The sequence below is a fragment of the Thamnophis elegans genome, chromosome Z (assembly GCF_009769535.1).
Source record: "Thamnophis elegans isolate rThaEle1 chromosome Z, rThaEle1.pri, whole genome shotgun sequence".
NCBI lineage: Eukaryota > Metazoa > Chordata > Lepidosauria > Squamata > Colubridae > Thamnophis > Thamnophis elegans.
In genome coordinates, this window is record NC_045558.1 from 21222866 (window position 1) to 21283142 (window position 60277).

The 60277-nt window shown below is 39.1% G+C and overlaps 1 protein-coding gene across 1 annotated transcript; it reads right to left on the reverse strand.

Annotated features, from left to right (window-relative positions):
- Positions 1-11671: 11671 nt before the first annotated feature.
- On the reverse strand, positions 11672-31036 carry MTPAP (mitochondrial poly(A) polymerase). The gene is made up of 9 exons (XM_032237160.1): positions 30852-31036; positions 26348-26520; positions 25778-26011; positions 23785-24009; positions 18524-18735; positions 15482-15708; positions 14323-14415; positions 14152-14225; positions 11672-12384 (listed from the first exon to the last, which is right to left on the reverse strand). The coding sequence occupies exons 1-9, from the start codon at positions 31021-31023 to the stop codon at positions 12085-12087; spliced, it is 1710 nt and encodes a 569-aa protein (XP_032093051.1). The 5' UTR covers positions 31024-31036; the 3' UTR covers positions 11672-12084.
- Positions 31037-60277: the final 29241 nt, after the last annotated feature.

Genomic DNA, 60277 nt, shown 5'->3' on the forward strand with positions numbered 1-60277 from the left:
TTAGTATTTTCACATGGCAGGGTGAGTTCTTTCTGTTTGGTGGCTATCAGTTTTAAGGATACAGAACTGCTTATCTATTCTCTTTCATCTTCCTACTGGGAATTCAAAGAAACAACTCATCATTTCCTGCAAGTTCTTCCCTCCAGGGTGTCATCCTTATGAGGAAACCCTGATTTGGGGCTACCATGCCAGGAGGCAATACATATCCTAAAATAGCAGCCTCCGCCGGCAACAAAAATTAAAATGCAGTTTACTGCAGTGCACTTAAATTATTTTGCTTTAGACTGCTGAGTCAAGCAAGTATAATTCTAAATATGCTGGAAGTGGGTTTTTCTCCAGAGGGAGGATAAGAGGAAATTTTAAGTATTTCCTGCATGAGTTCACAATATCAGCCTAGTTATCCCCTATTAATGTTAAGAGGCCTATTTCACATTTAAGGAAAGGTCTAATTATTATCTGCACAAGATTCGGCCGTACTTTGAGATCCTGATGAATTCAATCTTAAGACATGCTTATGTCTTTCACTGCAGAAAATATGAACGCAACTATATAGCCATGCCGCTATAATCACTAGCAGCACAAGGCCCTTTCTATGTTTACACTCTTGACATAGTTTTCTCTACTGTATTAATTTATTACTCAATTAATTAGACCTTGGTACTCTTTAAGTCTCATGACTCTAAGCAGCTTTCGCTGCTCAGCTGTTGTTTCTCCCAATCTCATGACTTTAAAAGCCCTGTTTTGAGCTGGAAACTAAAAGTATGCAACACAGCCCTGACCAAAATGGAAAGGTATGTATGTATGTATGTATGGATGTATGTATGTATGTATGTATGTATGTATGTATGTATGTATGTTTGTTTTTTTATATTTCTAAATTGCCCATCTTCCAAAAGTAGGAATTCTATGCTAACACTAAACTAATCCCAGGGCCATTAGTTTAATCACGGGAGAATAGGGGGAATTCATGCAAATCAGAGGTGGTATTCAGTGGGTTCTGGCCAGTTGTGGAGAACCGGTAGCGGAAATTTTAAGGAGTTTGAAAAACCAGTAAATACCAACTCTGACTGGCCTCACCCCCATCTATTCTCTGCCTCCTGAGTCCCAGCTGATTGGGAGGGAATGGGGATTTTGCAGTATCCTTCCCCTGCCATGCCTACCAAGCAGTGATGAAATTCAATTTTTTTACTGGTTCTGTGGGCGTGGCTTGGTGGGCATGGTATGGCTTGGTGGGCGTGGCAGGGGAAGAATACTGCAAAATCTCTATTCCCATCCCATTCCAGGGGAAGGATACTGCAAAATCTCCATTCTCACCCCACTCTGGGGCCAGCCAATGGTGGCATTTGCTGGTTCTCCGAACTACTCAAAATTTCCACTACAATTTCTCCAGAACCTGTCAGAAGCTGCTGGATTTCACCCCTGCCACCAAGTCACACCCACAGAACTGGTAGTAAAAAATTTTTTTGAATACTACCACTGATACAAATGTATTTAAACTTTTTAGGGCATCATTAATTTTAGTTTGAGAATCCCTGAACTAAGCCATAAACTATGTTTTACAATCTAGAAAGGCTTTTCCCACTCATTGTCCTAAGCTGAAATCAAATAATTATGTCAAAGCAATAGCAATAGCAATAGCAGTAGACTTATATACCGCTTCATAGGGCTTTCAGCCCTCTCTAAGCGGTTTACAGAGAGTCAGCATATTGCCCCCAACAATCTGGGTCCTCATTTTACCCACCTCGGAAGGATGGAAGGCTGAGTCAACCCTGAGCCGGTGAGATTTGAACCGCTGAACTGCTGAGCTAGCAGTAGCCTGCAGTGCTGCATTTAACCACTGCGCCACCTTGGCTCTTAGGAAGGAACTGAAACCCATGTTAAAACTCTAGCTACCAATCCTTGATCTGACAGAAAAATGGGCAGGCATACAATTGGTTATCCCAAACCAGTGGTGGGTTTCAAAAATTTTTAGAACCTCTTCTGTAGGTGTAGCCTGCTTTGTGGGAATGGCTTGCTGGCCATGTGACTGGGTGGAAGTGGTTTGCCAGCCATGTGACCATGTGGGAGTGGCTTGGCAGTCATGTGACTGGGTGACCATGGCCAACTTGTAAAATGTGGTGAAACTCATTTAACAACGCTCTTACTTAGCAACCAAAATGTTGGCTCAGTTACTCCGGCATTGAAGCATGCAAGTCTTAAAGCTGTCAAGTTACAAGAGCCTTGCACCCCTAACCCTTTAGAAAAAAAAACCCAGGGATGTTCAAACTTGACAGTTTTAAGACTTTAAGGTTTAGATAGGACTCTTAGAGACGGAAGGGGTTTTTGGTGAGCCAGCCAATCAGTGAGCAGTGGGCGGGGCAAGCATGGTGCGGACGGGCGGGGGGAGGGAGCTGGAACTGGTTCTAAACGGTATGATAGATTTGTGGAACCTCTTCTATAGAAGAGGTTAGAACTAGCAGGAACCCACCCCTGTCCCAATCTTACTATGCCAGAGGAACGAGGTCAAGTTGATGGTCCTGACTATTTTAATATGGGAAAAGTTAGGTAAAGTGATTGTCCTAAGCCTGTCTTGGCTTCCCTCCCACCATGTGTTGCCTGCTAAGGAGGCATTATCCACCAATCCCTCTAAGGTAGGTTGAGACAGGGCAACTTAGCTAAGTTCTTGGAATTATATTTTTATATCCAAGTCATAAAAAACAAGGGATGGGGTGGCTCAGTGGGTAAGACACTGAGCTTGCCGATCAGAAAGGTTGACAGTTTGGTGGTTCGAATCCCTAGTGCCGCATAACGGAGTGAACTCTCGTTACTTGTCCCAGTTGCTGCCAACCTAGCAATTTGAAAACATGTAAAAATGTAAGTAGAAAAATAGGAACCACCTTTGGTTGGAAGGTAACAGTGTTCCATGCACCTTCGGTGTTTAGTCATGCCGGCCACATGACCACGGAGACGTCTTCGGACAATACTGGCTCTTCGGATTTGAAACAGAGATGAGCACTGCCCTCGAGAACGACTAGCACATATGTGCGAGGGGAACCATTACCTTTAATAGAAAACAAAGAATTTGAAGTGCTAATTCTTAAACTATGCCAAATGGTGGCTAGTTTGGACAAACTCCAAACAAGCCAAGGTAATCTGAAAACAAATAAACATTGCATAGATAGTTTGAGATTTCCTAGCCAATTTTTGTGTCCCTGATCCTCCTTTTTTTCTTAGCTGATTCACATTTTATAAAACTTCAGTGGGGCATAAAAACAAACTGGAAATGAATTAGGAAATCATAAACAAACAATTTTGCTGAGTTGACTAGAAGCCGAAATCATAGATAATTTCAGTAGAATTTTATTGAAAGTAACTTCATTGATGTTGTTGACTATTGCTTTTTTCTAGCCCATACTGTTGGTGTCGCCATCCAATTAGTAACCAACCATCCTTAGTTTTTCAAAATCAGCTAACATCAGTCACTTACTATTTCTAGCTCGGCCAATTAGTAGTTTAAGGTCTCACTATTAAATATAATAAGTATATCTTATCTCTTTAACCGCAACTGCACTGTTACAGTTAAACAATAAATGATATACACAATAGATGGTTAAAAAAAAAAGCCGGACAACAAAATAAAATCAGCCGTGATAAACCTATGCAAGCATCTATAAAGCATGAAAGGTTTCCTAAAATGCCTTAGAGCAGGGGTGTCAAACTGGTGGCCCGCAGGCCGGATATGTCATGTGCAGGCCACACCTACTCCAGCTCTGTGAAGGGAAAAAAGTCACGAAATCATGTGACCACAACATGATGCAGCTAATTTGCCACCCATGCCTTAGAGAATTTAAGTCTCTAATTGATTCTGAAAAACGCTAGGCTCTTAAAAAATCCAGAGGATGGGGACAATTTCCAGGCTCTTGAGGTTTTTACCCATAGCAAAAAGAAATAGCAAAGTCAAAAAAACAATTTGTGATGCCTCCGTTGGAGCCTGACTCTGCGGGGGAAGATGAGGCATAGCTGTGGCTGACGGAGACTGAGGGGGCGGCTTCGTTGGAACAGGGGAAAGGGGTAAGGTCGAGGACAAGGTAGCCCCAGGCCCCTTGGGATTGGGACAGCTTGCCAGCAGGGAGGAATGGGGGCAGGATGACTAAGAGACGGCAGGCAGTGGAGATAAAGAGCAACGGAGCTCAGGCAAGGACCAAGGGCCGCTCCCTCCTGATCTCTGAGTGCCTTGCCTTGTTCCTTTGCTCTGCTGGACTTCTTGCGTTGCAGCTGTTGTGCTAACAACATTTTGCTAGACTGCTTGAAGCCAGAGGCTGCTGGAAGAGTGTGTGTGTGTGTGTGTGTGTGTGTGTGTGTGAGAGAGAGAGAGAGAGAGAGAGAGGGAGGGAGGGAGGGAGGGAGGGAGAGAGAGAACACTTTAGGTTGGGACTTGCCATAAACGTGGAGCATTTGGTGGAAAGTTGGAGCAATAAAGAGGTGGTTTGAATTATTAGATGTTTGTGTTTCCTCCATGCCTTTCCCCGGGTCATCACACAATTTTAAATCTGTGTGCATATACATAAATCCAATTAAGGCAATCTGAACTTTTAAAAAGAAAGTAAATGTCTTCTCTTTTCAATTGATGGTCCAGTCAAATGACTTTCCTTCCCTTTGTCTTTTTTTTTTTTTTTGCCAGCCTCAAAGGAAATTTCAACATTGGGGCCACCACTGAAAAGGCCCTTGCACAAGAAGCATCCTTGTCCACAAAGCTTCAACACCGAAGAAGAGCACATTAGAAAAAAGTGAGTCTTGTTTGTCTGTTTTAATTTTTCATCACCAGACACGTTAATTGACACAGAGTGCATTATCTATCAGATTATCACACAAACCCAACCTATTCTCAGACATCCTATATTTTTCTCATGGTGATGTCGTTGGATAAGAGGAAAATTCCCTTCTAAGAAGTGGGTAAATTAAGATCTGTTCATTATTATCCCATAATTCTTACTGTCTTTCTTAAAACACATTTTGCAATATGATTGTGCCTCAGAGCACAGACTCGCTCATAATGTTTAATTAAAGGTGCCAAGAAATCAGGCTGATTATACAACCGCAAGTCTCAGCTTTGGAAGCTTTTTTATTTATTTTGCCAATACTGTAGAAAAAAACAGGCTGGCTACTAACTCAATCCAGGGAAAACTGCCTATATTTTTTTGTTTGTTTGTTTCAAAGATCTGAGATAAAAGTCCACTTTGATCTGTGTTTTGAAGCTGTATGTTTCCATGTTGACTATTCTGGAAAAGCAGTAGACAATTATAATAGGGGAGTAGACAAAATTTGCAGACATATTTTTCCCTTGGGAGGAATAAAGAGTCACTGAATATGAAGTAGAAAGGCAAAAAAAAAAAAAGACTTTGGACTAAAGTAGTTCCAAGCTGTTAGTGAGATAGAGCTTGTGTGTGTGTGTGTGTGTGTGTGTGTGTGTGTGTGTGTGTGTGTGTGTGAGAGAGAGAGAGAGAGAGAGAGAGAGAGAGAGAGAGAGAGAGAGAGAGAGAGAGAGAGATGTACCTTCACAACGTGATAATTCCTTTTTTTAAAAAAAAAGGGTTGTTTTTTTTTAAATGAAAATGTCAAATCAATGCATGAATATTGTGGCACCTGGGCACCATACATTCCAATCCAAATGAAACTAATCAGATTAAACATAAATATTACATTCAATCAACTTATAGATTTCTAATATTTATATTAGGTTGCAATCTATCATTATTAAATTATTCTACATTTTCTCATTATTACCTTCATTTTATAAGATAAAAATGTATACATTAATATTCTCCTTATTTCTATCGCTTATTCTAGCTTTTAATCGTATCACCTTTTATTGAGAAACTTTTCCTTTCTTTCCTGTCTAACTTCTAATCATGTCACCTGCCTTAAAAAAAAGAGGAAAAAAAAGAACAGAGAGATGGGAAAAACAACTCAAAATAGCAACAGAAAAGTAGAAAACAATAGAAAACAATAAACAGAAAGTCTGGTTTCTCTTCAGATCGTACAAATTGTTAAGTTCGGTGGTAACAGATGAGGCGTGAGGCGGCTGAGGTAAATGTACAACGATTCCACACCTCGCCCTGCTTGACAGCTATTTATATGAGGGTGACCAATAGGAATGCTTCGGGCAGCCCGTGCTCAGCCAGCTGCACCTTAGCCAATCAGGTGCGGCTGAGCTATTGCCAGCTGTCAATCATAAGTCGAGGACTTGCAACCGGTAGTAAGTCGAGGACTTTAGGACCAGTCACAAGTCAAGGACTTAGCACAAATCTTTCATCTTTTACATTACATTATCATTACTTTTACATCTATTATCTTTCCCCAGATAATATAACATCTATTCTGAGATGTAAGCAAGATCCAATCTGTCAGGCCCAAGATTTCTTGAGATGTCAATTATCAGATTACAACCTGATAATTACTAATGGCTTCAGTTAGTCTATAATGTAACTTTTAAACATCCATGGCATGACTAAAAGATAATATCCTAAATCTCGGGAAGTAAAAGCAATAGCAACAAAAGTAGAAGGCAGAATAGTTGGTGTTTTTCTTTAGGAGAATGTTCCCAAGTAAAACGTCCATACATCATTAAGTTTAAGAAACACTGATTTAGGGAGTACATCTTTTTAGGCCCACATTCCCAAGTGATGAAGGCTCATTTTCAAGGCCCACAAAGGGAACGGTCTGACCTCCATCAGGAAGCTAGTCAAAACATTGGCAACACCACAGAAATGCAAGCTGTTGTGGGCTTTTCTTTTCTTTTTTCCAGTTTCCTAGTTTTAATGGTCAGCTCTATGCAAAGCGTATTGAAGTAATCCATGAGGACTGAGGTACTATAGCAAGACCTTCCAGCACCAGTTAAGATCATAATTGGCTCTCCAACTGAAACTGGGCTTATGTAGAAATAGCTTAGAGTTCAATTTATTGTATTCCATTCATATGTACTAACTCAATATACCATATCACCCAGACACATTCTTGGGTTTTGTTGGTTTTAATTCTTGGGGGCACTTCATATTCTTAACAGCTTCAATAAACTGAGGCACAAACCAAAATCAAATCCCAGAAAGAATTCCCACTTGAGAAACATCCAATTCAGGTGATGGTTTACATCCTATCGCTAATTGTTCACCACAAAAATTCTGGGCTGATTGCTGGAAATTGTCCAAGCACACTTTGGAAACCAGTGCTTCATCAGCTGTGTGAGGGAGACAATCTGAATAGATGTCTGGTTCCCAGGAGGCAATAGGTGGATAACAAACACAACTGGATCAGGGCAACACAACTACCAATAGGTGATGAAAATTATATTATCTTTCCCCAGACAATATAACATTCATTCTGAGATATAAGCAAGATCCAATCTGTCAGGCCCAAGATTTCTTGAGATGCCAATGGTTGTCATGGGGATATCTATGTTACCAAATGCACCATTTTGCTTGTTGAATAAACCAAAAATGATTGAATCCATACAGCATATTAACCCATAACCATCTGCATAATGGCTTTAGTGTATGAACTCTGTATATCATATGCATCTTACATATTTATAGTCTAAAATGCTTTACCGACTACACAGCAATTCGCTGTATTCCTGATGCTAAACCATAAACCAAGCTTTATGCACAGCAATGGTGCATTTGCACAGTACATACAGCTGCATCTAAAGAGCAATGGTGGCATGGTGGTTAGAACGCAGTATTGCAGGCTGATTCTGTTCACTGCCAGAAGTTCAATCCCAGCTCAAGGTTGACTTGGATTTTCACCCGAAATTGGTAAAATGAAGAGCCAGATAGTTGGAGGCAATATTCTGACTCTGTAACCCACTTAGAGAGGGCTGCAAAGCAGTATGAAGTGGTATATAAGTCCAAGTGCTATTGCTATCTAATTAAGCCATAAAATAGCTTAGGTTGAAGTATGAATTCAGCTGGGATATGGGATCCTAAACATCCAGAAGCATTTGAGATGGTTGACTTAATTGATAAATATCATTAGGTCTGCTTAAAATAGTGAGCAACCTTAAATCCTGTTTCTTAGCTCCGCTGGGATGTGAGGATTTGTATTGAGGTTGTACACTGTTTGGTGCTCTTGACCCCACTTGAAAAGTGGAAAAACATTCATTGCCATTTCCAATGTTGCTCCAAGGAGAAAAAGAGCACTCAAAGAAGTCATTTCTCTGTGAAAAAAATCTTGGGTTCCATCAGTGCTATCTGATGGAACTTTTCCTGCCCTTATTGGTCAAGAAGAAAGCAAATATGCCCAAAGCTACAGATAAATAGGGCCTCACTTAGTGAATATAATACAAGTTGGCAAAACGTTTCACACTTCAATTAGGCAAATTCAGGATGAGCATTTTCAGAAACTTTCAACATTTGAAACCTGCGCCAATGCTACAAAACTCGGTGTCAGGCCTGCAGCCATCTTTTCTTTTGGATCTTTGGCCTGCCACACTTTCTATTATTCTACTATGCACTTTCTATTGTGGGAAAATGGGAGGGGGGGTTGTAAGGAGTGAGATGCGATGTAGCCATAACAAAATTCTTTCTAGAAAGCCAATGCCATCCTTTGTCTATGCACCTCTGCACCTGACCGGAACTGGATGGGTGGAACTGCCATTATGGTAGTGGGATAGTGGCCCATGTGGGTGTGGGGGAAAGATCTTTAGCTTTCAGCTAGGAAAAACCAGGAAGCTTTCAGATTCGGGTTTTCTCAGATGTGCCAACATGGCTCTGTTAATAAATTGGAACTTTGAGCAATACTTTGGACTCTGATTTACTTTTGGATGCTATTTGGAATGCTGACACTTGGTCTATGCCATGTACATACAAAGAAAAAAGCATATTTATCTTCTTGGGAATTAGCAGTCTAGCATAAACCCATCCCATTTTCTAATCAATTTAAAGAAAGCCTTCCAAATGCTTATTATAAGCTTATACTGGTAACAAGCAAGAAACACTAGCAGACTAAACAGTTGACAGTTAACATGTATGGTTTTTGGGTGGAACAAGTGGAAAAGTTTGAAGCCATCCAGGAGATTCAGAAGTATTTAGGTGCCTCTGAACCAAGTCAACTTTGGCCAATGAGACTGGATGAAACTCTGACTGTTATTTGGAGCATAAAATTGTATCACCTCTGCTTAAATCTAGCATCAAAAATCACAGATATAGACAATAGAAATTTAAGTCATACGGAAAAAGGAGTCAATTTCCTCTCTTGCAAGGCAGGATAGGGAGAAGTGATTTGAACACAGATTATTTCCTGCCTGTTCGCAGTTTTGCTAATAGAATGAAAAGTTCTTAACCAGGGCCAGACTGGAATTGAAATATAATGCAGTGTTCACGATGCCTTTTCCCCAAACTCCAAATTCTCCAAAATTCCAAAAGAAGCACAAATTAACTCTTTATGGTCGAGGAAACAAAGTCTGCTCTGCTCATTGCAGATTCCTTTCCGGTTGACACACCGAGTTTATGCAAAGCATTGAACAGTAGGAAAGCTGTTTTAGAAAAGCATAATATAAAAAACAGCTTCCCCCTGCCAGCTGCCTATTCAATGCTGAACATTTTACTACAGCAGCAGAGTTAAAATACTTCTTCTCAGGAAAATAGATCACTTGAGTAAAGCAGGATTTGACTCTGTATCTGCAGGGGATCATCTGTTGAGGCGATGGGAGCTAAGCCACAGAGAGATTCAGTTGAAGCTACACATGGCAAAACTATGTGTAAGGGGCAGCGGGTGGGGAATGGGGAGGAGGATTTCAGCCAATGTTTTCTGCTTTGGTAACCTCCTGATTCCACTGGGATTGCCGCTCCTAGTCTTTTTCTAGCTAGGAATTTTAGGAGCAACAATCCTCCTAACACAGATGCAGGGAGGAGGGCTGGTTTAAAGGCTTGGAGTCTTGTGCTCAGATTTAATGTGGAGTACTGTGAAACGCAAATGATGATTCATGTACCTGAAGGCAAGAGTGTATGGTGGCACTGTGTTTTATTTTCTGCTGCCCCATTAACTTAAAAGCAGTGTTTTTCAAATTTGGGCACTTTTAAGATGGGTGGACTTCAACTCCCAGAATTCTCCAGCCAGCAAATGAACTGTGGCTGAGAATTGAAGTCCATACAGAGCCCAAGTTTGAAAAACACTGATTTAAAACTTGTAAGAGCCTATACTCCCAACCTTACACTTGACTTATGAGAATGGCTTACCCAAGTAGGAAGCAGATTCATCAGATTTTTTACCCTTCAGAACTATAATAAAAATTACCCATGAAATTGTTCAGGAGAAACCAAAAACAACAAAACAAAACAAAAATCAATGAAAGACATTAATTCTCTATTGTGAGATATGACGAGGATAGCCACAGACTAAAAATAGGAATAAATGTAAGAATAGACAAGTATTAGCTAAAGTTCAGAGGCATTCTTTTGTTGAAGATCAAATTTTAATTTGGGGAAAGGAAACTGTTTTACATTTATGTGCTGTTTTTGTATTGTTTTAAAATGTTTACAGTTTACAAATCTTAAAAACATTTAAAACAATGCAAAAACATATTGACGCAAATTATTTCATACAGGATTTTCCATAATGTATTGAACAACAGCTGATCGAAATTTGGAAGGCCAACTCCTATCTCTTTATTTCAGGTAAGCAAAAATATTTACTTGCTTACCCCTTTACACTTCTATGCCAAGATGCTGGCAAACCTACTGATCATCAGAGGGAAGGGAAGAAGGGAATGGTAAGTGGTAAGGGAAGGCAAGACAAGGGACAGGGAAAAGGAAGGGGTGAGGGAAGGAAAGGGAAGAGGCAAAGCAAGGGAAGGGAAGAGGGAAAAGAATGGAAGGGGCGAGGCAAGGGAAGAGGCAAGGGAAGGGGCAAGGAAAGGGGCAAGGCAAGATGAGGTGAGCCAAGGAGAGCGAAGAGAAGGGGTAAGGCAAGGCAAGGCTAGAGGGAAGGGAAGGCAGCAACGGGCAGGGGCATTCAGAAATCCAATGGCAACAATTGCTTTCTGTTAAATGCAACAACTGCAAACCAAAAGATGAAACCCAAAATACAAAAACATACAAAAAGCAAATCATTTTAGTGGGGGTATAAGTGTGGTGTGCCTTTCTCCCACATTTCCCCTCTGAAATCAAAGGGGAGATTTTTCCCTTGACAGGAGCTGAAGACCCATATTAGGCTTTAAACTCCTACACAAGTACAGACTCCCTGAATGACTCTGAGTTTAAAATGTTACAAGAAAGCTGGTCATAACCTGCATAGAAGGCCCTGAATTAGATTAATAAAATTCCAGGCATCAAGAAGCGAGGCTGCAGCTTATTTCAACTTCTCTTTAACATAATTAAAGTTGATTTTGAAAACAAAAGTACACTATGATCCAAAAGGTAAGACTCAGCCTTCCATCCTTCCGAGGTGGGTGAAATGAGGACCCAGACTGTGGGGGCAATATGCTGACTCTGTAAACCGCTTAGAGAGGGCTGAAAGCCCTATGAAGCGGTATATAAGTCTAACTGCTATTGCTAAGAGTACTCATCTTTTTTTAAAACGACATATTTCTCTGCAGCATGGAAATGCCATTTGTAATTAGTTCTTATTGTATAACTAGATAAATTATCACTCCTCAGACAGTTTTTAGTTACCAAGAATTCTTACAATAAAAGCTCAATCACTTTGTTTTGCTTATTTTATTTCTCCATTATGGGTATGAAAAACAATTTGCAGAAATATATGTAAGTACTTCAAGAAAAATGGCTGCAGCGTGTCAGTATGTCAGCGAATCTGATCTTCCATGAAGATGCTTTTAAATAATTTTTTTCTTAGTTATCCAATTCAGGGTCCTCTAGCACCTCCCCCCCCCCCTCTCCACGTCCAATAGTATATTCTTCTTTCCTGGCCTGTATCAAACATGATCTGTAAAAGGTGAATGGAGAATTTACTAAACGACCCAACAAGAAAGAGCCCAGTCCAATTGCAGATGCCCCTTCCGTTTTAGACTAGGAAGAAGCCTGGCTCCTCAAGAGTAAACCTGGAGAGTCCCATAGCAACTGCCATACTTCGGAGCCTTTTCTGCACATTGGCCTATATCTTTAAGGAGTTCAGCAAGTCTTTCACTCGGTCACTGTTTAACACACTCAGTCGTTTGAAGCCTTTGCCGACACGTCCTGGTTCGGACGCTTGTAGAAGGGCAGCCAAGCCCCAAGGCTTGGAGTTGTCCGAAGGGCGTTTCTCCACCTGCTGTAAAGTCCAGGCACCGTCCCTGGCCAGGCTCACAAATCGCTGAAGCTGGGCAGCATTTACGTTCTTGCTGATGTTAAGGTTCTCTTCAAAGGGATTCTGTATATGGAGGGCAGAGGCCTCTGGCTTGTTCTGCTCCTTCCCCTGCAGATTTTGAAAAGGAGAAACAAAATCCTTAAGTAGTCAAACTTCAGGTTCCTCTCTGAACAATCTTTACGCGAGAGATTGAACAACATACAGAAGAGATATCCTACCACTCATACAGGCTAATTTATGTTGTTCGGAAGATGGAAAGGTAAAGAATGAAAGAAATGAACTGAGTTGCTACAGAGGGAAGAGACACCTTGGTTTTGCAAGGACACTAAAGCAGCTAGTGTCTTCAACTTATAACCACTATTTCCATGGATAAGCAAGAAGATTGTCATTGTGCTGGATTTTATGGTCTTTTTTTGGTTTGGTTGTTAAGCAAATGACTGCAGTTAGTAAGTAAATCACATGATCGTTAAATGAATCCAGCTTCCCCCATAGATTTTGCTTACTGGAAGCCACCTAAGAAAATCACAACAGGCGATCATGTGAATAGAATAGAATAACAGAGTTGGGAGGGACCTTGGAGGTCTTCTAGTCCAACCCCCTGCCTAGGCAGGAAATCCTATACCATTTCAGACAAGTGCCTATCCAACATCTTCTTAAAGACTTCCAGTGTTGGGGCATTCACAACTTCTGGAGGCAAGCTGTTCCACTGATTAATTGTTCTAACTGTCAGGAAATTTCTCCTCAGTTCTAAGTTTCTTCTCTCCTTGATTAGTTTCCACCCATTGCTTCTTGTCATTCCCTCAGTGCTTTGGAGAATAGCTTTGCTCCCTCTTCTTTGTGGCAACCTCTGAAATATTGGAACACTATCATGTCCCCCCCTAGTCCTTATTTTCATTAAACTGGACATATCCAATTTCTGCAACTGTCCTCTATATGTTTTAGTCTCCAGTCCCCTACTTGAGAACTTGAGACGCTGAAGCTTGCTTGTATAAATGCTGCTTGTCTAGCACCTGAATTTTGATCACGTGACTACTGAGACGCTGCAACAGCCCTAGGTGCGAGGAGCAGCCATAAGTCTTCTCTCCCCCCCCCCACATTCTACTGTAACTTTAATATGTCACTAAATAAACGGTTGTAAGTCGAGGAGTACTTGTAGTAATATATTTTGAGGCTGAATTTATTTCCTTCCTTTAGTAACTGCACCCCCGGTGGCTTACTGCTGAACTGCAGTATATGCAATCTTACACCACGGGGATCCTGTAAAAAAGAGGTTCAGAGGCAACAGTTTGTAATAGTGGACGGGTTATCGTGCTAGAAACTGAGAGGTGATGAATTCTGGTCCTCCCTTAGTCATGAACACCAGCTGAATGACTTTGGAACATCCTCACTCTCCTTTAGCCTGGCCCAACTCACAGAATTGTTGTTGTGAGACTTCAGCTCTATAAAATGAAGGCAGGATACAAATCTAATAAAACAATAAACAAATAAATAAAGACTGCATCTTGTCCTCTTTATCTCTTCCCCATAGGTCCTCCATTTACACCAGACTGTTGATCTAAAACATTAGCATCCAGTAATGATCAGAAGGCAAACCTGATTCTCCACCCTTTAGTGGCTGCTTTCTAATGAAAGATTTTTTTGACATGGTGCTCTCGACTGTGTAAAGGGCTGTTGAGGACAGAGCATCTCCTTCCCCAAAAGAGCCTTGATGAGGAGGGTTGGATAGAATAATGAGTTAGAAAATCCCAATTATCAGCACAAGGCTAACTGATGCTTTGCTCAGTATCACAGCTTTTGCCCATGGTTTTAATGACAAGCTGTTGTTTTTTCAAAAGATGCCAAAGGCTTCTCTACAAAATTACTTAATGCAGTTACCTTTCGGAGGTTTAGTGAATTTTTATTGAAGGCAAAATTTCCATAGAATTCAAAGAAGTCTCCAAGAAGTACATCTGAAACATGAAATAGCCATGAAGTCAATAGACAGGAAAAACAAAACCAGTATTCTCAATTAATTGGTGGGAATATTGAAAATGCCTCTCTCCTTACCTAATGTTTCTGTGTTGCTTGTTGGAGTAATTTTGTTCAAATTACTAACAAACGTACAGTCAAATCCTTCAATTACTTCCTTGTCTTCTGCATCTGAAAAAAAGAAGTAATTTTACGAGCTTCATTAATTCAGCATCAACAAGTTAGCATTTCTGTGAAGGGTTATACAAAATAGGGATATTTTGTAGGGATAGAATCAAGATCACGTGAAGTGTTAATACCACTTTATAATGCCTTGGTAAGGACAAACTGCATTCAGTTTTGGTCACCATGATGTAGAAAAGATGTGGTGACTCTAGAAAGAGTGCAGAGAACAGCAACAAAGATGATTAGGGGGTTGATGATCCAAAGATGTTTTATTGATTGCATGTAATATTCTAATTTTCTGAGAAGGTGGATTTGGGGTTTTCCTGAGCTGTATACCATAATCATCACAATTATGACAAATCACGGCTTGAACTATCTTGCTTTGCATGTAATGAGTCTTATCTCATATAATAATTCACTTTTTAAGTTGCATTGCTGAAATAAATGAACTTTTGCACAAAAAAAAAGATGATTAGGGGACTGGAGATTAAAACATATGAAGAACGGTTGCAGGAACTGGGTGTGTCTAGTTTAATAGAAAGAAGGACTAGGGCAGACATGATAGCAGTGTTCCAATATCTCAGGGGTTGCCACAAAGAAGAGGGAGTCAAACTATTCTCCAAAGCACCTGAGGGACAGACAAGAAGCAATGGGTGGAAACTAATCAAGGAGAGAAGCAACTTAGAACTGAGGAGAAATTTCCTGACAGTTAGAACAATTAATCAGTGGAACAGCTTGCCTCCAGAAGTTGTGAATGCCCCAACACTGGAAGTCTTTAAGACAATGTTGAATAGCCATTTGTCTGGAATGGTGTAGGGTTTCCTGCCTAGGCAGGATGTTGGACTAGGTGACCTCCAAGGTCCCTTCAAACTCTGGTATTGTATTGTATTGTATTGCATTGCATTGTATTGTATTGTAAAATCATGGAACTCAGAATAGCTGACTGGGGGATTCTAGGAGTTGAAGTTCATTTGTCTTAAAAGTTGTTGAGGTTGAGAAACACTAAGCTAAGGAAAGGAACATTTCATGAACAGTGGCTCTCCAGCACGAAGTAAATTAATCACTCTTTTACCAGCCAATTTCTTCAGTTGATCCAAAGTGGGAACAATGGGTGGCTGTCTTCGTTGTAAGAAAAACAAGACCATCATGGTTAAAGAGAAATTGGTAATCCAAGCACCAGGGATGCTACTTGTAAGTCCGTGATTCCACGCCCAGTATCGTACGCTGAATGCAAGAGCTCTCACACGAGGGTCAAGGCTGCCATAGACATAAAGGAGTTCTGAACTTTTCAAGGCAATTCTGTCGGAACATAAGAAGATCAAAAATGGAAGGGAAATTACAGTAGCAGTGATAATATATTGTAGTAACTTTATTTAAAGCTAACAATGTTTTAACTGTGAGTCCTTGCTTGGTTGTTCGCTTGCATATGTTTCATTACCTGATTAGGTAGCATTACCAGTATATCTAGTTAGGTAATGAAACGTATGCAAGAGAGCATCAACCTTGAACTAATACTACAAAGACTCTCTTCTACATTAATATTTTAGCTTTCACACAACATCTAACGCAAGCGCATACAAAAATGGAAGTCCAATAAGGAAAACAATTTCTAAGAAGAAAACATTAAACTAATCGAGAATACACTATACAAAGAGTAAAAATATGTTTGAAAAGTTACCATTTACCGTATTTTTCAAAGTATAAGATGCCCCTTTTTCCCTCAAAAGAGGGTGAAAATCTGGGTGCGTCTTATACACAATACATCATTTCTGGCCTTCTGAAACCCCGCCCACTTTGCAAAAATGGTCATGCATAGCCTTTAGGAGGCTTCCAGAGTGCTCCTGGGGACTGGGGAGGCAAAAATGAGGGGAAAATGGGCTGGTTTTTTTGCTCATTTCCCTCTGCCCCCAGCGTCCAGGAGCACTCTGCAAGCGCCCTAAAGGCTATGCATGCTCTTTTTTTGAAAACAAAAAACAAAACAAAAAACCGGGCCATTTTTGAGAGGTCTGCAGAGTGCAAAAACTTTTTTTTTTAAATTGCCTCTTCAAAATCTTGGTACGTCTTATACTCCGGTGCATCTTATACGCTGAAAAATACGGTAATATAAATACGGTATATGATAATGTATATTTGATTTGAAAAGAAAATTTGGAACATTCTATTTAGATCAGCGTTTCTCTAATTTGGCAACATTTTAAGGCATGTGGACTTTTAACAACCAAATTTGCTGGCTGGGGAATTTTGAGAGGTGAAACTCATGCATCTTAAAAGTTGCCTTGTTTGAAAAATAATTGATTGTACATTGCAATTTTAACAAATGCTTATTTATGAACATTGTGTTGCCCTATGTTCAGATTACATTTTCTTTTTGGTGACTAGCATGTTTTGCATGGTATATTATTATTTTTACAAAGTATTTGTTACCATAAAATTACTACTTAAAGTATTAAAGTAAAGTATTAAAAATACTTTAAAAACAAGATTGCTTTTTCTGGACAGCAGTAACAATAATGAGTTTAAGACAGCTCGGGAATCCTAGATGTATGAGCCTAGTGAGCCAGTTCAACTGGCAACAGTTCAACTGACTGTCTTAAACAGTCTGTTACCCAGAATTAATAAGTGTCCTCAAATAAGCCAAACCAGAGTCCTTACTAGCTTTTGGCTGAAAAATTGCACCACAACATAATGGTATTATGTGCAAAAACTCATGGGTACCATATCAAGGGGAGAAGGAAGTGGCTTTTATAAGGCTGCTTTTGAACACAATTTATATACAATACAGAAATACCTTTCACAAATAGGTTGTAATAGGACATTGTTAAGTGGCAAATGATGTTACTTCCCTTCCCTGTTTCATCAGTTAGTTTCAGAACACAAGTAAAAAAAGGAACAGAATTCTTGAGTGAGAATGGAAAGGACTTGCTTTAACTAGGAACAAAGAAGCATCACCATACACACAAAGAGAAATGATACACGGCCCATAAATTCTTAGCTAAGACATGATACTGATCCGTTCAATAGAATGAAGCTAATTCCTCTCTCTCGGAAATTCATGATTGAGTCATTAACCAAAGGAAAAAAGATTCAAAGGAAAAATGAATTGATTATTCCAAAGAGATCTGCTTCCTCCTAGTGGCCATTGTAAGTAAATGGTTCTTTCTGAATAATCCAAGTTTGGACAAAAATCCATGGTTTGTCTTAACCATTTATAAAATAAATAATGAAGTATTAAATCCTGAATGTTATGTCTGTTCTGGCTATTTCTAGAACAAGGACTATGTGAGGCATGCAATGCTCAGATGATGAGATCTGGGTTCAAGTCAGCCATTAGGTTTACTGTTAGGTAAAGGTTCCCATCGCACATATGTGCTAGTCGTTCCTGACTCTAGTGGGCGGTGCTCATCTCCATTTCAAAACCGAAGAGCCAGTGCCATCTGAAGACTTCTCCATGGTCATGTAGTTGGCATGACTAAATGCCGAAGGTGCACGGAATGCTGTTACCTTCCCACCAAGATGGTCCCTATTTTTCTACTTGCATCTTTACGTGCTTTCAAACTGCTAGGTTGGCAGAAGCTGGGACAAGTAATGGGAATTTGTTATGCAGCACTAGGGATTTTAACCGCCAACCTTTCTGATCGACAAGTCTTAGCCACTGAGCCACCACGTCCCACAGGCTTACTGTTAGTCTGCCACAAAGCCCTCCAGATGAATTGTACTTGCTAGGGAGAGGATCTCTGGGAAAGTGGGAATGTTAAAAAAGTCAAGATGGTGTCCACAATCATGTGACAGAAGTTATACCCCTTTATGAAAATTGTGATACTTATACAAACAGTGAAGTTTTGATCATATGATCAAAAACCCTAACCACATCTTAGGGGTATTAGGGATATTAGGAAATGGAAAACTCAGGTTCATGTCCACCATTAGCTATGGAAGCTCACAGAGTGGCTGGGGCATCTTTTCTTAATCCATCCAACTGATCATGAACAATTACTGTTGTGAGCAAAAAATGGCAGTACAATATAATTCCCCTGGAGGATAGACAGACTATAAAAAAAGCAGTAACAATAGTAAAAGGGAAAATGTAATTTTAAAACCTTGTAAAAATGCTTACCGGTTGTTTAGTGTCAAATCACACTGAAGCCCAGAAGGCTGATGGGAAAATCTCACCAATGGACAACGAGCATTAAGTATCTTCTGGACACCCTCACATCCTGGTCCAAAGTTATCAAGAAATTCACCAAGCACATTAAGGATCCTTTGGCATGCTATTCGTTCAGAAGGAGCTTTCTTCATTTGGTAAATTAGATTAAAGGAGCTTGTTTTCTAACACAAAAGAAAACCACACAAAGAATTAATTCACAAATTAGACGTCCCATTCCCAAAGCTGAAACAAGGAGTGGGAGCTTTGGAAACTATTGTCAGATTTTCCCCCGTTAGGCAAAAGGCGGGGTACAGCTAACCATAGGAAAAACAAATGTTTCCAGATAATGGCCATTTTTACTGGAATGCGAATTAAAGTTGCATGGCAACTAAAACCTCATTTGTTTGCTTTTATAGTATTGTGTGCACATCTCTGAACTTCTTAAATTCTTAAAATTCACCTTATACCTCCTGTAATGTAAATTTATATTAAACTTTTTAAACAATACAAAACATGTGGCTCAGGTTGATTTACATCAACTCTTTTCAATTTAGTGCCCTCCAGATGTGCTGGATTCCGCAATTCCTTTGAGATCAGGGCTCAGCTTCCACCAGAGTCCTACATGAGTCCACTTGGATATCACACGTACCGTTACATAAAAGCTACTTGGAATAAAAATTACACAGTAACAAAATCTGCCTCATACAAAGAAAACCAATAAAAAATGTTTTATCATTCCCACTTAGACCCACGAGATTGGCAAAAATGTATCCGAACTTAAATCCAAACTGTTGGAAATGTAAACAGGCGCAGGGTACCTTCTTTCATGCATGGTGGTTATGCCCAAAAGCTAAAAAATATTGGACTAAAATACAAAAATGGTTACAGGAAATTACAAACACCCAAATAGAGCTCAAAGCAGAACTGTTCCTTCTGGGGATTATTAAGGGAAGGTATACGAAAGAGATAACATATTTAATTTTGCATATAATTACAACAGCGAGAATAGCACTTGCACAATGTTGGAGAAGTGATACCGTGCCGACAGACTGTTTGATAATCCAAATGATTCTTGATTGCGCTGAGATGGATAAACTCACATTGGAGTTAAGGGACAAGGAAGACTCAGAATATTATACAGTTTGGGTTAACTGGTATCAATGGATAAATAATAGGAACATGAAATGTACAGCTTAGAAACATATAGCAGTAGACTTATATACCGCTTCATAGGCCTTTCAAGCCTCTCTAAGCGGTTTACAGAGAGTCAGCATATTGCCCCCAACAATCTGGGTCCTCATTTTACCCACCTCGGAAGGATGGAAGGCTGAGTCAACCCTGAGCCGGTGAGATTTGAACCGCTGACCTGCTGATCTAGCAGTAGCCTGCAGTGCTGCATTTAACCACTGCGCCACCTTGGCTCTTATAGATGTATAGATACAGGAATAATTAGGAACGTATAAAAATGTATTTGAATAACAAATGGTTATGTTAGTACTGTCAAAAAGGATCGTAACTTATACAAAATTATTTTTAAAGGTATTTGTATTTTAATGTTTAAAATTTTCAATAAAGTTTTTTTTTTTTAAAGTTACTTGAGAATCTAACATCTCAAATTCTGGAAACTCAGAAGGCCTCATTTAGGCTACTGACTAAGTCCAACTCCCGGCTCACGAGAAGTCCAAAGTAAATGATCCCTTGGCAAATAATTGTACTGTCTCTGCTTTGGTACAGCACAGAAAATAAATTCCCCACTTCTTTGAGCAATAATTACCTTGATGACCTGCTTGTACATTTCAGAAAATAGTTTCTAATAGATTCAATCAGAATCTGCCTTTTTATAATACCGTGTACTCATAGTTGGAGAAGATGCAATGACAACCATTATATCAAAGCTGGGGAATTTCTGATTTTTCTGATACTGCTGAACCAGTCTTGTTCAAACTTGGTAACTTAAAGATATGTGGACTTCAATTCTCAGAATTCTCCAGCCAGCAGATATTGAAGCCCATATACATTGAAACTGCTAAGTTCGAAAAACACTGTGTTAAACCATAAGTCACAGCATCCCTAGCCAGCAGGAATAATGGCAAGAGATGATGGGAAGTGCAGTTGTATATCTGGAGAATCAGATTCTGCAGCCTTCTTTTGCACTGAAAAAATTACACTATAGCTGATTTGCATGTAAACATTTCCATTTCTATCCATATTTCTATTTTTTTTTAAAATTAATATAAATAGAAAGAGCAACAAGTGCAAAATCCATATAAACAGTGTGCTGTCTGCTTACAATTCTTTTAAGTAATATTCATCATAGTAATAATAGTATTCTCTAATAATAATCTCATGACAGTAATTTTCCTCATAATGTTGATACATATTTATTAATATTAATCAAAATTAATCAAAATAAGTTATAGTGATCAACCCTAATAATAAAAATAATCTTTATCTTGTAATTTTAGAAGTTCTAACTTCTGTTTCTCTTATTTAACCATCTATAAAACATTTTGTACAGGTTTTCTTTATATGCAGTTATATACATTTCTAATATGTAACTAGATAATAGTATCAGTTACAAGTGATTTGCAACCTATTTGCACAGGGACAAATATATTATTTGTTGCCATTTTAAAAATCACTACAATAAACCTCTTTTTTTTTCATTTAAGTACCAATAACTAAATTTAGGAGAATCTGTGCATTAACCTTAGAGATGTACTTAAGCACATAGAGCCAGAGGCCTATCAAATCTGTTCTGTATAAAATATCATGCATTTAAGCGGCACAAAAGGGGGGGGGGGAATACTAACGGCTGAGATTTAAATTCATGCCAATTGTAGCAGAAAGAGCAACAAAGAGACAGACAGAGACATTTAGCCAGTTGACAACTGAAGAGTTTTTGAGAGGATGGTGATGGTTGTGGCACAGAATAACAACATATTGATTCGCAAGACACGATTTCTATAATCTCCCAGCCTTTACCTGAAAATTCAAGATTTATCAGTACAGCTATAAAGCACCTAGAACTCTGACATCTTTACAGCTGCCTGGTGCTGGAATTTTCACTCTTTCTTCAAAGACATGCAAGTAAAAAGCAATGCCCATGAAGACCAGTTTGGTATAGTGGTTAAGGCGCCAGGCTAGAAACCAGGAGACTGTGAGCTCTAGATCTAGTAAATCCTTGATTTACGACCAGAATAGAACCAAAATGTTTGTTGCTAAGCAAGGCAGTTGTTGAGTTGTGCCCAATTTTAGGGTGGGTTTTTTTTTTTTTTTGCTTTGGTCATTAAGTAAACCGCATGGTTGACTTCCCCTGGTGACTTTAACTGTTGGAAGTCACTTAGGAAAGTCACAAATGGCGATCACGTGACCCCCCCCCCAAATGATGCAACCATCACAATTACATACCAATTGCCAAGTACCCGAATTTTGATCCAGAGATACTGCAACTGTTTTAAGGACAAGTTGGCTGTAAGTCCCTTGTTTTCACCATGATTGTAACTCTGAACTTGCAACCATTGGTCACTAAACCAGTGGTTGTAAGTGGAGGACAACCTGTAGTCCTGCCTTAGACACAAAGCTATGTGTAGGTGACCATGTGCAATTATTCTCTCTCAATTCTAAGAAGCAGGCAAGGTCAAACCACTTCCAAAAAACCTGGCTAAGGAAAGGACTAATCCTGGCAGTCAGTGATGAACCGAAGGCTCAAATAATCAGTATGGATGTGAAAAAGGCCAGGAAAGATCGAAACCGTTGCAATGCCTCATTCCATTTCCTGCACGCAACTCAAAAGACCGTGAATAGCAAAGCACAATTTTACGCTTTGGGTTTACATTTTCTTATAGCAATGGAACAAAAGCGACAATACAAAGCTCATCAGCCACAAAGGAAAGCGCAGCTTCCTCCTGTTGTGAAATATGTCTTTGTTGACTAATGCGGTAAAGTTTCAAGGCTGTATGTGGGAAATCAAAGGGGAAACTCTAGGTTTCCCCAGGCCTAGTTTCTTACCGTTCAGCTTATGCTTGAGGCTTAGGGCTTAAAAGCTCTCAAAGTACTGAAACAAACAAAGCTATAAATATGACAATTAAAAATATAAATTTAAAAAAATTACATAAAATATTTAAAACCATTTAAAAAGTATGACAGGTATATTTAAATGATCCTTTTCCAAAGAAGAGAGTCAATGGAAAAGAAAAATCCAAGCAAAAATGATAGGAAAAAGTCAGAGCTTCTTTTTATTTTATTTTTGCCAGAAATCTGAGAGATCCCACTAGAAGAAGTGGTCACCAAAGCGATTTGCTTAGTGAGGCTACTTAGTGAGAAGCATGTGGGAAATTCGTCCACCTATCTTTAAGTTGCCAAGTTTGCAAAACACAGTTCTAAAGTCTACCAGTTTACAATATATTGATTTTTCCTGCAGCAGCTCTTTTTTAAAAAATATATATAGGAGCATAACTACTGTATTTTTTGGAGTATAAGAAAAAAAACCCCACAAAAAAAGAGGGTGAAAATCTGGGTATGTCTTATATACTGAATACAGTATTTTTGGCCTTCCAAAATCCTATCCTGTGAATCCCGTGTTTTGCAAAAATGGACTTGCTGAGGGTTTGGGAGGCTTGCAAAGTGCTCCTGAGGGCTGGGGAGGCACAAATGAGCAAAAAACAGGCCGTTTTTTTTCAAAAATGGGGATGTTTTTGCCTGCCCCTAGCTTCCAGAAGCACTCTACAGGCCTACCAAACCCTCTGGACACCTTTTTTTTTCAGAAAACGGGCCCGTTTGTTGCCTCCCAAACCCCCGGGTAGCGTTTTTGCCCTCCCCGGCCCCAGGAGCATTTTGCAGGCCTCTCAAACTCTCTGCATGCCTGGTTTTCACAAAAAAATGGGGTGTGCAGATGGCTTGGGAGGCCTCTAGAATGCTCCTGGGTGCTGGGGAGGGCAAAAAGTTTTTTTTTAAAAAAATTTACCTCTTCAAAATCTTGGTGCGTCTTATCCTCCAGTGTGTCTTATAATCCGAAAAATACGATAATTCAAATGTATTAAGAGTAACACTTAGCGTATCGAGGAAGTAAACAGCTCTTTAAAAACTAAGAACAGTGGGAGATAAATCTGGGGATCAGTCAAGAAATCAGACCAACTGCAGAGGACAATGCTATTGTCATGGCCTCATGTTTATCCCAGCACAACACAATTAAAGTCATTTTGCCAATAGCACTTGAAAAAATATTTTACCCTTTTGGCAGAATTTTTCCCAACTTTATCCAGCTCCAGGAACATATCTAGGTCACATCCAAGTTTGCCAAAGGTATTCACAGAAGAACCAAAAGGCTTCACAATACAGTCTGGAACATAGGCACTTGCAATGTCTTGAATTAAGGAACAGGCTAAAAACCGGAGCTTGGTATTTTCTTCTGTCAACTGACATTCATTTGTGAGCAGGTACAACTGGTCACTCACCTGAATAGCAACAATAATAAAAAGAGGAAATATCTCAGTTTTGAAGTATCTGGCACTCAAGATATTTGTAAGAAGCAGCCTAACCTTTTACAACTGTATTCTTGTAAGAAATGGCATCAAGTTTAACCTTTACAGAATATACCCTTAAAGAATCTTAGAAGAATAGCTAAAACATTAACAGACGATACAACCTCTATATAGACAAGTCTGCAAGAAAATAATCTTTTAAGTCTGTATTGAAAGAACCGGCTGTTGACTCTATAAGAAGAGAAACAGTTCAAAATATGCAGCAAATAGTTTCTTGTTGCCGTTTTCTTCAGAATGCTTTGGCATCTTGCTGGCATTGTTCTTTCATTACAATTTTATTGTTCTTGCTGATTGCCAAGAACATTATGTATTTTTAAAGATAAAATGGCTAAATTTGTGAGAAAAAGGGCGCCACATAATTATGTACCAGAAATATACCAAGTCTACAGAAGCAAGACAATCCTAGTTAATTTGACTGTGTTGCACAAGTTCCCCAAATTGGTTTCTAGAACTGTTGGACAGCAGATAGTTTTATACCCTGGAAAGAATTAGAAAGTATTTTTTGAGAATGGTTTTTGTAGGAAGGGGGAAAAAAGTGTTTTATTTAGGAAATAACACAGTGACTGGGAACCACAGTTTCTTAAGTCTAACTATAGTTATGAGCCTAGCGTATGTTAAGAAGAACAAGCAAGTCAGATGGGTACTTGAACTGCACAGCTCAAAGTCAGAAGATAAGGAGAACTGAGACAGCAAGGAGCAATGAAAGCCCTGAAAACATGAGATTAATTGGTACAAGACATGTTATACTGAGACACACAAAGTGAATCTTTTAAACAAGGAAAGGAGATAAAAGGTTCTCTGCTAACTATCCCAATATTTATTGCTCTGTGTGGTCAGAAGGTTTATAGGCACAGAAATCCAATGCATGAAAAGTTGAATTCCAACAAGAATTATATTTCTTCTTCAAAGTGTAGTTTTAAAGATTGCTGGAAATATTCCTGAAAATACTTATCTGGATCAGTGATGAAACTGGATAAATTTGTAATACAAGTTGATTTTCTGTGCTTTGATACAAATTGATATCTAACTCAGAGTTAACTTAGGGCGATTAGTACAATGTAGGAAGCCAGTCCGTGTGTCACTTTCTTGTAGGATAGGAAAGCGGAAGCAAAAAATAAACTCCTACCTTACCATGCCAACTAATATCTTAATGTTCTTTTTCCTCTAAGGCAGTGAGGGCAAATCTATGATGCATGTGTCAAAGGTAATATGCTACAACATTTTGAATGAACACCAGCAATCACGCATAGTTGACTACCCCAAAAGCATACCTTGTTCTCACATAATTTTTAAAGCCTTCAGAAGCCATGTGAGAATGGATATGAATCTGGTCCAATTTCTGCACCCTCCTCTGGAAGAAAAACCAGGGACTGGAATTCTTATGTATTCGGAGGAGACAATTGAGATAAACCCAGGGTCCATGTTCTTTTGGCAAGCAAGGCAAGCCCCAAAATAGAGTTCTACATAAAGCTAGAGGTTTTCCCCCTCCTTTACAAGTTTAATCAGGGTATTGATCGTTTGTAGTACCTATTAAAAACACCTGCACTTTTAACAAATTCTTTGATCAATACTGATCTCTCAGTATTTAGCTACAACCCATTTTCCAGTTACATATTCAAAGAAAAAAATCCCTGCTTATTTGCTATCAAAGAATTGCAAAATAATTACTGCATGAACTTACACTTTCGGCATCACAAAGTTTCTTCACCAGCAATTCAACTGGAAGAGAGGTTTGTGTATGACAAAGAATTGGGGTTTGTTCAGAAATGGGGTCTGATTGTTTTTTCAACATCAAGGTAAGGATTCTAGATTTAAATGGAATAGGGTGTTCATCCTTAAATTCTGGAATTGTAATGACATCCTGCAATGAAGTTATGCTTTCTTTCTCAGAAAATTCTATGACCGCATACATAGCCTGAAGCAACATGAGAGAAGAAACAGGAAAAAAATATTAGGAATAAGAGCTTAAGTTTGAGAATGCAGATGTACTATTTAAAGAATTAGGATTTAACAGTTAAATTGATCTCCCAACTCAGATAGACAAGTCCATTAGATTGATATACTTAACTTCTTTTAAAATCCTTCAGGGCAAAAAAAGAGAATGTCAAAAAATAATTATTATGCCAACTAATATAATAACAAAGCAGAAAAAGAGGGATTTTCTTAAACTCATCCATTGAGGCCTATACTACTTGAAAATACATATACCTTAAATATTTAGATTTCAGTTGCTAACCTTTCAAATACTTACTTTACTTTTATAGAAGAAATGATTCTTAATATTTCCATGCTGTGATAAGTATTTGAGAAAAGCCTTGGTATTGAAATTGGGGGGACACTTTATTAAGACAGTCCTCTGTGCTTCTACTTGTCTTTCTGCAAGAATTTCACTGAATGTCTTTTTCCTGGAGTCATTTTCACTATCTAGATTTGGAGGAGAACAAGAGACTAATGTGAGAAACTCAGATGACACACTAAAGGAGTTTTTTAGGATTACCTGTAAGAAGTTTTCGATACAGAAATAAAAGGTTTGGGTTGCAAAGCACTACATTGTTCTTCTCTGAGTCCCTCTTGAACAATTCTCTGACTTGTTCTTTATAAACTATTTCACTGATGATGTAGCAAATTTATCAAGAGAAATAGATTGGGTTGATTAAGTAGAGGTATCTTTGTTGTGTTTGTTAGTATTTACAATATCTAAAATAGCATTTTACTGCCTCATAGCAAATCCCAGTGAGAGTTAAGAGACAGAACTCTTGTGAAATGGGGAAGTTGGGAACCAAATTCGTGATGTAGTTTGAATTGATATGGAAGCTAATTTTTCAGGGTTTGATGTCCCATTTATTTGCAGAGTACCTTTAGCAAAAAACATGTTAAGTGCTAATAAAAAAGAATATTTGTAGCTCAGGATTGAAATGAGGAATCCATGATGTTCTCTGAGCTTGATTATTTTCTTGCAGACGTTTATTATCCAAACTAGGTAACATCATCAGTGCTCAACATCTGCAAGAAAACAACCAAGCTCAACACATGAAGTGAGTATGAGTGACTAACCTCAAAAAAGGGCAAATATTTGAAAGAATTGAATCAATTGTGCCCCCTCCCAAACTGACTGAAATAAGAAATGTTATTCTTCTAGATTTAAAAAACAAGAGGATAGTGATCATCAATGTTTATCAATAAACCTAATGTGGGATTCTGATGTACGACCCACATCCTCATAAAAATATATTAAAAGGGAGAATGCAGAGATATAGTTCAACATGACATAAATCCCAGATGTAGGTTATCAACTCAATTTTGTCAAAGTATGGTTTTATCATTGCTCTTTAAAAAAAGAATCTTTGAACTAAAACCACCTAATATAAAACAAAGAACCTCAGTATAATTTTACAAGAATTGTAAAATCATGAGAATGCAGTTGAAAAAAGTAAATCAAAGAACTCAGGTAAATCCAAACATATATTTTGATTTCTTTTTTAATTTAGCAATTACGCAAATGAAAATTATGCAAATGACGCCATGTCACCATGCATGGTTCAATTTTCACCAGTCTGGCTTCGGATAGATTTATATGGTTAATATTATCAATGTTACTTATTAAAATAGTTAGAGGAACTTCAGAAAGATCGGGTAATAATCTGGTATGAAATATGTTTATTCTAAGATAATGTGCTTTGATAAAAGGAAAAAAATACTTATATTATTTTATATATCAGAATAAAAAGGATGCAGGCCTTTAAATGTTATCTTGGATGGCCTTTTTTTCTTTCATATTCTTGGTTATGCAGTTACAGCTGTGTTTTTCAATCTTCCAATTTTAATGTATCTACACTTCAAATCCCAGAATTCCACTTCAGCACACTTGGGCACTGAGCTAGAGAGATGCATGCTGAGATTTGCAGCATGTTGCCAGTTACTAAATAAGCTTTTAATTTGGAAATATCCAGCTCAAGATATCCAATTTTAAACGTTTCCAAGTTAAAACTCTTCCAACATTGACTTATAGCACAGAAAAACACTAAATTTACCAATACTTTGTCAGTTGAAAGGATCTGGGCAGACTTTGGGTATATGATAACTTTTGTAACAAAGTGTGCATTATATCAGAGCTGAATTTAAAGCTGAGGCTATTATGATCTTAATCCATATGAGAATGTTGCATTGTTCGATCGAAGTACTGACTATCTCAGGCATCTCTTGCAGAACAGAATAGGAAGGTCAGTGAAAACTCACGGCTTTAGAAATTTATGAATCTAATTGTAGACTTTTCATTACAGGTAGACCTCAATTGAGCTCAAATTGAACCCAAACTTTATGTTGCTAAGCAAGAGTTTTTAAATGAGTTTTACCCCATTTTATGACCTTTCCTGCCACAATTAAGTGAATCACTATAGTTATTAAGTTAATAACATGGTTGTTACATGAATTTGTCTTCCCCATTGACTTTGCTTATGAAAGATCACAAAAAATGATCACATGACCCCAGGACATTTCAACTGTCTGAATTTTGGTCGCATGACCATAAGAATGTTGTAATGGTTGTAAGTGTGAAAAATGGTCATAAGTTACTTTTTTCAGTGGCATTATAACTTTAAACAGTCAGTAAATGAATGATTGAAAGTTGAGAACTATTTGTATTCAATCCTGTGGCTTATGCTTAAAGAACAGGTTATAAAGAAAATTTTAGATTTAAATGCTCACATCGACACAGCTGTATTGTCAACAGTTGCAGTTCCAAACAGAAATATATCTAACATGCAGTAAGAAAATGAAACATCTGAAAACTTTGATTTACCTGCATTTTATGCATATGGACATTATAATGAAACTTGGCCAACTTTATGGCATCTCAGCTCAAGAAAGGCATTGTGTTTATCCGTGAGGCAAGTTATCAGAAGTGTTTCTGAACTTCTTTTAGTGAAATCCAGAAACGTAAAAAGAATACATTCATACTGGAATAAACCACTACATAATAGTGATTATTAATTATATTGATATGAGCAGTGGTGGTGGTGTAGTTAGAATGCAGAACTGCAGGCTACTCCTGCTGACTGCCGGCTGCCAGCAATTTGACAGTTCGATTCTCACCGGCTCAAGGTTGACTCAATCTTTTATCCTTCCAAGGTGGGTAAAATGAGGACCCAAATTGTTGGCAGCAATATGCTGACACTGTAAACCGCTTAGAGAGGGATGTAAAGCAGTATATAAGTCTAAGAGCTATTGCTATTAATGATATTAATTACTAATAGAAGATAATGTTATGAACGTTTGCCGCATTGAGTTATTTGTAAAAACAATAAAGGCAAGATACAAGTAATTAACTATTATCAGCTAAGAAACAACTCCTAAAAGTGATTCCAGTGCACTGCTAAAGTGATTCTAAAATATCAACACTTGTATTTGGGGAAAACAATCACTCTTTCAGAATTTTTTTTTTAATGTTTTAAATTTTATTTGCTCTGTTTAGAACATTTTATTTGGTTTGATGTCTGTGGAGATTTTCAGTCATGGTTGTCCCAAAGGTGCTTTTTTTCAAAAAGCAACTGGACTTTCTTTGATTTTCCTGAAAGACATGGAAGGAAAAGAAAAAAAGAAAGCCCAGCGGCCTTTTGGGGGGAAAAGCACGTTTGGGATATTTGGTTTGGTATTTCAACTTGATATTTCAATTCTCTTTCGCTAGGCTGTTGGGTTTCAATCCATTAACTCTTTATGTTTCATTTGCAGTCTGTTCACATAAGGTACACTTGACTGGATTCTCACGAACCTCTAGAAAGCAAAATATATATATATCTCTATCTCTATCTCTTTCTCTCTCTCTCTCTCTCTCTCTCCATCCATCCATCCATCTATCCATCAATACATACACACGTACACATACATATATACATACACACACAGAGATATACATATATATGTGTGTATATATATATATATGTATATATGTGTGTATGTATGCATACCCACATACATATCTATACATAGACATAATATATGTATGTATGTATGTATGTATGTATGTATGTATGTATAGATATGCGTGTGTATATATATGTATGTTGACTTTAGCAATAGAGTGGATAATGCCCAGAATGCACTTCCTGACTCTATTGTTACATCCTCAAACCTCCAAAACTTCAACCTTAAACTGTCTACCATGGACCTCACCCCATTCCTAAGAGGTCTGTAAAAGGGGTGAGCATAAGCACCCCTGTCCTACTGTCCCCATTTATTTCTACTCATTTCTTATGTATATACATATATATACTATACTTATATGCTTATATGTTATATTCTTACTATACTTGTTTTCTCATACACGCTTGACAAACCAAAATAAATAATTAAATAAAAATCCTCCCCTACATCTTAGGGCAGGGCTCTCCAACCTTGACCGCTTTTGAGAGTTGTGGACTTCGACTCCCAGAATTCCTCAGCCAGCAAAGCTGGCTGGGAATTATAAGGTTTGAAGTCCACAAGTCTTAAAGCGGCCAAAGTTGGAGAGCCCTTTAAGGCATCACCTCGTGGTCCTCCTTTTCTCCCGATCCGCTTTCTCTAATGCCATCCCCTCAGAGAGGCCTTTGCCCAGTCTGATTCTTCGTAGGTAAAAACCCACGGACCATACAGAGTAAACGGCATTCATCTCCCATTTCGAAAATCTACACCAGCCGATCTCCATGCGGGACCTAACCGTTCGCCTCTTCCCTTAGCTGGCTACCGTCCGAAAAAAATAAATAAGAGACTCCCCGTTTTACCCTTCGTCGGCGCCATGCCGCCCGGAGCCTGCGGCTCTCCCACGGACACCGCAGCGGCTTCCGCGGAGCTGAATCGGATCGCACCGATCCGCCTCTTTGCCACAACCAGGCGGGATAAAATCAATCCTCGCCATTGAAGCAACAGAGGCAAGGTCCCTGTGGGGGCAGCCATGACTGCCGAAAGGAAGGAGAGCAGTGCGCTTGCGCGCCGCGACCGAAACCGAACGGGACAGTGTAGCGCGAGGGTCAATCTTCCTCAGACTACAAAAAAAACGCGTTTCCAGTCAAGGAGTCGCTATGGATGCGTCAAATCTATTCAGCTTCGTTCGAAGGATTATATTGGAGGGACAAAGACTAACCTGGCATAAGCTTTACTTTGCTGCACTGAATGAAACGTCAGATTGTTATTTTTTGCTCTGTAAGAGGTCATGATGGAATTCTTTTTTTTTTTTTTGTAAAAGTCCCCCCCCCCCCCCCAATTTTTAAATGCATACAGTCCATCTTTCCTTAAGCAGTGTGTCATCTGGGCACAAATATCTGTGCTGCATTCTTCCATAATTTATAATGCATTATACAGTTAAATCTTATTAATTTCTTCATTTCCTTCTTAACATGTCTTCTAGGATATAGATAGATAGATAGATAGATAGATAGATAGATAGATAGATAGATAGATATAGACACACACACTCACACACAATAATAACATTGATTATAGTTATTTCCATCATACTCATGCCAGTGGTGGGTTGCTAACCGGTTTACTACCGGTTCGCTCGTGCTCACACACAACATTTCTGCACATGCGCAGAAGCGTCCGGGTGGGTAGGCGGAGCCTCCCGCCACCACCACTACCGGATTGGCCAAACTGGGCCAAACCGGGAGCAACCCATTTTGACTCATGCTAACTAATATCATTTTATTTTTATCTCTATCTTAATATAGTACAAGAAGTAAATATAGAAATAAGTAACTGGGTGGACCGTAATCCAATAAAGTTATATGGCAGGGAGAAAAAAGAGCACTATGGTGGAATTATTTCTTGTAATTGATATTACACATCTATTTCATGAGAGTGATATTTGCGGATTTTGAACATAGAGACTCCATTTGGATAAGAAGCTAAGAATGACTGTGTTAACCCAACAACAATTTAGGTTTCCCTAAATTGATGAGGAAGAAGGTAGAAAAATAGCAAAATATGGAGGAAGAAGGTAGAAAGGAAGATGGAACACAGCAACCAAGATTGGGTAGGTGGATTGTCTTTATCACGTTGTATATTTCCTCATTTTCAAAGCTTTGCACTTTTTGTCAGATAATTGTAAATCTAGCTCCCATTAGCTCTTCTCAAAAAAAAACTAAGAAAGGTAGACCTAATTGATGCAGGTTTATAGGCTAGATGGGATGCTGGAAAGCATCCTAAAAGAATCAAAAGTGAAGCACTGCCATACGGAATCACTGTCAAGAAAATGATGTGAATGTAGCACCAAGTCACCAGAAAGAAATCTCTGATATTACTGTATGGTTAAGGTGACCAGATTTTCAGATTGGTAAAGAGGAACACATTTGACCTGGGGAGGGGAGGGGGGCTTGATTAAAAATTTTATACAGAGCAACAAAAATTTTCATACAACGCAAAAATAGTATTGTAATTTTTTTTATTTCAACATAACTACAATTTACAAATATAAATTGTAACTGTTGCCAAACATCAAAATTTTGATCACGTGACCATGAGGATGCTGCAATGGTCGCTAAGTGTGAAAATGGTCGCTAAGTGTGAAAAATGGTCATCAGTCACTTTTTTCAATGCCATTATAACTTTGGTCACTATACCACCTTTCTTGCCACAGTTCTTAAGTGAATAACTGCAGCTGGTATTTTGTATTATGGATAGAATCTTTTTTTAAATAGTCTAAGACAATTTAAAAAAAGATTCTAGCCAAAATACAAAATACCAGCTGCAGTTATTCACTTAAGAACTGTGGCAAGAAAGGTGATATGATGGGCTTAGTGACCAAAGTTACAATGGCATTGAAAAAAGTGACTGATGACCATTTTTCACACTTAGCGACCATTTTCACACTTAGCAACCGTTGCAGCATCCTCATGGTCACGGGATCAAAATTTTGATGTTTGGCAACAGATTCGTATTTATGATGGTTTCAGTGTCCTGGGGTCATATAATCACCTTCTGACAAAGTCAAATGGGGAAACCAGATTCACTTATGTTACTAACTTATCAGCTGCATTTATTCACTTAAGAACTGTGGCAAGAAAGGTGGTATAATGGGCTTAGTGACCAAAGTTACAAAGGCATTGAAAAAAGTGACTGATGACCATTTTTTCACAACTTGGCAACTTTTAAGATGTGTGGATTTCAACTACAAATATGCTATGTGGGGAATCCTGGGATTCAAGTCCACATATCTTAAAGTTGCAAGCTTGAAAAAAATGTGGGTATTGCTTAAGGCCTAGAAACTAGAAAACTTTTGAGTTCTAGGTTTTAGACATATAAATTGCCTGTATAACTTTGGGCTAGTCACACTTTCTCACCTCACAGAAACTGGGAAATAGGAAGCAGAACTATGTATGTTCACTGCCTTAAGTTACATATAAAAAAGGCAAAATAGAAATAGAATAATAGCAATACTTCCCAAAACAAAGCATAACTGTCAGTAGCAATGCTAAAGTCCCCACTAAAATTCAAGATAATTGCTACATTCAGCCAGCTAAGATGGAAAGCACATAGAAATGAAGCAATTTTTGCCTGTTGCAGCCAGGTGAGTGCTACTTACGCTTTCTAAGGCAATGCTTCCCATTAGTCATTTTAAGATTTGTAGTTTTTAACTCCCAGAATATTGCAGCCAGGAATACTGCCTGGAATATAATACAACCCACACATCTTAACATGGTTAAAGTTGAGAAACAGTGGCTTGGGGAGAAAGTATTTCACCAAGGAAAGGCCTGCTCCTTCACCGCACCCTAAGAACCTCATAAGGGGAGGGACCCTTCAGCACTCCCTCCCTCAAGAACTGGGTCAGGTGAGTAGAAAATTTGCAGGCACTGCCTAGAGAAGAGGTAACCCCTCCTGATGTACATTTTTCATATACCGCCCCTGTATTTATCACTCGAGGTGGCCCATAATGGCAGCACTTTTGATCTTCGGAAAAATACTTACCACCTGTCTCATTTTGATACCTCTGAAAAGAAATGCATTAATCCTGCTGAGAAGACAAGGGTTATTAAAGTGGGCAGGGCTGACAGGTGAGTGTGCACACGTGTGCTGGAAGTGATGACATGCTTTCAGTTTTCACACCCATCCCAGTAGATAAACACCCATCCTATTTCTTCTTTCCTCTTAAAGGCTGACTATTCAAAGCAACCGAATGTAAAACAAGCCAGTATTTGTATTAAACATACTATGTTCTTCAGCATCCCATGCGCTCAGATATAGCAACAACAATATAATTTGATGTCCCAATGAATGGGGTTGGTTGAATATATGGAGAAAGAGGATCCATTCAGGGAAGCAGGCAGCTTTTTTTATTTTAATAGAAATGAAATCTATATAAAAGCTTCAGGGAGGCTGGTAAATATTCACTGGAGCCAAACCAGGGCAAAGATAGCATTTTGTCTGCCTGGGCAGGATGCTGAGTAAGCAGGCATTAATTGCAATATGTCAGGAGAAGAGGGTGGAGAAGGTGAAAACAGCATTATCCTCTTAAACTGTAAGTGCAAACTGCTCTAAATTTACTAGGAAACATACTTCAAAATTGTGGAAGACGGAATGTCAACCATGGGCGGGAGAGGAAAGAGACGACAAGGCTTCTGAGTCAGCCATACCCAGAATACAGGCCGAAGAGAGTCACAATTTATTTGGTGCGCTACATTTTCTTAAGAGTCTTTCTTTGTTGTTGAGATGTTATCCACAAAACTAAACCACATAAAAGTAGCTATTTTCATTGATGATCCTGATCCTGCCTAGGGGTAAATTTGCGCTCCTCCCCAGGACAACCAATTGTAACCAATTTTTGCTACTTTTATTGAACTTGTGGTTCTATTGGAACTGGGGTTGGGATAGGGACAGAAATTAATTTTCTTTGCATTATTGTGGCTAAAAATAATTTAAGGCTGTTTCATCTCTCACCTGGAAAGGAGATACCGGTAAATGCAATGTCATAGACCAGGGGTGTCAAACACGCGGGCTGCAGGCTGGATGTGTCACGAGCTGGCCACCCCCACCCCCATTTTAGCAAAGGCTATAAAAGTTCTGATAGGTCATGTGATGACCTGACATCGCGAGTTTGACACCCCTGTCATAGACAGATAACAGTGTGTTTCATGTCACCTTTAGGTACAAATAAGAAAAAGACCCTTCTTCACATACCACTTAAGTGCTATCCATAGATTTCAGTCAAGAGAACTGATGTTGACTCGATCGTACAATTTGCTCACCCAAATTGTGATCCCTATTCTGCCAAGTGAGAGATACTGGCAAACCCTGTTGTCCTTATTTAAGGCATACAGGCCATGGTAAAAGCAGAGATTGCTAGATTCCCCCAATCTGGTTTACCACTCCTCCCATTAACTAAACACTCCCCTTAGTGTGAGCAGGGACTGGGGAAGAAGTGGGTTTACTTGCTTTTAGCCATCTGTCAAAACTTGTTCTGGTTTGGCACAAGTATTTTGCTTGTTTCAGATAGTTATACAGCTGGGTTACTTTTGAATGTATAGAACAGTGTTGGAGTGGAAAGGATATGACTCCGCCATGCTAAAGTGCTGGCTTGATTCGACCACCTGGAAAATGTATTCAGTGGCCCAGATGGCAAAGTACATCGAATTGAATCCACAACAAAATCCTACATTAGGGGTGCCCAAACTGTGGGCCATGGCCCACTACCGGTTGTGGCCTATTCACAACTGCTCTGTGCGAACGGCCAGTGCTGGCGCTTGCAGCCCCACTCACGTGAGGTGTGTGTGCTCAGGCTCCTCACACAAAACCATCCCCTCTTCATCCCCCTCCCCCCACGCTGCCCTACATTGATAAAGGAAATACACTGCTTCACTATTACCATAGGTAAGAGCAGCTTATGCCTATCTCACTAATAAATTGATGATATGAGGAAGGCAATGCCATTAATATCTAAAAAACAGATTATTGGTGGCTTTTAGAGGGGATTTCTATTTGCAACAATTTCTGCCATATTGTAAGACTAGAATATAATCCTGTGTAACATACCGTATTTTTTGGAGTATAAGACACATTTCTCTCTCAAAAAAAAGGCTGAAAATCTGGGTGCGTCTTATACACTGAATACAGCATTTTTTGCTTCCCAAAACCTCACCGCCTTCACAGCCCGTTTTTTGCTCAATTTTACCTCCCCCAGCCCCTAGGAGCACTCTATAAGCTTCCTAAATGCTATCCATGCCTTTTTAAAATGAAAAACAAGCCTGTTTTTGCTAAAAATGGATCATTTTCTGCTCATCCCCCCCCAAGCATTCTGCAAGCTCCCTAAAGGCTATTCATGCCTTTTGGGGGTGGGGGAAACGGGCCCATTTTTGCAAAACGAGAGGTTTGTAGAGTGCAAAAACTTTTTTTAAATTTTCCTCTTCAAAACCTTGCTACGTCTTATACTCCAGTGCGTCTTAAACTCTGAAAAATATGGTACTTGCTTTGTACATATTACAATACATGTTCATTATTTGATAGCAGCTGATAACCTGGTTTTGTCTGGATATTTATTTATAGGGGGAAAATGTCCAGACCAAACGTAATTTTTATCCCCCTTACCAGAGGGAGCTCACTTGTGGAGTACTGTGAAACTGTTACCATGGCAACTCCACTGCACTGTTACAGTAGAAGCCATTTTATGGCAGTACAGTAGAAGCAATTTAAAGGCACAACAGGCTGTATCTTAACATACACCCTGACGGATGTTAGGAGTGCCTTACCCCAACACTGTTTGTTTCCAGGGAGTAAGTCATCTGTGTACCAAATTTGGCTGAAATTGCTCAAGGCATTCCAGAGTTATGCTAGAACATACACACACAGGCATTTATAGATAGATAGATAGATAGATAGATAGATAGATAGATAGATAGATAGATAGATAGATAGATAGATAGATAGATAGCAGGACAGCAGGTCTATACATTAAACAATATTCATTAGAAATGACGCAGCAGGAATTTATTTGCTTCAATAGAATAAAATATCTGTAGTTAAGGCTTAAACTGTGGTTCATGATGCTCTCTGAGCTTGGCTGTTTGCTTGTAGTATTTCAATTCATGTAGTCCTCATTTAACTGCAACTGTGACTAGTAACTCCATTGACTGTAACAGACCTATGTCAATTCCGCTGCAGACATTAAGCAAGATATCATATGACCTTGACTTGCAATTTTATTGATGGCTTTTCTGCTTGTTGGAAATAAGCTGTGAAACTCAAAAAATGATGATCATGGATGTTGTGATGGTTGTAAATAAGTTGGAAAGTGTTCAAATGTCACCCAGACCATAGGAATGCTTCAACAATCATAAATGTGAAGGCTGGTCATAAACATATTTTATTTTCTCAGTACCATTGTAACTTTGAACAATCACTAAAAAGGATATTCGTTAAGTGAGGTCTACCTGTACCTAACTAGGTGGCATCATTGCTTGTGGGGGAATGTAGTGTGTGCTGCCTACTTATATTTTGTCAGGTTTCTTTGACAAAACTACACCAAAACATCTGCAAGCAAACAGCCAAACTCAGAGAGTACCAAGGATACTCCGTGATCTGACATAGTGGAAGATTCTTTCATCTGTCGATATCATGTTTTGGGGCCCCAGGGACACAAAATCACCATGATTTTACTTATCTATTTTCTTTCCTTTCACACTTTTTTTACAATCCTCATTTATAAAATTGAGGGAATTAATTGAATCACCTGATAACTAAATGTGTGCGTCATCCAACACAAGGGAAAGAGAAAGGGAGATCACATTCTATGAAATTTCATTTTTTTTTTTTTTTTTTTTTACAATTGGGTAATTTGTACAGGTTAATTTGTAATCTTTTCCTTTGATTAGGTGGACCATCTTTGGATGCTTTGACACTTTCTTTCATTATTTAGGATGATCTTGTCTGTTTTTTGTCTTTCCTTAGCACTTTCAATAGGGATGTGTGTTTAAATCAAGCTAATCTGTTAAGGGACACAGTGGCTCAGTGGCGAAGACGCTGAGCCTGAGGATCAGAAAGATCGGTGGCAGTTCGGCAGTTCGAAATCCTAGTGCTGCATAACGGAGTGAGCACCCATTACTTGTCCCAGATTCTGCCAACCTAGCAATTTGAAAGCACATAAAAATGCAAGTAGAAAAATAGGAACCACCTTTGGTGGGAAGGTAACAGCATTCCATGCGCCTTTGGCGTTTAGTCATGCCGGCCACATGACCACAGAGATGTCTTTGGACAGTGCTGGCTCTTCGGCTTTGAAATGGAGATGAGCACCACCCCCTAGAGTCGGGAACCACTAGAACATATGTGTGAGGGGAACCTTTACCTTTTAAATCTGTTTTAAGATTCAGTTCATTTTTGTAGTTGTCTTGAAGATAGGGTGAAATTATCTTATTGGTTTTGGGCAGTTCTGATGGGAGAAGGCTCTAGGACTGTCAAAAATCAGTTACTGCTCTTCTAACACAAGCCCCATGGACAGTTACGCAAACTTGAAGTGATATAACTTAGGGCAGAGGCCTAATTTGCAGCTGCTACTGTTCAACACTCGGGAATTAGGAATCCTTTCTGTTCCACTACAGCTATCACCTAATATCTGCCAGTAGATCCTGATCTCGCTTCTGTCCTACAAAGGTACTTCTGAAAGGTTTCAACCACACCCTTTGTGCTATTTTGAGATAAGTCCTGAGTTGTGATTTCCATCTGTGTGGGCTAGGAGTTCCCTGATCACTTATTCTATGACTGAAATTTGATTCTGCTGGTGGCTCTAGACTGCCAACCTATGAATTAAATTTGTAAAAAAAATTGAATTTGGAATCAATATCCCAGCATAAATAATACAATAGTAGAGTTGGAAAGGACCTTGGAGGTCTTCTAGTCCAACTCCCTGCCTAGGCAGGAAACCATATACCATTTCCGATAAATGGCTATCCATCATTTTCTTAAAGACTTCCAGTGTTGGGGCATTCACAACTTCTGGAGGCAAGCTGTTCCACTGATTAATTGTTCTGTCAGGAAATTTCTCCTCAGTTCTAAGTTGCTTCTCTCCTTGATTAGTTTCCACCCATTGCTTCTTGTTCTGCCCTCAGGTGCCCTGGAGAATAGTTTGACTCCCTCTTCATTGTGGCAGCCCCTGAGATATTGGAACACTGCTATTATGTCTCCCCTAGTCCTTCTTTTCATTAAACTAGACATACCCAGTTTCTGCAACCATTCTTCATATGTTTTAGCCTCCAGTCCCCTAATCATCTTTGTTGCTCTTCTCTGCACTCTTTCTAGAGTCTCCACATCTTTTCTACATCGTGGCAACCAAAACTGAATGCAGTATTCCAAGTGTGGCCTTACCGAGGCTTTATAAAGCGGTATTAACACTTCACGTAATCTTGATTCTATCCATCTGTTTATGCAGCCTAGAACTGTGTTGTATTTTTTGGCAGCTGCTGCACACTGCTGGCTCATATTTAAATGGTTGTCTACTAGACTCCAAGATCCCCTGTGGTAGTGCACGTGGTAGTGCAGTACTATAAATATTCTTTACTGCACTTGTAACCATTTTCAGAGATACTTTTGTATGACACCTTCACTTGCTATTCGGGTTATTGTCTATTTTGTTGACTGCAGATGGAAAAATATAGATTGCAACACCAGCATTTAAGTTGCAGAATATACTACTATCAAAAATACATCATGGTTTTGTGAAAGAATCCCAACCCTTTTGGATGAAGGACCTGATATCATCAGTAGGTGGATTATATTCAGTTATGCATCTCAACCCAGTCCCAGGTCATGTTGTCAGTCTTTTGTCCATGTCTGGAAGCAGTTCCAGAGATGGGACAGGCTCAGGTTCAATTCTAACTAGCTTGAATAGTTGTAGATGTTTGGATTTCTGGATCTGGGAAAGTTTCATTTTTAGTTGTGAAAGAGGTAGCATAAGATCATAAGCTGTCCTTACTCGTTCAGACCCCTGATTACACAAGGAACACTACCAATCTCTCAGCACACGACCTACTGTGAATCACGCTGCTATCAAGACTAATAGATATTGAGCCAAGATGCAGGTGGTAGCTCGGCCAAGAATGCTCTGCAGTTATCTGATTGGCCAGTCCTATTTCTAGTCATGCTCCATTCAACTCAAAAATGGGCTATTGCAATGCAACTTCGTGAGGCTGCCCTTGAAAATCACTCCAAAGTTATAGGTGATCCAGAATGTGGGCAATGACAGGCATGTTGCGGTATGTTCATGTGTCTGCTACTCTCTGAGCTACACTGATTGCCAGTTGGTTTCCAAGTACAATTTAAGGTGCTGGTTACTACCTATAAAATGCGCCAAGACTATTTGAGTGACCCAGAACTATTTGAAGGATCTCTGACAGCTTCTGATCATCCAAAGAGATTGGGCAGAATGGATGTGCTCCAGATCCCTTCAATTAAACAGTATCATCTATTGAGACTTAGACTCACCATTTCTATCAAGGTGCTTTCCCTCTGGCGCATACCCCTCTCATCTCCCCCCCACAAATACCCTGTATGACTCCCACCCTGATGCTATTTCAAAAGTCACTGAAAACCTCCAAATCTTTTTTTTTAAATTTTTAAAATTTTAATTTAAAACAAATACAACATCCTTCTTTACATGCTATAGAAAGTGTATCAGTTGATTACAAATAGACTTTTGTGCATCTCTTCCACAGTCAACAAACATAATTAATATTAACTCGAGCATTTTAACTCAAATATTCATACATGTCACCATCATCATATATCCATTTTCATTTGACTATAATTGTTATTAAAAATAATAATAATAATAATAATAATAATAATTATTATTATTATTATTATTATTATCAGCTGCTGTAAAAAAATCCCGCAGACTGATTATAAATTGCGGCACAATTCAGTAGCACAAATGATCCATTGGAATTTGTGCAAAAATTATAATATTAAAACAGCAACAAACTGGTGGGAACATCAGCCTGAAAAAGTCACCGAAAATCAGATGGTCAAGATCTTGTGGGATTTCCGTATACAAACCGACAAAATACTGGCGCATAATACACCAGACATCACACTGGTTGAGAAAAATAAGGTCACAATCATAGACATCGCAATACCAGGTGATAGCAGGGTCGCCGAGAAGGAACATGAAAAAATCGCAAGATACCAGGACTTAAAAATCGAAATTCAACGACTATGGCACAAACCAGCAGTGGTAATTCCAGTGGTAATTGGCACACTGGGTGCTATTCCAAAAGCACTGGAATTACATTTAAAACAGTTAAAAATTGACAAAATCACCATCAGTCAAATGCAAAAAGCCGCACTGCTTGGATCTGCACACATATTACGAAAATACGTTACGACGTCCTAGGCCCCTGGGTGGGGCCCGACTAGTAACCAATGCCAAATCCGGCGAAACAACTGGCCGCTGTGATACAATTGTATAATAATAATAATTTTTGTTACTTAAACAACACATGCCCACACCAGTGGGAAAAGAAAAAAGAAAAAAAAAAGAAAAACAAAGAAGACAAAAAGAACAAAAAACAAGGCAGGGGGGAAAAAAAAGAAAAACAAAAGAAAAAACAAAAAAAGGAACACAGGTATATATTATAAAAAAAGTATATCAGCTGGTTACAACATGTTTTGGTGCATCTCTTCCATTAATTCATATTAATTCAAATATCTTAACTCAAATGTTTACCATATTGACATCATTATACCTCCACTTTTAGTTGACTACAGTTATTTAAACATCCTTCATCCTTAACTATGCCAAAGATTTAATCCATAACCACATGCTAACATTTCATTTACTTGTTTGTAAAATCCTCTATTAACATCAAATCCTCATATCCTGTTTTAGCTGAACATCCATAATATTTAATACCAAAAATTCCATCTTCCATGCAGTATAGTTTATTATCATTCTCCCTTCTTTATGAAAACCTCCAAATCTTAGGGTGTTATATTATATGCTGCTTCTTTGATATGCTAAGGATGCTTTTTTCCAAATTTGCATATCTTTTCTCTATTTTATCATAATTTTTAAGTTGTCCAGAGTCCTCAGGATGCTTTTACATTTAATGAAATGTAAAATGTCTCTTATGTTTCCTTTTCTTCACCCTCGTCATGAAATGAGCCAAATGAGATCTCTGTCCTTTCTATACACGTGCTGTGTGAAAAATCCTTTTCAATTCCCTTGCCCCATTAATTATACTGTTTTTCCAAGTCTCTCGTGACCTGCCCTTGTAAATCTGCCAAGATGGCTTCAGAAGGAGCCGCCTCTCTTTCCTGTAAAGCTGCCCTTAAAAGGACAAAGGCTTCATTCAATTAATTATGAGCTTAAACATACTAATGATTCTGACAGATTATTTAAATTAATGACATCTTGACGCCTACTGGGGAGAAGGTGCTTGACTCCTGGTTTCACCTTCACCAGTCATGTTCCTTAATTCTCTTTCTTTGATGTCCTCCACCCTCTGTTCCTCACCTGTACTAGATTCATCTCAAAGATAGAGTTTTGGAAAGGAATTGGCTGGGACAAAGTTCTGGGCGAGGTTATTAATTAGCTCAGTGTTCAGCAAGGTACATAATGATGAGTTCAAGAAAGGAATAAAATATTTATCTCAAATAGAGCTGACTTTAGTGTTTTATTTTTTCCAATACTGCGCATAAGTTATACATGCCACAGTTAGTATATGTATAATTAGATAAAGTACATCTTTCTTATCCCCTCCGGTATTATATCTAGGGGGAAGAATTCTGTTTCGAACAAAATTTGATCTCCCACCATTTGTTCCAACCATGATTGAATAATTTTCCAGTATTTTTTTGCCTCATTGCATATCCACCACATATGATAAAAAGTTATGCACATCCCCTTTATGGACCTCTTAAGAATGGAGTGAGCTCCACGGTAGACAGTTTAACGTTGAAGCCGCGAGGGTTAGAGGATGTAACAATGGAGTCAGGTAGAACATTCTAGGCATTGAGCACTCTCTTGCTGAAGTCATATTTTCTGCAATCTAGTTTGGAACGGTTTACCTTGAGTTTGTATCTATTGTTTGTCTAAGTATTATTGAGGTTAAAGCTGAAGTAGTCGTTGACAGGTAGGACGTTATAGGAGACAATTTTATGTACTATGCTTAAATTAGATCGTAGGCGGCATAGTTCCAGGTTGTCCAAACCCAAAATTTCGACCCTGTTGGCCTAAGGGATTCTATTGTGAGCAGAGGAGTGAAGTACGCTTCTTGTGAAATACTTCTGGACCAGCTCAATTGTATTAATGTCTAATATACAGTGTATATACCAGGCAGATAAGGTGTACTTGAGAATTGGTCTGGCAAAGACCAATTCTTTCATGGATGATTGATTGAATCTTACCAATCAGTGAAGATCTCAACTCAAAGAGATTTGAGTTCAAAACTTCACTTGGAGTTATTTTAGCCTAGAGGACACTAGAGGATAAATCACGTGAAAGGCACATCAGTCAATTGTCATGGATCTGAGTGGAAAAGCATGTACAACAAAGATGGGACATTTGCAGCTGGCAGGAAGCTCTTTATCACGTCCAGGCAACCCACAGATTTCTGGACAAATCTCCCATTCTGCTGTCAAGTGATCAGTCTTTAGCTAGATATGGATACATGGGGAAAGCCAGCAATTCACTAAAGTCATGGTTTTAGTAGAGGTGAAATGAGAATTTAATTTTGGTCTCCATTTCTCAAAAATCATGATGCACTCAAGATTCCTGTTGCCTACACTTAGGCATTAAAGCAACCTTTATCACCATCACTGGAGGTGATATTTACCATCATGTTCTACACACACATCCCTCCCCCTTACTCTCACTATTTCTTCATCATTGTGTTTCAATATAGATATGTCTATTCGGGCAACTTGGCTGATAATATTATATCAGAGGAATAATGAAAAAAGAACCATGTCCCTATCAACTTGTGAGCACCCACAAGGCCCTAGCTAGCTATTAAGAGAAGTACATTCTGGACTACGATGGACATTGTTTTGATCTAGCTTTCTAATTTCTGTGAGCAGCCACAAAATGGAACAGAAGATGCAATTGAATCCCACACTTATCCTCAGATTCATAAAATAACATAAAATAATCACTTTAGAAACCATTTTTTTCTTTTTCATTTTCCCCTCCCTCTTCCTTCCCTCCCTCTTTTCCATACTGCCCAGCTCAAACAAATATAATTTGCAATAGCTAACTTAAAACAGTAATTAATATGGCTATCCATCCAATCATTTAACCTCCAAATGCCCGCACCAATGGTATCGTCTAACTGCTTTATAGGCTACAGGCACACCAGTGACACAGAGAGGCATATCATGGATATCTCTGGGGACAACTGTGAAGAAAGATTGCTGCGAGACCATATCCCTTGGATTTCTTGCTAGATTGGGATTGGAAGCATTTCGTCTCTATGCAACTGGGCAGATTCCCCTTTGAAAAGGGTCCAAAGTATCCTGGAGCTCAGCCAAGTTAGTTCTTACACTGTCACTAAAAACAACATTAACTGCAAGCAACAGTGGCAAGAAAAGTAATAAAATAGTGCAAAATTTACTTAACAACTGACTTGCTTAGCAATGGAACTTTGGGGCTCAATTGTGGTCATAAGTCGAGGGCCACCTATTTAAGAATTTACATGTCCACTGAATGTGAGATTTTGTTTTTGATCCAGGGCAATTGCTGAAATTCATTTGATATGGCTTCCTTTTCTTCAATAAGAACCCTTATTCAGAAGTTCTTCGATGATTTGTGAGCCAGCCCTAAATATTCATTCTCTTGGGAAGTAAAACCTGATCATGTCTATCTACTATTCTGCTGTTTTGTTTCCCAGAAAGAAAATGTTCATTTAGACTATGAATGAGCAATTATATAAAAACCATTTAATTCAAGGATAGTCTGGAGAAGAGGTTCCATGGTTAATTTTTTATAGAAAAGAAGGCATCTCCCTCTCTCTCTCTCTCTCTCTCTCTCTCTCCCTCCCTCCCTCCCTCTCTCTGAAAGAGATCAAAAACAAGATGGGTCAGTGACATCAGCAAGTATTGCAGTCCCAGTTGGCAAAGGAAAGCTCAGGATTGTATTGGATGGATACATGCAGAAGAGACTTTCATCCTCAGTGGATAAACAATAGCTAAAATGATGATGATGATGATGATGATGATGATGATGATGATGATGATGATGATGATGATGATCCTTCTTTATATAATACAAGCATGTTAACATTTAGGCAATGTTAACTGAGTACATATGGCGCCATTTAGCTCTTCTCCTTTTTCTTTAATTCTATTTATATTGGGAAGATCAGGAAACATGCAAAAAATGAACAACATTCAGTTCTCTTCAAACCTGTACATTTCAACGTAAGAGAATTGTGGTGCACTGCATCTGTACTAAATCCTAGTTTTTAAAAAAATCACATAAGATGGATACCATGGGATACATTCAATGTGAACCTGTGAGCAGATATTATACCCACTAATTTAAAGCTTCAGTTCACTTTCAGTTTCCTTCTCCCTGAATCTTACATGCATTACAAATCTGCCCAGGGATTCCCCCAAACCTTCGAAGTAAATTTGTAGGCTGGCTGTGTGTGTTAAGAGGGGAAAAATATCCTCTGTTGCATCCCATCTCATCAGCAGAATGTCATCTAATTCAGGGTTTCCTAACCTCGGCAACTTTCAAGATGTAGATTTCAACCCCCTGGAGTTCCCTAGCCATTCATGCTTAACCCACTCTGTCTGGGGAATTCTGGAACTTGAAGTCCATGCATCTTAAAGTTGCCAAAGATGGAAAGCACAGCTCTAATTTATTTTTACAGTAACATACACTCCATAAACATAGGGGCTCATTGTACAGTTCTATGATACTGCTGAAAAATAACTTTCTGGTCTGCTGGAACTGCTGGAAGGAAACAAAGTGGTGTTTAGTATGCCAGTGCTGCCACCTAGTAGCCATCCAGAGTTTTGCAGCCAATGTATAAATTATAATTTAGCACATAAAGTAGCCTCTGTATCTCTTACACAGAACTAAATCTAAAGCTTTAACTGAATTAAATATAGGCTGGCTTACTGCAATATGGTAAGAGATGATGTGATTGTTTCTAGTTTACCATGTTACCTCAGCTGAACCAATAGTCATGGATTGTTCAGCAAACCAGGGTTAGACAGTGATTTGCACATTACATTCTAGAGCTATTTTTTTTTAAATGAACACTGCTGTTGTGTCAAATTTTAGATTATAAACGGTAGCAGCATGCCAGTGTAAAGGCTTTGATTGGTCATCATTATGGCACTTATTTCAAATTAAATTCTGGATTACATCAGTTGTGGTAAATGCTGTAGTGTGACTGAAATAAAATTTTAACAGGTGATCTGCTTGTTTCAATAGATCTCCAAAATGTTCTCAAAATAATTTTCCATACATTTCACCAATTTTGTATATGACAGATGAAGTATCAAATACATTTTATGTCCTTTCCAATAGAAATGGATTATTGAAATAGATGATGTGAGTTGTAATGTTTTAATTATCATAAAGACTGTTAGGTTTAACTTAGAAGTGGGTGAAAATTAGGTTTTGACCTAGCTTGTTTTATGAAGACATAACATTAGTTTGTTTCATTATGGTTTACATGCTGGCTGGGCAATTCTGGGAGTTGAAGTCTAGAGCTCTTAAAGTTGCTGTGGGTAAGAAACACTGCTCTAGCCTCAGCATTCATAACATTATTAGCAATTCTCTTTTGGAGCACCAAATCTGCAGGGCAATGTAAGAATAAAAGCAAGCATCTGCTAAAATCAGCAAAGAGCATCCATATGCCTAGCTTCAGATATTTCACTGAGCTTTGTTTAGCCAAGATTCACTGAAGAAACCAGGATTAATAAAGGAGAATATTTGTAGCTAAAGGGTGAAACGAGGAGTCCTTGGTACTCTCCGAGCTTGGCTGTTTTCTTGCAGATGTTTCATTGATCCAAGTAGATAACTTCATTGGAATTGTTGGATTCTCTTGAGGCATCTTTCTCCTATTATTTTGAGATTTTCTACTGGAATACAGGTAGCCCTTGCCCTACAATCATGAATGAGCCCTAAACTTTTGTTAAGACATTTGTTAAGTCAGTTTTGCCATGTTTTAAAGGTTGTCTTCAAACCTGCACATTTCCTCATGCTTTTGACACATAACTTGGTAAGGCCACACTCAGAATACTGCATCCAGTTTTGGTTGCCACAATGTAAAAAAGCTGTTGAGACTCTAAAAAGAGTGCAGAGAAGAGCAACAAAGATGATTAGGGTAAGGGAGGCCAAAACATGAAGAATGGTTGCAGGAATTTGGGTATGTCTAGTTTAATGAAAAGAAGGACTAGGGGAGACATGATACCAGTGTTTCAATATCTCAGGGGCTGCCACAAAGAAGAGGCAGTCAAACTATTCTCCAAAGGACCTGAGGGTAGGACAAGAAGCAAAGGGTGGAAACTAATTAAGAAGAGAACCAACTTAGAAATAAGGAAAAATTTCCTGGTCATTAGAACAATTAACTAATGGGACAACTTACCTCCAGAACTTGTGAATGCTCCAACACTGGAAGTTTTTAAGAAGATGTTGGACAACCATTTGTCTGGAGTGGTGTAGGGTTTCCTGCGTAGGCTGGGGGTTGGACTAGAAGACCTCCAAGGTATCTTCCAACTCTGTTATTCTATCATTCTATCAGTTATTAAGTGAACCACTGCAGTTAGTAAGTTGGTAACCCGGTTGTAACTCTGAACAATCACTAAATGATCAGTTGTAAGTCAAGGACTCCCTGCATTCAACTAATCTCTAGAGTTCTTGTATGGTACTAAATCTAAAATTTTGTAACTGTATTGAAGTATGGCCTCATTTCCTTCATAGTATTTTTTCATTCAAGTTCTATACCTCACCAAGCTGGTCAATGATTCAGGGGTGATGTCATTGTTTATTGATATCACTGCTTATTTTTAGCATGTTACCTTAAGTTCAGACAATGCAGTAGCACTTTGCTCAACAAACCATGGTTACACAATGTTTGTATGTTCCATAAACAGAATTACTTTTCTGTGTCAAATTTTAGATGGTACTAGGAGCCACAGAAAGGTCCACCCTATTGCTGTCGGTGGCCTTACAACTGGCCATTTTTGTTCATCCATTTCTCTACCCCCATTAATTTGTTTCTCCAAATTGCTTTTTATCCCCCCCTCCTAATTCGGTTCCTATTAATAAAGTAATAAGGGCGAGATAAAATATCTAAAATGAATAAAATCCTTTTCTTTTTTTCTATTTTTCCCCCATTTCACCTCTTTTTCAGGACACAGCCCGATTCTTTAAAAAATACGTCCCATTGTCCCAAAACACCCAGACTGAGCAGGTTGTCACATGGCAGCCCCACCACCTCTCGCCCCGCTAAACCCGCCGCGCCTCGGTCCCCACTCGTCTTCCGCATTGCTTCTGAAACCGAAATCGAAAGCGGCGCAAAACCGGACCATCCTCCCTGCTAGGCGAGCTCCGCAATTGCGGAGGCTGGATTTCCCATTCGGCCCTCCTCCTCCTCCTCCTCCGCCGGGCTTTTCCCGTTCCAGCAGGGGAGCGTGCGCTCAGCCTGCCCAGGTACCGAGCGTGACGGCTGGAGAGAGCCACCGCGCTCACCTGTTGCTCGCCTGGGATCCTTTTTTTCCTTGCGCTGGGCAGGATTGGCAACTCTACCTTGGCCTGGTCAGTTGTAGGGGAAAGGGAAGGTGGGAGCCGAGGAGGAGGAGAGGGGCAAATCCATTCGCACTCCCGAGTGTAAGTAAACCGGCGCCTATTTTCTATAAAGAAAAAGGACATAATAAAAATACTTCTTTCTTTCGGAATTAATGTAACCCTGGTGTGATCTTCGGCTGTTTATGATTAAAGATGACGTGGGAGTTTCAACTCGGTCACAACTTGTCTTTGGAAAATGGTTTATTTATGATTTTACAACTCTTGGGAATGTAGTATTTTATGCATCGCATTTACAGCAGGGAACTAAAACTAGGAACCATTTATAAAGATTTAGGCGTATTTAAGGAAGGGAGACCTTCGTTAAGTCTCTTTAAATATTAAATGTCTTTTCAGCGTTTGCTTGATATACTCTCTTCTTTAATGGTAATCTAACCCAGGTTTTAAATCAAGCAGTTCATGCTATGTTTCCTATCTATACCCATTATTTCCAGCTTAGAGAGCACCGTTGGGAAAAGTGGTAAAAATAATTGTGTTGCTCTTCTATAACTGGTTTCATATCAGTTTGCTTGCTAAAATGTGGTGGGTTAGTTTATTGGGCTTAGCTAAACAATTGATAAACATCTACTTAAAAGTATCTTCATAATAGGTATGAACTTTTAAGCTATAAATGTTATATGCAGGAACTTAAAACTGTTGAACTTAATATTTAACCATAGAATCTCTGATTCTTGTATCAATTGGTTGGAAATTGATTTTCTTATGTTTGCATTGATTAGAAGGGATACTTATACAAGAGTCTCCTTGTTTTTCTGTTAGCTATCACCAAATGTTCCCATTACAAGTGTGGGAGAATTTGGTGGAATGTTTTTGTCCTTGGAGAGGAAGGTGAATCTGCTAGGAAATTCCCTTTCCAAATTTGCGTCAGGATTCTCCTTTCTTCTTGCTTTCAATATAAGAATAGCAACTTTATTCTACCTGATAGGACTGTTGCAAAGCTTAAGACAGATCTGCTAGAAAGTGATTTGAAGGTTATTTTTCCAGTTTAGCCTTCGAGGGACAATGGAATGCCAGCTTCCAAAGTTTTCAGCAAGTACATAGCAACAATATTCTCTGGAGAGTATTTGTTTAGTTTCCTAAATATTATTATTATGTCTTAAATCATTGAATTAAGAAAGAATGCTTTTTGCAGATTAAAAATATGTTTATAATACTTGCTCAGAATTGGGGCATTCATTTTGTTAATTTCTTTCCTGTTCAAATGCACGAAAAATTTAAAGAATGTTCCTAACATCCTGAGTGTCTGCCTATTGTTTTTAATTGACATTATCCAGGATATGCCTATGCAGAAATTATATTTGACTAGTGAAAAGCAAGAGGCATGGGGAAAAAAAATTCACCCCCCTCTTTTTTAAAAAAAAGCAACCCCAAGTCTATTTGATAAAATATAGAGTTTAACAAAATTCAGGTCTATATACAGCTCATTATCTTAAGTGTTTGAAATGGTTCCTATTTTCTTCTACACATTTCCTCATGCTTTTGACACATGACATCTGAACTTTTTCAATTGCAGTAATATATTAACTGGGAGAAAAAAAAATATTGTGAATGGCCTATGGGCCTGACTTACTCTGCATAGGTAGCCTTCACTTAGAACCATGTGTTTTGTGACAGTTTGAAGTTAAAACAGCAGTAAAAATGTAAGTTATGACTTTTTCATATTTAAGATCATTGCAGCTTTTCCACAGTCATGTGATCCAAATCTGGTTACTTGGCAACTAGCATGCATTGATGATGGTTGCAATATCCCAGGGTCATGTGATCAATTTCTACAACCTCCTGACAAGCAAAGTCAATAGAGAAGCCAGATTTCCTTTAACAAACATGTCACTAATTTGAACATCTATAATGATTCAACTTAACAACTGTGGCGAGAAAGGTTGTAAAATGGGCAAAATTCACTGATATTCTGTTGATAATGTCATTGTGTCTAGGGGAGAAAAGAATGGGGGGGGGGGCAAACTGAATCATACTTAAGAAGAAGCCCATTGAAATCATTGGTATTTCAGGGTACCAACAATTAATGATAGTTCAAACCCCATTTCCTATATGCCGAGGGCTTTATTCTAGCATCACATAGCATTCTTCTCTGTGACACTAATAAACTAAGACAAACTTATCATTGATCTTTATTTTCATTTATATGGCTGTCCATCTCAAATTCCTATCCCTGAGTGGCTAACAACAATTAAAATGAATTGAAACGTGATGCATTGCTTGTCTTCATGATGATAACTGAGAACAGAGCTGTGCGCCTCAACTTTGTTAAATTTAAGAAGTGTGGATTACAGTTGTCAAGAATTCCACAGCCAATACTTTCTTTTTTGAGGTTCTTGAGAGGTCTTAAAACCTGACTTTGATCCCCGGGAGGTTAATGTTTAATGCATTTAATGCATTTTGAGGAGCTCTGTTGTGATGTGTGTTTACCATTAAGATCATTTTAATCTGGGCTATCAGTGTGATTTTATGGTTTAATTGTTTTTACAGTTCGGGGATGTTTATGTCACTCAATGTCCATGTGAATTAGGAGGTAGGTAGGTAGGTAGGTAGGTAGGTAGGCAATTCAACAGCTATTCTCCAATATAGCAATAGCAATAGCAGTTAGACTTATATACCGCTTCATAGGGCTTTCAGCCCCCTCTAAGCAGTTTACAGAGTCAGCATATTGCCCCCAACAATCCGGGTCCTCCAAAGCAGACAGAAAAACTAAAAGCATGTGTCTAACTCTATTTGCATAATCTTAAACATTTAAATATTTAAAAGAGAAGTTTTGAATAGCTGAGGTTGGAAGTTGGTGAATGGCATTGGCTTGCTTGTTCTGCTTTATCATTTGCATATTCATTTGTGGAATGAAGAACTTTGAATCCCTAAAGAAAGAAGATGAGTTGGGTTTTACTGACAAGCACCTCAGTAGCCATCCAACCCTTTACTGGTTCCCCCCCCCCCCAAGCAATAATAAGACAAGAAAAGTAGACAGCTGGAACACTCCTGGCTTCTTGTATTGGTAATTCCGGGCAAGAAAGACGAATGGCATCCTGTGAAAAACCCTCATCCTGGCATTTTGGGTGGAGTGGGCAAAAGCAGGCTGCTAGCCTGACACTCCAGCATTCAAGTTTGTCTGGATGCTACAGTCCTGAATCACCTGTCATGTTGATCTGAAAGGCGTGAGTTGAATGAATCAGGCTCATGGAGAAATGTCACTGAAAAATACTTGCTGCAGAATTAGGTCATGTTTCAACTCAGTGGGGACCTAAAGACAAATAGGGTGTCCCCGCCCCTAGGAATTTTGGTTTACGCCTTTCTTAATAACTTTGCAGGTCAGTTAGTGGAAAGTTAATTGAGGTGCCACCTTTGTGATTTTTCTTGCTCACTACATTTTATGCATTCTTTGTGGCAAGCATTTTAGTATACTTCATTTGGCAATGTCTTCTTGACTATTCCGAAGTGTAAAGCAGATTTGCCTCATCTAGGTTTTTTTTAAAATTTGCCTAATCTAGTATCATCCTGCTGGCTAGACATTATGGGAGTTGTAGTCCAACATATCAAGATTACGCCTAATCAGGGAAGGTGTTGTGCACCGATATTTGTCAACAAGCATCCTTGTGATAAGCTTTTGTTCAGCGCATATCATTTAAGGCAATGATGGCTAACCTTTTCCGGACCGAGTACCCAAAGTGCGCGTGCCCAAATCACCAAAATGCAATGCATGCATGGGCCCCATGCATGTTCCCAGGCCTGCATGTGTGCATGCCATGCGTGCGCCCCACCGCCTCAGACCCCCCCATGCGTGCGTGTGAGCCCCCTGCATGCCCCCGCTCTCCATGCATGTGTGGCAGAGACCGGAAGATTAGTTGGCTGGCAGGAGATGTGCACATATGCATGACAGGACTGAACTGGGGTGATGGCTTGCGTGCCCACAGAGAGGGCGCTGCATTCCACCTCTGGCACACATGCCATAGGTTTGCCATTCACGTATTTAAGGGGTCACAGATCCTAGTTTTTTAGAATAGGCTGCATCACATCCTCTCTATTGCCTAGCAAACCCCTTTTTGTAGAAAGATACATTGTATACAATGCATTTAAGGAATGAGCAATAGCAATAGCAATAGCAGTAGACTTATATACCGCTTCATAGGGCTTTCAGCCCTCTCTAAGCGGTTTACAGAGAGTCAGCATATTGCCCCCAACAATCTGGGTCCTCATTTTACCCACCTCGGAAGGATGGAAGGCTGAGTCAACCCTGAGCCGGTGAGATTTGAACCGCTGACCTGCTGATCTAGCAGTAGCCTGCAGTGCTGCATTTAACCACTGCGCCACCTCGGCTCAAAGGGATACGATAATGCTTGGAAAATACAATTCTATGAGTTTATATCCTGATGGTGCTATTCCAGTCTTCACTTGGTGTCCTTGTGATTCTGAAGAAATGAGGCAAACAATAGAGTACTAAATATAATATAAACAAACAACTTACATAATAAGTATTCCAAAGTAGTTCAAAAAGCCTTAATCATTATCATAATCTTGTCAGTCTTTTTTGTTATAATTTTAAGCTCTGCAGTTTAGAACCCGGAAGCTAGAAAACTCAGAACCTCTACAAAAATATTTATTGTTTGTTTGCTTAATTTATGGGATTTATAACCTGACCCAATCCCAAAATACTCTGTGCAACAACCCCCCCCCAAAAAAAATACGCCACTAAAACTGAACAAAATCCAAACCAAAAATAATCCTAGAGGGCAAAGATCCCCCCCCCCAATAAAACTCAAAAGAAATTCTTGTAGTCAGCCAGTTTCCAAAATGCTTTGAAAGAAAATAGTTGCCTACGGAATTGCAGCAAATACAAGCAGTCCTTACTGAATGGCTACTCATTCAGTGGCTGTTTGAGATTACAACCAGCATTGAATGAGGAGGACTTGCAATGGCTCCTTGTAGTTGTGACTGTTACAATATCTTGGGAATGGCATAATTGTGATTTGGGTGTTTGACAACTGAATTCTTGCATTTACAATTTATAATGTCCTGCAGTAATGCGAACACTGCAACCTCTCCTTCCAGCTTCCAACAAGCAGGCCAATGGGGAAACTGGCAGGAGATTACAAATGGCAGTTGTGGGACTGCGGGATTCCCAGAACTGCGTTTGTAAGTTAGTATATCATGCTTTTATCACCACATCACTTAGAATCAAGTTCCTGGTCCAATTTACATTATTAAGTGACAATTACTTAATAGTTTCTTAGTGGAAGAGTAGAGGTAGTTCTCATTTAGTGATTGCCTCATTCAGTGATAATTTGCAGGTAGAATAATTATGAAAAGTTATGTATTTATTTTATTAATTGGCAAACGTGTACTAGACAACAGGTATAAGTATAAACATGGATATGAACAAGGAATGAGTACAAGTAAATGGGGACAGTAGGACAGGAATGGAAGGCATGTTGGTGCATTTATGCACGCCCCCTTTACGGACCTCTTAGGAATGGGGTGAGGTCCACGGTAGACAGTTTAAGGTTGAAGCTGTGGGGGTTTTAGGATGTAGCAACAGTCAGGTAGAGCATTCCAGGGACTGACCGCTCTGTTGCTGAAGTCGTATTTTCTGCAATCGAGTTTGGAGCAGTTCACCTTGAGTTTGTATCTATTGTTTGCCCTATTCTTGTAAGTTAATCACCTGAAGCTATTGAGAATGAGTTGGGGTGACCATATAGATTTTCTTAAATAAATAAATAAGTAAATAAATTTTGTGACCAAGGCTCTTGTTTGTTTGTTTGTTATTTGATTTGATTTGTGTACCGCCCATCTCATATGGGGGCGCCACATACAATTTTCACAGTGAACGAAAGCTGAAGTAAGACACAATCGCTATTTCACTTAGCAATCATTTCACTTAACAACCAAATTTCCTTGTCCCCCCCCCCTTTTGCTCCATTCCTAAGAAGTTACCTGTTGTCAGATGGAGGGGCTCTCACAAAATCACAGGGAGCAGAAGGGGCACAATACTTCTTAGGTTACCCCGTTGCGTTCCTTGCTCTTAGGATCCAACCTCAATGCTTTCTATTCCGATACAAATGTGATCCACTGTTCTTCCTCATGCTAAATGAAGACTAATTCTAAAACACAGCCTCACCCATTTGGAGCTATTAGAATGATGTCAACTATGCAAAGCTCTCATCTCCAGAGGCTGCAGGTATTCATTATTATCTCAAAATTGCAAGAAGGTTCGCATGGAGATATTTAAAGATCACATGGAAGCATAAACAATGTTTATCTTCTCTGGTTTGTATGGGTAGAGTTTGGAATTCATTGTAAAGGTGCTCAATGGATGGCATGTAGGTTGCCTCCCACGATCCTTCACCTGTCTAGCCACGGATCACTGAATATTAGTGAATATTTTTCATCAGATAAATCCACTGTAACTTACCTATAAAAGGGCAGATTCACACAGAGCATATACCTTGTTAAACTAGGATAATAATGTTATGCTTTTTGGAGTGTCAACATTTTAGGGATTTTGTAAATAACAAGACTTCCAAGCACTTGGTATTGAGATATTTGTTTGGGGTTTGATCAGTACTTGCTCGGGTCCAGATTTCCTATAAAAACCCAGTGGTTCTTAATAGATATTGAACATGTAAAAGATTTTCTATGACCCTTCTCTTCAACTTATAATGAATATAATCTCCTGTTTCCTTTTGTCAGGGTTTTTTTTTTTTTGCATCATTGCCCTGCTAGTTTATCAAGTCCCAATTGATCTTTTTCTTCTATTTCAAGCATCGTACCATTTCGTATCAGTTACCATTGTATTTCTGTCCTGTGAAATCTATTAGTGAGGAAAACAAAATCCAAGAACTGCTGCTGAAAGTCCTTTGATTGGTTGAAACTCTGACTAAAGATTATATGTTGGAATTACGAGGGACTTTTTCTGATTATTGGGGAAATAATGACTGTTCTTGGTGAAAGAGAAAACCTTTCAAAGCCTATATCTCCAGAGATAATTGCCAACACAGGAGTGCTTTTTTTAAAAAAAATGGACTGGTGAAGCTGAGATTGGATTTTAAGTAGCTATAGAGTGATATCTTTTTTAAAAAAAATACATGCAACACTAGAAAAAAGTATATTTCAATTTGGAGACTAGCAGCCACGTTGATTCTACCTGGGAACAGGCTTACCAGATGTCCAGTAAAAAGAGAAACATTTCCTTTTCCTCTCATGTATTTTGTTCAACACGTATAGCCTTAAAATCAAATATTGTCCAGGTTTTTTTTTAAATGTCTTGGGCTTCTTTGAAAAAATTGGGCTGCTCTCATCATGTTTTTTTTATTGTGATCAATTCAGTATTATTGATAGCATATGTTCTTGAAAAGAAAGATTTATTGGAAAAATATTGCAGTTGAAAAACCCATCTTTCTGATATTGGATACAATCATTTCACATACCTGTAGGCCTATTTTTTGGGGTTTTTTTTGCAGTGTTTCACTGTAGTGTTGGTCATGGATGCCAAGATATTTAAACAATTAGTGTGTCTTCCTTTTTTCCCCATTTGTCATTTACAATTATCTTCCTTGTCCTTTTCAGTTATCTGGCAATCCTTTCTGTGACAGCCAGACTTCATTAGGACAGTGGGTTCGTGCACTTAGTTTTGTCTAGGGCAGCGATGGCGAATCTTTTTTGGCTCACGTGCCATAAGTGGGGGGGAGTGTAGGGGGGTTGTGCGTGAGCATGCCACACCCATAATACGATGTGCGACACCCCCTAGTGCGTATGCGCACATGACAGGTGCTTCCCTCATTTTTTGCATGCTTTTTTTGCCCTCCCCAGGCTCCAGAGGCTTTATAGGAGCCTGAGGAGGGAGAAAACAGCCTGTCCCGCCCCCTGGGAGGCCCTCTGGAGGCTTCAGCAGCTTCCCTGAAGCTTCTGGAGCGCAAAAAACCCCGTTCCTACGGGCAAACTGGAAGTTTAAGAATGGACTTCTGGTTTGCTCGTATGGCCGTTTTTAGTCCTCCTGAGCCTTCAAGGAAGACCTCTGAAGCCTCCCGAGGGCTTAAACCAAACTTCCAGTTTGCCAATGGGGTCGGTTTTTTGTGCTCCGGAGGCTTCAGGGAAGCTCCTGAAGCTTCCAGAGGGCCTCGGGGTGGGGAGTCTCTTTTTGTCCTCCCCAGACTCCTATAAAGCCTCTGGAGCCTTGGGAGCGTGAAAAATGGCTTTTAAAAAGTCTTAATTCAGCTGGCCAAGCGCGCACATGCGCACTGGCCAACTGACAGGACAACGCTTCGCATGCCCTGACAAATGGCTCCGCGTGCCACCTGTGGCAGGTGTGCCATAGGTTCACCATCCCAGGTCTAGGGTTTGAGTCTGTAGTAGGAATTCCACTATGACAGTTGCAGCAAATTCAAAAGAATGGCACAAAGTCCATCAGTATACAGATAGAGAACATCCATGTGAAAAACCCAATGGAGGACATTTTATTTTATTTTGTTTTATTTTATTTAGTTTGTCAAACATGTACGAGATAACAGATATAAATATGAACATGGACCAGAACAAAAGAAATGAATACAAATAAATGATAGGCATGTATGCTTATGCCCCTTTGTATAGGAATGGGGTGAGGTCCGCGGTAGACAGTTTGAGGTTGAAACTGTGAGGGTTAGAGGATGTAATAACGGAGTCAGGTAGAAGATTCCGGGCATTGGGCACTCTGTTGCCGAAGGCCTATTTTCTGCAGTCAAGTTTGGAGCGGTTAACCTTGAGTTTGTATCGATTGTTTGCCTTTGTATTATTGAGGTTGAAGCTAAAGTAGTCGTTGACAGGTAGGACATTGTAGCAATCGATTTTATATACTACGCTTAGGTCAGACTGTAGGCAGCGTAGTTCCAGGTTGCCCAAGCCCAAATTTCGAGCCTGGTGGCATAAGGGATTCTATTTTTTGCCTGCTTCTTGGAGGTGTGATCCTCTTCACATTTGGGACAAAGCTGATTGGCAGTTCTTAGTCATCACAGAAGAGACAGAATTCTTAAGACAGAATTGGCAAATGTGCTTTCTACTGATGCTATATAAAAGCCTTGGCCTGCCAGCAGAAAGATAAAAATCTTGGACCCAAAGTTGCAGCTCCGCACGCTACATTGCCTGACAGCTTCAGCTGATCAGATGTCACTTAGCCTTGGGAGGAGTTGACCCATATTTCCTGCCTGTCATGTCGCTGTCCACTTTTTCATCCTTCCATCGCAGATATGGATAATCAAGATTCTGTCGGGTGGGACAGGTGAGTCAAGGGGAAACCTGCCTGTCAGCATGAGGAAAAGTAGGTCTAGGTAGGTTTAGATGTAGGTGGGATAAGGAAAAGGAGAGCGATTTCAGAGAAAGATCTTTGTCCTTGATCAGGTCTAAAAGTCCCAAGTAGGTAAGAGGAATTTATGTTGGCTGAGCCCTCCTTTCCTCTTGAATTTTCTTTTTCTTTCTCAGTTGCCAAATAATAAATAATTTTAGCACAATGGTACAGTATGTGATGGCTCAGTGGCTAAGATGTTGAGCTTGCTGATCAGAAAGATTGGCAGTTCAGTGCTTTGAATTCCTATCGCTGCGTAATGGAGTGAGCTCCAATTACCAGTCTGCCAACCTATTAGCTGGAAAGCACATAAGAAATGCAAGTAGAAAAATAGGAACCACTTTTGGTGGGAAGGTAACAGTGTTCCGTGAGCCTTCGGTGTTTAGTCATGCTGGCCACATGACCACCAAGACGTCTTTGGATAATGTTGGCTCTTTGGCTTTGAAACAGAGATGAGCACCACCCTCTAGAGTTGGGAACGACTAGCACATATGTGTGAGGGGAATCTGTTATCTTTACCTTACAGTTCTTCAGAAGAGAGGTTTTTCTTCTTACAACATCAAATTCAATAACAGTACATTGGAAAAATCTTTGCTTAATATGTGGTTTTTAATATAAAATCTGAAAATAAATATGTTTTTACAAGCCAGTTGTTATATATATATATATATTTTTGAGAGAGAGTGCATTGTCTATAAAGAATGCCTCGGGGATTTCCAGTGATCTAATTATCTAAAATAATGCAATCCTTGTTTGTCCAGGTTTTTAAGGGAGCCCTCTTATGAATAGGAAGGTTTCTTCTTCTGATTGAGCACTGGGAAGTGATTTTAGTTGACATGTCAATTTTGGATTCCTGTAAGTTCCCTTCCCTTCCCCAGCTTTGTACTGAAACTATGTCAAAAATATGCACAGAGAAAAAAAAGTAAATTAGAAACAATGTAAAGGGAAAGTTAACTTTATGATATCATTGTACAGTAATGTAGAAATTTTTTGGAACGTTCCTATGGCAATGGAGTGTATCATCTCTAACACTCGTATCCTCCAGTCTCTGCTGTTTTATGCAGTATTCCCAGTTTTCCCCATGGAGAGGGTTTCTGCACTAAATTACTGGAAAAAAACAGGGAAGCTAGAATTTTTATTTCCTTCCTACGTTATTTTTCACAATTGGTGGGTTGTTTTTTTTTGCCAGATTAGTAAAGTGTTGATCCATTGTTTGTGACAGAAGTTGATTAACCCAGGCCTACTGTACAGGCTGAGAAAGTTACCCAGTTTCCATGCCTAAGGTGGACTCAAACTCACAATCATCTGATTTCTAGATGGTGCCATAATGTTTTTCCTGAAATTGCAGGGTCCACTTTTTTTTGTGGATCAGCTGAGCGGGTTAATCCATTGATTGCAACAGACACATTTCAGCCTATGAGTAAAAGAAGTCCTGGGATTTCTTTGGGACTACTTGGATCTTGAGCAGATATGGTTCCAATCAGCCTTGGCAGCTATCGGTGGATAAAATTCAAACATGGGAAATAAATGTGGTAGGGAGAAGACCAAAGCAAAATTTCCCCAGGTTAGTGCTGCTCATTTTGCAGAAGCAGCGAGATAGGTTAAGCCAGAAAATTGCAGAATTAAGTTTTCTGCCACACCAGATGTCTCACTTTCTCTTCCCCCCCTTCCTTCCTCCCTACATCCTGCCCTTCTTTAGTAGTTGATAGTTGGATCACCCAGAGTGGTGACCTTCTGCACGCAAAGAACTGTTGAAAACATGGGTTCAAGTAGTATCACCCGAAGACCTTAAAGACTACAATCAGTCTATATGGGCCACAGGAGTTGACAGCTACTTGATGACTCATAATCAATTCAAATAGTTACTATGCTTCAACATATTGGAAAATATCACTGGCCTTCCATTCCAAGGATAAGAAACATAGTTCTACAAGGTTTGCTGAAAATGTAATTCCCAACAGTTCCAGTCAGAATAGCCTAAAGGTGATAGACACTGGGAAATATAGTTCAGTATTAACAGAACAGCCATTGTTCCCCACCTTTGCATTAGATTTCAGTGAGCACATTCTGCTTCAACAGGGTTGATA

Bases quoted from the DNA above. Each gene is read 5' to 3' on its own strand.
- MTPAP (XM_032237160.1), bottom strand. From the start codon at position 31,023: ATGGCTGCCCCCACAGGGACCTTGCCTCTGTTGCTTCAATGGCGAGGA. The intron at 15,709-18,523 runs GTAAGCATTTTT...ATGTTCCGACAG, and splicing joins GATTTGACACTAAACAACCG to AATTGCCTTGAAAAGTTCAG. The intron at 14,226-14,322 runs GTAAGGAGAGAG...TTCATGTTTCAG, and splicing joins AAGCAACACAGAAACATTAG to ATGTACTTCTTGGAGACTTC.